Here is a 72,089-nt window from a genome sequence, read left to right as displayed (position 1 = left end):
TATCATATAGCCAAGGCTCCACACTAGAGTGCACATAGTGGTTATCATATAGCCAAGGCCCCACACTAGAGTGCACACAGTGGTTATCATATAGCCAAGGCCCCACACTAGAGTGCAGTGGTTATCATATAGCCAAGACCCCACGCTAGAGTGCAGTGGTTATCATATAGCCAAGGCCCCACACTGCAGTGGTTATCATATAGCCAAGACCCCACACTAGAGTGCAGTGGTTATCATATAGCCAAGACCCCACACTAGAGTGCAGTGGTTATCATATAGCCAAGGCCCCACACTAGAGTGTACACAGTGGTTATCATATAGCCAAGGCCCCACACTGCAGTGGTTATCATATAGCCAAGACCCCACACTAGAGTGCAGTGGTTATCATATAGCCAAGGCCCCACACTAGAGTGCACACAGTGGTTATCATATAGCCAAGCCATGGGCAAATATGGGCAATATTTGGGGCAACTATTTTATTCATTCATTCATTCAATCATTCATTCATTCATGAAACCTCAAACTCAAACCATTTTTTGTAATTATGTCATAGGCAATAAAGGACTGAATCCTTTGAAATTATTTTAAGAATAGGAAACATGAACACATTTTAAAATTCATTAAAATAATTTTAAATCCATTGAAATAGTTTATGAGTTAAACAAATGAATATTCCAAACAATAATAAAATGATGATCAAGTGTCTTTATTTTCTTTCTGTATTTCACAAACACAACATAAGAGAAAATATAAAAAATATGAAGCATATCACTATAACATATAACGTGTGTGTGTGTGTGTGCGTGTGTATGATTTTCTCTCTGTTTGTAAACGTGTGTCTGTATGTGTGTGCACGGTTGACGGGTTCCTGGGTGCAGGACACCTTCCAGCTCAGCCTCCAGTCCCAGGGGAAGCCCACACCAGGGTGGCCTTCCCCTGCTGCAGCTCCACACTGCAGAGGAGGAGAGAGGGGGAGGGAGGAGAGGAGAGGAGAGAGGGGGGGAGGGAGAGAGGATGGGAGGAGGAGAGAGGGGAGAGGGAGGGAGGAGAGGAGGAGAGAAGGAGGAGAGGGGGAAGAGAAGAGGACAGAAGATGGGAGGGGAGAGGATGAGAGGAAAGGGGGATATGGCAGGGAGGGAGGGAGGTTAGTGGGATCCAAGGAGTGATGATGAGAGGAGAACACCAAGTAGAGGGAGGTGCAGGTGGATCCCCTCAGGAGGCCTCTGTCCTCAACATAGTGGAGCAGCTGCAGCTCTCTCTCTCTCTCTCTCTCTGTCTCTCTCTCTCTCTCTCTCTCTCTCTCTCTGGGTTCAGCTGCAGCTCCTCCTCTGGGGGTCTGAACAGGACTCAACACACAGGCCTGCATTTGCATCCCACTCTCACTTCTCTTTACCCACTCAGCACAGCAGTGGAAACGCTTCAGTCATTTACATACTGAAACATAAGCTAAAGTTTTATTAATGATAGCTAGAAAACATATATGTCATCTCAGTCAATTCAAAGACTACTGATAAACAATCTCCGGACATTGGAAAAACTCTGTACATCAATTGTAAGAATTGCCTTTGCTGAACTTTTCAATCAGCCTGATTTCAACCAACATGTCTGTCATTTCAGATGTTGAAAGCTATTAACAATAAATTAAAGAAGAATATCCATATGTTTAAATAGCATAACATAAATCAGTTTTCAGACCAGAATCTGTTTCCATTTTTAACTTCTTCAACCAAAATCTGACTTCTAATACCTTAATTTAGACAGGTCTGAAATTTGTGGCCACGTTTTTATATCATTAACTGCAGTGTAATCAAAACTATATGGCAAGAAGAGAGTACACATGTGTACCGTAATAAAGACAAAAGGAAGTCGCCTTACTGACACACAGAATGAGAGTTATCATGGCATGTATGCCATATCTGTATTACTGTATATGCAACATACTGGGGTACCCTATGACTAGCAGTCTGACTTCTAATACCTAATTTAGACAGGTCTGAAATGTATGGCCACATTTTTCTGTCATTATTTGCAGTGAGTGTAATCAAAACTATATGGCAAGAAATATGAACATATTTACTGTAATGAACTCGACATGGTAAGAAAAAAGTTTTTAACACGCCATGTATGCCACATATGTATTATATGCAACATACAGTGGCACACTATGACTAACTAAGTATATTGCAAATGCCAGGCGGACGAATTAGTTGTTAAACTTTCTTTCATCCATGTCAAAACTTTTTTGTTTAATCAATCTGGATTTGCAGATTTTTCTTTTAAGAGATCATTTGGGCTAAGCAAGGCTTTCAATAATATCAGTTAAATCAGCAGTGAAGATATAAGCAAATACAAAATGCTATCATATCATTGGAGATTTTATCCCCTAATGTTTTCCTACAATGAAAAAAAAATAGTTTCTAACAACCAGTCTGGTTCCTCCACCAAAAGTCCACCACAGTGATACAGACTCATTAAGCATCCGTACAAAAACCTCCTGCACACTCCAGTAGTCTCCAGTACACAGACAAGACATGCTTTACATTTCATTTTGTTTACATTTAGAATGTTATTAATTATGTACATTTGATTTATTTTGAAATGCATGATCTTTAAATCAATAAACACTAGATCTATTTAATGTCAATGCATAACTATAGTTACAATTTAGTCAGTAATGGATTACATGCTTGTTCATAGAACCACAATATTTGTGTTCTGTTCATTCTTACAAAAACAAACATGACCAATGAAAAATGAAAAAGGAAAGAATAATATAAGATACATTCACAGATTTTTTATGTCTTCTGAAATGAATGAAATTGTATTCCAAAGGCCCCATGGGTCAAATCACTTATCAAGCATGTCAAAACAATGCATATAAATTTAGCTGCTAATCAGGAATCTGCGGTTCCCCCAGAAGCTCCCATGAGCTTCTGTAAATGACCAACCCATATTATGACAATCAACAGTACCTGTGTGTGTGTGTGTGTGTTTGGGAAAAACCTGAGGGAAAGGAGGTGCTCTGTGTGTGTATGTGAGAGAGAGGGTTTTGCATAGAAACGACACACACCTTGCAGCTCCATCTACTTTAATAGTCGCTGAGGGGAACAGAGCACTTCAGGGATTCACTGATCAAGATCCACAAAGAGGATTTCTCCCACTTTGATGCTGCTAGCTGTGGGACTCATGGCTCAGGGTGAGACACTTATGTTATATGTTGTCATTTCAGATATATGTATTTTTTTTATCTCAGTTCAAATAATTTACTCAACCTTTGTCAACAGTGTAATCGGCTGATATAATTCTGACTCAGACTCCCACTTCAAAGTCTTTCCAGCCTGGACATACTGTCTCTATCAGCTGCTCAGCCAGTCGTGGTGTTTACACCAATCTACACTGGTACTCCCAGAAACCTGGAGAAGCTCCTAAACTCCTGATCTACACGGCAACAAATCGTCAGTCTGGTGTTCCAGCTCGGTTCAGTGGGAGTGGGTCTGGTACACAGTTCACACTGACCATTACAGGAGTCCAGCCTGAAGATGCAGCAGATTACTACTGTCAGCAGGGATACTCTGGGTTACACGGTGTTAGAGCGCCGTACAAAAACCTTCTGTACATCCAACTTGCTTGCTCCATGAATGACTCTCTAATAAAGATCATCTGACAGCCATTAGAATAGTGAAGGAATTCCCTGAGGCAGACAGGTGACTATGTTGTATGCATTCCATATACTTCTGTAGAGAATAGTGCTGATCATATAATTAATATCATGTGAAGTGGCCTCCAACAGCAGGAAAGATGCATATGTGGTATTTTGTGTTTGAGTTGTCTATTGTCTCTGCTGAAACTACAGCATGACAGTCATGGGTTTTGTCATATGTCTGCATGTAATGGTATTGCCTGGAAACAATGTAATTAAGATGAATCTGTACAAGATTGGGCTTTGCTCCACAGAACTTTGGATTTGCTACTTTTTGGAACTTTGTTGCTGGTAACCGGGTTGTGATTTTCATCTGCAATAATGATCCTTTTTTCACTCCTGCCTGTGTTGCCTGGTGGTTAAGAATTTTACTACACTCTCTCTAAAATCAAATTGACATGGATGAACAGAATAACAGTCAGGTCAAAAGGGGCCGTGGCATTGTGCCTAACAACGCCCCTTAGTTGCTCTAAAAATCACTGGAACCTTAAAACTTGACTGGCTTAATGCTTTTCTAAAATTGTTACTACAGTACATACACTGGGCAAGATTTAATAAAATAAAGGCATAGACAGTCGTTTCTCCACTAAGATCTTATATTTCTATCAGATTGCTCAGCAACTCTGACTTTTGTATCAATTTGTGTTGGAGCAGCAATATAGAACAACATGCAGTCAATGTGAAGTGCTGGATTTTACAATGCATCAAACACTGTTCAGACTATCATAAGAATGATCGGAACTATCTGTTTTAGAATATGGCATTCAAAACAGGCCTAAAATCATGTTTTAATTCATTTAATTGTTCAGAAAAGCAGAAGAAAGGCTAAATTGGATTCCTTGTAAAACTATCCAGGCCCACAGCCATATCAGCAGTTTAGAGGCTACTCTTGTTTGACACATTCGGTTGAAAAGTATTTTTTAGACAACGCTGGTTGGCTTCAACCAAACCCATCACACATAAACTTCAACCTGTCTCTGTCCACTTAGTGATTTTGGTCACACCTTGTTGCTTGCTTTACCACGAGTGCAGCATTGCAAATGTACTCCTGTTTTCGCTGTAAGAAATTCTGTGATCAAACTTACTGTAGGCCCCACCTGTTGTTGAATAGTAAGTGTGCTTTTAAAAGTAAAGTGACTTGACAGTATACTTTATGCGAGTACATGCTGATCTGGTAGACAGTAAATTTTGTTTTCAAGCGTAAACGCAATTGACCCTATGATGATTTGTGGATGTGGAGGTCTTATTTTGAGAATAACATTTAAACTTTATAACATTTTAAATGCTTTAAAACTTTAAAAACTTTATAATGCATATCATGTCAAGCTTACATTTGTAACAAAGTATTTTACGGCATATAACATATTTTTTTGTTTTTGTCCATACAAAATATATTTTAGATACATTCATTTAAAATACCCCCCCATCTCTGTCTGTAGACTGGTTTGGATGAACGTGTATATTACAATTTGTCACAATTGCTAAAACATTAAACTCCATTCTCTGAACCAAATTATCAGTTGTCTGAACACATTTGTCGAATCGATCCCCCTTTTGGCAAAACCTTTACAGTTTTCACATATGAAACAGATATCTCTTACTCTTTTTGTAAAACTCTAAACACATTCTCCTGCAATAAGACACATTTTGCATTGTGATGCACTTGTGATGCATAATGGTAACCACAAGTGGCAGAAAATAAACACAGAGCACAGATGTCATCCGTTAAACACAACTACTCAAAATTGATCACACTTGTTTCAAATTATGTGAAACACCCAATATAAGCTAGTTCAGAGTGTAAACAGGTTGCTGAACAGTGCAGGTTCATATCAACAATGTATCAGTGAGGCATTCAGAGTACATTGCAGGCTGCAAAGTAGCCTACTTCTCATTTACAGTGCTGAAATGCCTGTCTTTTCCGGTGTACAGTTTTTCACAATTGATAAAACAGATTTTTGAAAGCTTCCACCCTTCTCTCAAAACAGTAAACACAAACCCCATTCTCAATACTTTATGTTTACTGGATTTACAACTTACAATTTACATGGTCATTTTTTTTTTCTTTTCAATTTTGGTTTTCAATCCCAGTACATGGGATTCCGGATACCTGATACCTACACTGTGTCCAATATAACTACTGCATTGTCATATAGATACATCAATAATGGATACAACATTTCACATGGAGGAGATAGACACTACAGTGAGTCATTCTTTCTATTGAGTAATTAGATTGCTCAGTCTATATGTAGGATCTTTCTGTAGGGCAGAGAGCAGCTCCACTCCAGACTGATGGAGTCTGTTGTATCTTAGGTTCAGCTCTCTCAGACTGGAGGGGTTTGATCTGAGAGCTGAAGCTAGAGATGAACAGCTCCTCATGCTGAGGTCACATTTCCACAGACTGAGGGAATAAAATGTTTAAACAACACAGAGTGAGTAACTCATGGTACCTGATAAATATTTCCGTAGGAAGGGCACACACACACACACACACACACACACACACACACACACACACACACACACACACACACATTTCTTCTTTTGGCTGACACATTTACGTATTTTATTATGTATTACGTTATTTATGTATTATTATTGAATTACTGTTTGGACAAAAGCATCTATCAACATAAACACACACACACACATCATAGATCTTGAAACGATGGTCAAGTTTTCATTGCAGAGCTTCAGTTTGACATAGAGGAGTTGTTTATCTCCTTCTGTCTTATTGGGCTTGTGTGTTGAGTTTTGACACAGTGAGCCAAATTCTACAAAAAGCATGTAAGCTATTGAAAAAAGATCCTTACCATGGGCAGGGATTCTATTCTAGGTACATAATGGACAATGCCACATGGTTCACCGCTAACACACACTTCCAGTCACCCACACAGGTACAAAGACACAAACAATGCTTACTGTAGTTCCTCCAGTCTGCAGTTTGGATCCTCCAGACCAACAGAAAGCAGCTCCACTCCTGAATCTCCCAGCTTATTGTCACTCAGGTCCAGATGCCTCAGACTGGAAGAGTTTGAGCTGAGAGCTGAAGATAAAGCAGCACAGCTCTTCACTGTGATGTTTGTGCCCCTCAGCCTGTGGGAAACACACACACGCACACACACACACACACACACACACACACGCACACACACATGCATGCACACATGCATGCACACACATATACACACACGCACATATACAGCATGAGAGTCTGTGACCTTTAAATATCACATCACAAGCATGGTGTTGTACATCATGTGACACAATTGATTATTTACAGACCCTTTCTTTATAGGGGACATATTATAAACATTTTACTTTTCAAGTGCTTTTTCTATATTTGAGTATCTTACTTTTTTACTTATTTTTTATAGTCTATGGTATCTTATGCAAAAAAACAGCTGTTTGTTTAAAGGCTGCATAGGTCTGGAAACGTGATTTAGTGAGCTGTTCAGACTCACTGGCCAAAGAGACTGCATTAACTGAATAGATTTGTAACACGCAAACGATGGGAAAAACTTAACAAAATCAACAACAGAACTGTGAACAGTTGAAGGTTTCTACCCCCCTTGCAAATCTCAGTACATACCAACATGAACCCGGTTATTTTTAAATATGAGAAAGTCTTTTGACCTTTCTTTCACATGCAACCTCAATTTCTGGGTCACTGAATTATTATTCAGTTATTGTTAAATTACTGAATAACCGGCCAAAGTGAAGGTATTCACCCATTTCCGTATTTGCATGTAGACAGGGAAAACTGAGTTTTGGGCTTTTTTTCTCTTTTTTTTAAAATGTCCAGGTCTTTTCAGATCAGGTCTTGGTCAATGTTGCCACCTGTTTGATTGACAGGTTCTTGACAGCCTTTCCTAAGTGTTTTTACATATTCGGAGGGCCCCACATGTCCTTTCTTGCATTGCACCCTGAACTTACCCCAGCTCCCTCAGTTTAGAATTTGGACATTTAAGGCCAGTAGAAAAGACCTCCACTCCTAAATCTCCGAGGAGATTATAACTCAGGTCCAGCTCTGTCAGAGCGGAAGACTTTGGGCTAAGAGCTGAAGATAAAGCTGGACAGCTCTTCTCTGTGAGGTGGCACCATCTTAGGCTATGAAACACACACAGACACACACACACACACACTTACATTTATTATTTTGGCTGGCACATTTACTCATGTATTATTATTGAATTATTGTTTGGACAAAAGCATCTATCAAGTAGTATAAATATAAACACACACACACACAAATAAACTGGCAGACTCACTCTAGTTTCTCCATTCTACAATTTGGATGCTTCAGACCAGCAGAAAGCAGCTCCACTCCTGAATCTCCCAGACTGTTTTCACTTAGGTTCAGCTGCCTCAGACTGGAAGAGTTTGAGCTTATAACTGAAGATAAAGCTGCACAGCTCTCCATTGTGAGATGACTATATCTCAGCCTGTGTGAAACACATACGCAAAGTAAAATAAACGATAAACGGTTATATTCCAGCAATAAACTCGAATCCGTAGGTTCCAGTGATTTTAGAACAGCTAAGCGGCGTTTACTTTTCTAAAATAAGTCAAGTCACTTTCATTTATGTAGCGCATTTTTGTATGCACAGAGTGCAACACAAAGCACTCCACAGACAAACAGCTGTTATCACTGTACATAAAAATACATGACCGGTCATCTCACAGTTACTATATACTTGCCATATAAGTGGCAATAAGTTTGTCACTTATAAGTTATAGGTTTCGTATCATACAGATACAGCAAAGATAATTATAATAATTTTTCATAGATATACATTCTTTCGACCAGAATTACAACATGGTTTCCAAAAATATTGGGATACTGTGAAAATGTAAATAAAAATAGAATGTTCTGATTGGCAAGATTTGTATATTTAATTATAACAAATTAATTATATGTTCAGCAGAGGACAATACATGTTGACATATGGTAGAATGTAATGTGGTCAAGGTGAAAGGTTGCAGAGGGATTTACAATTTCATCGAACACCAGCCAATCATGATCAAGGATCGGAACTCTCCGTTTAAGAAATAGACAATAATAGCAATAACACCACACTATTTAATCACTCTGAACATTGATTGACAGTGGCCATGGAAAAAGAGCATTCCATTTCTCCACAAATTAACAAACTGTCAAACTCCATAACGGGATACTAGCAATGATCATCACCTATATTTAGTCAATTTTATTGAGTTTATTTACTCAATAAACTCAACATGTACAGTACTTACTGAGCACTTCTTGATGATTTGACCACTGGCAGCATCCTCAGCAAACCTTCATCAGATCTGGCAGGTGAATCTGATCCTCCATAATCCCAGCAGCACAAACGTCAGAGCTGACAACTGGGAGAGAGAGAGATGCAGTCTGGTTTCATTTCTCTTCCTCAAGTAGCCCTTTACCTCCTCCACCAAAGAATGGTTGTTCAGCTCAGTCAGGCAGTGGAACAGATTGAGGCATCTCTCTGGGTTGGGGATCTTTTTGATCTTCTTCTGAATGTACTTCACCGTTTCCTTAATGCTCAGTGAGCTGATTCCTGTCTGTGGCAGCAGGTCTTGTAAGAGTTTCTGATTGGACTCCAGTGACAGACCCAGGAGAAAACGAAGGAAAAGGTCCAGGTGTCCATTCTCACACTCTAAGGCCAGATCCACTGCAGTCTTTTGTAGATTGTGAACTCTCTTAGCCCTGAGCAAACAGGATAGCGGAGACGCTGGGTGTTGATCAGATGTGTTTCTCTCTTTCTTACCAAAAATGTGGAACACATATTAAGCAGACTGGTGAAGCTCATAAAGACTGTTAGCACTGAACAGTGAATGAAGTTGAGACGTTTGGTGTTGGTCAAGCATACTACGCTCTCTCATGGCAAAGTGCAAGAACACATATAAAGCTGCTAGAAACTCCTGAATGCTCAAATGAACAAAGCAGAAAAATGTCCCCTGGTACAGCCCAGCCTCCTCCCTGAAGATCTGGGTGCACTTGAGGTGTGTGATGATTCTGTTGGCCAGCTCCTCTTCTGTGATTCTCTTCCTGAAGTACTCCTCCTTCTGTGGGTCAGTGAAACCTCGTACTTCTGTCACTTGGTCAACACACTCAGGAGGGATCTGATTGGCTGCTGCTGGTCGGGAGGTGATCCACACAAGAGCAGAGGGAAGCAGATTCCCCTTGATGAGGTTTGTGAGAAGGACGTCAACTGTGGCATGTTCATTGACATTGTAGATGCTTTCATTATGCTGGAAATCCAGAGGAAGTCTGCTTTCGTCTAGACCATCAAAGATGAAAGCAATGTTGTAGTTGTGGTTGGAGAAGTTGACACCTTTTGTTTCACTGAAAAAGTGATGGATGATGTCCACAAAATTGTATGTCTTGTGTTTAATCAGGTTCAGCTCCCGGAAAGGAAGGGGAAATATTAACTGGATTTTCTCATTGGCTTTTCCTTCAGTCCAGTCCAGAATGAACTTCTGGACAGAGACCGTTTTCCCAATGCCAGCCAATCCCTTTGTCAGCATCGTTCGGATGGGTTTGTCTTGCCCAGGTAAGGGCTTGAAGATGTCAGTACATCTGATGGGTGTTTCCCATGTTGTTACACGTTTCTTGGATGCCATCTCAATCTGTGTGACCTCATGTTCAATATTGACCTCTCCAGCTCCCCCCTCTGTGATGCAAAGCTCTGTGTAGATCTTCTCCAGAAATGCAGGGTTTCCCTGCTTTGGTACCCCTTCACATACAGTCTGAAACTTCTTCTTGAGTCTGAGTCTCAGCTGTTCAATTTGGTTTGGTTAACTGCTGTATATAGCATATACTGTATCTCTGATGCTAAAGGATGTTGATATACTTTAAAGTTTGACAGCATTTAAAAAGAACTGAGTATTGTATGAATTACACACATTGTTGCAGTTGCTCCGCCAAGATCTCCTGACTCATGTTCCTCAGGATGTGCACTGCAACCTTCAGAGCTCCATCTCTGGCCTCTCTCTGGTCCTCCTCATCCTCCTCCTCCCATAAAATATACAATAATGAAGTGGATAAGTAACATGTTGGTGCTGTGGGAGAGGAATAATCACTCAGCTTCAGACCAGCAAAACAGACTTAATGCAAAAGTAAGTTATCTTATCTCTAATTGTACATTTTCCACCTGAAACAATACAAGGTTTTTTTTATTGTCCACAAAATATTACATATCTTCAAATATATACCCCCCACACACACACACTCCTCACCTGGTATCTCCATGACTCCATCCTCCAGCTGTGTCTCCACATTCACTCATGTTGCCACTGTGTCTACTGTCTGCATGTTAAAGCCATTCTCATCATCATAAGATTCACTGTCTTTGATAAATGGTGCAGTGGCCACAGCTCATGGATGAAGGTCCATTATGTGGATAAGTCAGTTCCACTGTGAGTAATTATGTTTATTGTGCACACAGCACAGGAAATTAGAGATGGTAGCTGACAGGTCACTTGATACTTCTGTTCAGAGGTAGCACACAAAACCTAAATATTAAAGGTAATCCCTGAGGTAGTGTGCAAAACCTAAATATTAAAGGTAATCCCTGAGGTAGTGTGCAAAACCTACATATTAAAGGTAATCCCTGAGGTAGTGTGCAAAACCTACATATTAAAGGTAATCCCTGAGGTTGTGCAAAACCTAAATATTAAAGGTAATCCCTGATTCTGGTTTGTGATATTTGAACTGAACACTCCAATTCCATGCCTCCGTCTGTGCTCCTGAATCAACATGTTGATGGAACTGTGGGTACATGTAATTCCAAATAAAAACGGCTTCAAACTCATGTTGATTCCACACTGACTACACTGTAAGGAGTATGGAGCTCGCATTGTGATGCACACCCAGAACTTTTACAAAATCCTGCTCTGATGGCTGCACTACACCGAACCGAAGTTTTTTATGACCTACGAGGAAATGTCACAACTAAATCGATCTAAAAATACTCCGCCCATACTTTTTTCAATCAACTATTGTAATCAATTATTGTCTCTAAATACTGATGTAATTACATATTGTAGATTAGAGGCATATAAGAAATCCATTTGACCACAGAAAAATTGAACTGTTTAACAATATGCAGCATGTATCCAAAGGCAGCTAGTACAAAGTTCAGGAATTACTAATTACTTGGCATATTCTCATCAAACAACATGTACAATGAAGTATACAAATTAAAACCATACATGAAAATAGACATATGAAACAGGTACCCGTGGAAGATAAAATGCAAACTCACATTCTCACGAAACACACAAACTGTCTTCTCACCGGGTAAACAGTTCTTCCCAGTATTCATCGGGTAAACAATTCTTCCCAGAACTGAACTGCAGGCAGGTTAAACAGGTTTTTCTCGTCTGACTGTTTGACTGGAGCCTCTCTCACTCACTTTTGTTTATATCTGAAAACACTGAAGTTGTTCAGCAGGATGAGAGACTTTTGAAAGACCTCATGGGGAATTAAAGTGTACACTGACTATTGTGGGGCTGTTTCCCCTTTCTTTTCTGGGCAAACAGGGTTGCCTTCAGGGACATTAAGTTATACTTCCCATGTCCTCAGGGACATTAAAGCAACACCAAAGAATTTTTTGTACCTTAAAATAATGTTTCCAAAATCGTTTCAGTGGTTCATCAACTCGTGAACGGGTGAACGGCACTTCTGGATTCGCTTTGCGACCCTCTATCGGCTATAACCGCACTATGCAAGTTTGCGAGATCGGGTAGCGGATCTGTAGTTTGATGGAATGAGACATAAGAAACTACAAATTTGACTTGCTTCTGATGTCGCAATAAAGTACATCATACTTTCATAAAATCATGCAACATACTCTACCTTGTCTGTAGACATTGTTATTTCCAAAGCCAGTGCTGGATAAACAAATGCCATGCGTGCGACAGGAAAAGTGCTTTGGTGTTGCTTTAAGTTATAATTCTAATGGGAAATATCAGTGCAGATACAACTATGTCTGCATGGTACTCTGTTCAATTACACTCATATGACTCTGTCTGGGCTGACTTGACACAGCATTTAACAAACAGAACACTCAGAACTTTATCAATAACCCTGACGAAGACTTAGGCCGTTGGTGAAAATAAAAGTATTGATTATAAAGTTCTGAGTGTCACAACACTTCCCTTCTATTGAATTGAACGTACAGTGGGCAGTGCTTCGACTTGGCCAGCTTCACTCGCGGTCCGCGCGTGGGATCACGCGGTATCACGAGACTTTAATTCATATTTTTCCAGTGAGACGCTGCAACAACCGGTAGATGGCTCAAGTGAGCAGGGTGTCTCGTAAAAAGAAATGGAGCCTGGAAAACCCTACACAGACTTCACTACAGACTTTAGCAGACTGGTTTAGAAATAATTTAATAGCCAGAAATATGCCTGCCCTGCCCTAATAAAGAAATATTTGGTTAACTGCGAGTGAATCCCGTTTGCAGCCGTAGAAAAAACGCAGGACAGACTAGACTGCATTTCCGGCGGGAACTGCGAAAGTGTGCTTGCCCTGGTTCGGTCACCAACGTGAGCAGACAGTGACATACGCTATGCTGAACCTGGCTTGATCCAAGCATTCTAACAGTGCCTTTCAGTGTTGGAGCAGTGGCAATACCTCAAAAGCTCTATTCAACTATTGCCTTTGGGTGAATGCCGTTCGTTGGATTTTACCTGTGGCCTGCCTTGAATTTAGCTTCCATGACTAAAATCAAATCAATAAAATAAAACAACAGCAGTGATTGGCTGCAAAAATAAATAATGTCCGCGTGTCTTGCACCTCTCAAACTGGGCTATCAGGTAACCTAGAGAAAAAAAATTGAAATTATGAAATATGACTAAGGCATTAAAATGCTGCTTGTTTGTCAGGATACTTTTCACTGATTTATTTAAAAAATATGAGCTATGAGTGTGAATGTTATATATTCCATCCCCTAATTCTGTTTTACTGGTTTATTTGACAAATAATCTATATGGATTTGCTCTATAAAGACCTTATGTCTGTTTGGGATTGTTTTGAGAGCCTAGTGATGTATCTCAGAATAAAGGAATGTCCACAACATTAGTGATGTTTTTTTTTGTGTGTGTGAAAGTATTTTACTTAACTCATTGAATGTAGCTGGATACTCATGAACGCATGTCTCTAATAGCCACAATAGGTCATTGTGTCATGTAAGTTTGTTGCAAAATCTAGAGAAATGTGTGAGGTGGTCAGCGGGGGACAATTGAGACACGCATTGGATTGTGTTATAACTTGAACATTCCACACTATCCACAGCTATGGTAGGCCTATCAGGGGCCTATTAGCGCAGGCTTTATATAAAATTCTTCAACAGAAGGCCTCGAATGTTGTCTTGTTTGTGGAGCGCTTTGCTTCGCTTCTGTAATCTCGGCTTCATTGAAAATGAGGGCTTCCCTCAATGACCCTCAGAGAATAAATAAAGGTTGAATGAATGAATGAATGAATGAATGCCCAAAATAAAGGCCTGTGGTTTGCGCAGCCTACAGTAAATAACAGACCCGCCAGAATGTGCGTTATGATGCTTTTTACGAGCAAGATGTTTTTGGTACCCTACGCACACTGCATGTTCTTAAATAACAATGATCATCAGTAATATTCGACCATTAATTTGGGTAAATGGGCAAGCGTGACCACCTTGATTGGCTGATGATTGTAACGCGGGCATGATTCCAAACACCTCCCTTACGATGATGAGTGACAGGTGACAGGTCTCAGAATGCGTGCGCTACACAAGGACGGAAGATGATGAATAACTGGGGCCGTAGGCTATTCACAAAGGCTTTTATCTTACTACTAGGAGTAGGCTACTCCTAAATCGCACTTAAAGATTTTAGCTTGGAGTTTTCTCTTAAAAGTTATTCACAAAGCCTTTCAGACAACTCCTAAACTAGGAGTGAGTCTTCGTGGCTATGGATGACGTCATTACTCATACACGAGCATGGGAATTCCAAACACCTCTCTTCCGATGATGAGTGACAGGTGACAGGTCGGAGAATGCGTGTGCTACTCAAGTAGTGCGAAGGATGGAAGATGATTAATAACTGAATAAAAAGGCAGTGCAGTAGCCTACCTTTGCAACATTATTAAATTAATCTGTCACCATATGCCTACGTTTGCAAAGAGGAGAACATTTTAATTTGATTCACAATGAAACGTTACATTTCATTTAGGCTACATGTTAACAATGAGTAGTTTTGGTTGTTGTTGGTGGCGTTATTGCATCCCTTTTATGAATGCAAAATTGTTTCCTCGCGATTGGAAGCTCCTGTTGCGCATAGGCTACGCATTTCAAAACATCGCAACGTAAAATGCCACAAAAAAGCTGTTTATGAATAGGTCTTAGTGAGTTAGGAGTCCTCTCGACTTAAGCTGTCCCAGACTTAGGTGCTACTTTTTAGGTCTAAAATGCTTCGTGAATTACTTTTGTGAAAAATTAGGAGTCCTAAAGTTGGGAGTGACACGCCCATTATTTTTAGGAGTTGCTCCTAAATTCGCCAGTTAGGAGCTACTTTTAGCCTTAACATTCTTTGTGAATACGGCCCCTGAATAAAAAGGCCTAGCCTAAATGAATCAAGGCAAAACAAATAGCCTAGTAGCCTAATGAAACATACGGATTAGTGTAGTATCTTTGTAACATTATTAAATTATTCTGTTACTATGCCTACGTTTGCAAAAGAGAACATTTTAATTTGATTCACAATAATGTTACATTTAATTTACATGTTGACAATGATTAGCCTAGTTTTGGTTGTTGTTGGCGGCGTTATTGCATGTTAGTTATGCCTACAATGCAAAAATGCTTCATCACGATTGGAAGCTCCTGTAGCTGTATAGGATTTCAAAACACGGCAAAGGTTTGTGAATAGGTCTGTGAGTAAGGAGTCCTCTTGACTTCTTTTAAGCTGTCAGAGGTGGGAAGGTGTGATTTGTTGGGGGCAGGGCCGTATTAAAGGAGAATTCCGTTGTGATATTGACCTAAAGTGTATTGAAACATGATACCGAGTGTGAACGTATGTCTCATAGCCCATCTCGTCTTGTCCCCTGCACTCCAAAATCTGGTGCTAGTTAGCCGATGCTACCAACAGCTTTTTCAATAGTGGTGCTTCGGCATCGGGCTAGCCATGCAAATAAATCACTGTTTTACACCCATTTACGAGGCTCAATGTATCTCCACACTTCACTGGTAGACTTCCGAGGGCCCTGACATTTAAAACGAGACATTGAGAACTTTGAAAAGGTTATTAAAAAATAATTAAGTGGAAATGCATGGATTCCAGTTTCTTCCAGTAGCAGCAACTGGAATCCATGCATTTCCACTGAATTATTTTTGGAATCTGATCCCTTATCATACCTGTTCATTTTTACCGCCGCCTTTCGACTTATCATTGACTAAATTCAAGATGGCTGCAAACGCTTAAACTTCATTGAAGATACTGTCTGTATAAATCGTCTTGTAAGTAAACTACCAGTGCATTTTCAAAGTTATCAATGTCTCGTTTTAAATGTCAGGGCCCTCGGAAGTCTACCAATGAAGTGTGGAGATACATTGAGCCTCGTAAAATGGGTGTAAAACAGTGATTTATTTGCATGGCGATGCGAAGCACCACTATTGAAAAGCTGTTGGTAGCATCGGCTAACTAGCGCCAGATTTTGGAGTGCAGGGGACAAGCCGAGATGGGCTATGAGACATACGTTCACACTCGGTATCATGTTTCAATACACTTTAGGTCAATATCACACTGGAATTCTCCTTTAACTGGGCACAAATGTCTGATGGCCCCCCTTCCCCCCAGCCAACGTGAATCGGGTGGTTAGTTAATAGGCCTATCGTGAAGATTTTTCCTGCCATCTAAGGCACGAGCGCATCTGTGAGGCCAAGCCTCACCAAGCTCGTTTGTTTACAACTAACATTCCATTTCATTGAACTGCTTTATAGGCTATGCCGAAATAGTTTTCAACATTTTGAATATTAGTGTCGGGTGAATTGAAATGTTCTCAAAGTAGCCTTGGTGAAAGCTGCTTGGGATCCCCCCCGTCAAGCAATATAACCATACAAACGCGCTTCCTGCACTCATTGTTTCAAAAGGAGTAATTTTGGCTTTGTCAGAACTGAAGAGCTGTGGACGGCACGGCACGGTATGCCCAATGGAAATAAATTAACGCAACGGAACACAACACACACCCTGCTTCTCTCGCGTCAGTCACTGACATGAACGAAACACAGAACCCGCTTCTCTCACGGCAGTCACTGACAGTAACCTAGAATAAATGCATGGGGAAAAACACTTCCCCATGACAAAGACATCGTAAAACACTGAAAGTTAATATTTTGTCACTAGCAACATACATCGGTCCTTTGTCAAATGTAGTATGTTCCAAGTAGCCTATGCGTAATTCTGCTTCATAAAGTTGAGCAAATACATTTGCTTATTTCACAGAAAAATATAAATAGCCAGTTAGGGTCTACAGTGCAGAGTTGGTAAGTTATGGTAGGCCAACTTGCAGTGAACATACAAACAGGGGAAATTCTTAATCCTGTAGCTGAGTAGCCTCAGGTGCGCACGTAGACATAAGGCCGAACATGCAAGCGCCAATGAATCGTGCTCACACGACAATCACGCCGTTAAACTTAAATAGGTTAACATCACTCTAAGTTCGCCTTCAAGCAAGGAAAACGATGATTTGAAGACATCTGTTTCGTTGGAAGGGCAAGGGGTAGCAACAGAGCAACACAGACAGGCCCGATGGCAGCTGTTATAGGCCTATTAAAATATGGGATATTCTACGGGAAATAGCATAGGCTACTTGGAACATAATACATTTAACAAAGGACAGATGTATGTTGCTAGTGACAAAATATTAACTTTAAGTGTTTTACGATGTCTTTGTCATGGGGAAGTGTTTTTTCCCCATGCATTTATTCTAGGTTACTGTCAGTGATTGACGCGAGAGAAGCGGGGTCTGTGTTGTGTTGCGTTGCGTTAATTTATTTTCATTGGGCATACCTTGCCGTGCCGTCCACAGCTCTTCAGTTCTGACAAAGCCAAAATTACTCCCTTTGAAACAATGAGTGCAGGAAGCGCGTTTGTATGGTTATATTGCTTGACGGGGGGGATCCCAAAGCAGCTTTCAGCCATAAGGCTACTTTGAGAACATTTCAATTCACCCGACACTAATATTCAAAATGTTGAAAACTATTTCGGCATAGCCTATAAAGCAGTTTAATTAAATGGAATGTTAGTTGTAAACAAACGAGCTACTTGGTGAGGCTTGGCCTCACAGATGCGTTCTTGCCTTAGATGGCAGGAAAAATCTTCACGATAGGCCTATTAACGAACCACCCGATTCACGTTGGCTGGGGGGAAGGGGGGCCATCAGACATTTGTGCCCAGTTAATCCGGCCCTCCCCTCAACAAATCACACCTTCCCACCTCTGACAGCTTAAAAGAAGTCAAGAGGACTCCTTACTCACAGACCTATTCACAAACCTGCGGCATTTTGCCGTGTTTTGAAATCCTATGCAGCTACAGGAGCTTTCAATCACGAGGAAGCAATTCTGCATTGTAGGCATAACTAACATGCAATAACGCTGCCAACAACAACCAAAACTAGGCTAATCATTGTCAACATGTAAATCAAATGTAACATTATTGTGAATCAAATTAAAATGTTCTCTTTTGCAAACGTAGGCATTGTAACAGAATAATTTAATAATGTTACAAAGATACTACATCAATCAGTAGGCCCTATGTTTCATTAGGCTACTAGGTTGTTTTGCCTTGATTCATTTAGGCTAGGCCTTTTTATTCAGGGCCTATTCACAAAGAATTTTAAGGCTAAAAGTAGCTCCTAACTGGCGAATTTAGGAGCAACTCCTAAAAATAATGGGCGTTTCACTCCTAACTTTAGGACTCCTAATCTTTGATGTTTTGAAATGCGTAGCCTATGCGCAACAGGACCTTCCAATCGCGAGGGAACAATTTTGCATTCATAAAAGGGATGCAATAACGCCACCAACAACAACCAAAACTACTCATTGTTAACATGTAAATGAAATGTAACGTTTCATTGTGAATCAAATTAAAATGTTCTCCTCTTTGCAAACGTAGCCTAGGCATATGGTGACAGATTAATTAAACTAGATGTACCGCATAGCGGTACAAAATATGACCGCCGCTCAGTCCTGTACATCCGTTCATGAAAATAAATCACACTTCAATTTGTCTCCATATTTTACTCCATCCCCCACTCTTGAAACTTTTGTGTATGCTTGTTTGGCATGCCTGAGTGTGTGTGTGCGGCTGCACAGAAAGTAGCCTACTGGTGCTGAAAAGGTGAATAGATTGTAGAATAGCCAAAGAAGATGTAGCATTGTTATAAAACCTTTAAAATCTCTAAACAAAATAAAATCTCTTATTTATTTTTTTTTTTTTTATGTATTTTTAAACAAAAACATCTCTGTCAGTTCCATGCCGTTTTCAACAGCTATCAAAAACAAAGGTCATTTTTGGATGGATGGATTTTTTGTGAATGTTTCTTCTTCTACATAAGATTTTAGTCATCTTTAGTTCATGTAATACTTTATTGTCAATGCACAAATTAAGTAACAGTAGTCTGAAACGGTATTGTTAATGCACAAATTAAGTAACAGTAGCCTAGTCTGAAACGAAATGCTGTTTTACATCTAACCAGTGGTGCAAATAACTGACATGTCCAAATGGGCCTTGATGAAATGCGCCGCTAGACTGTTCATACACATTTTAACGGGCCAAAGTTGAAGAGCTTTTGTCCGTTATTGTTAGTGCAAATATAGGCTGATTCATGTTCCTTGCATTGTTTAACTGAGGTCCATGGCTAGTCTGGCTTTCATCAGACCAAGCTCAATCTTTTAAGAAATCAAAATATGGCGGGCAGATCAGGCTGGGTTCACCCAGCCTAGTCCATAGGCACCGATATTGTTTAATTTTCGATTGAGATATACACGCTCTGGCTATTCTAACTGCAAAATGCATCAGGGAGTTATGACAAAACGGTAACTAACAAACTAGATCCTAATAGAAAGCTTTTAGCTTCCCTAAGCTACAGGTAGGATTATAAGGTAGGCCTATTTACAACATAAATTGTCAACAGGCTATGCTGGCGACACAAATAAAATCTCCTTTGAAACCAATGGCTTACGCCTTACAGTATCAAGCGGACTTAAACTGTCATATCGTGGCGAAAAGTTGTAATAACATTCACGCAGCTCCATGAGTCAAGGAAAGCAAGAATGAAGTAGCCACTTCTAAATGGGACCCACTACACAGTAGCTTAAGGTGTTTTGCTAAAGCAGCCATAATGAAATGAAGGTGTCATTGTTTGGATACTTCACACACCGCGTGCTTTTTAATTTCACAGACTACAACTACCAAGCTGTAATCAAAGCACATCGATTCCCCTCTCACACCCTGCACGCACTTAAAACAAAATAAACAGAAGCGTCTCAGTCTCACGCATGTATATAGGCAAAACTGTATCAGACCGGTGTAACGTTGGTAAAATCTTCCATTGCACAGAATGATTTTTGTAGCACGTGCAATAAATGACAGTCGAAAGATACAAACAGTGCTGCTATACATTTGCTTGGTATAACCGCATTTATAGTTTTCTACAAATGCAATAAATCAAATGCCTCCATCACTCAACCAACGCTTAACGGTAACATTACCTAGGTCCTTATTGATATTACAAGATTAACATTACCTGCAGTAAAACCAAGCATGTCCGATAAACATCCTCAGATTTATTTCGGCTTCAAGAAGAAATGGGAATTACACTTCATGTGAACATCGTCCCTATCCTTATTAGATGTTCGCTGCGGTAAATTACAGTCCTTGTATGAAGCGTCCATTGTTTTTCCAACCCACTTTTAACTTCCAACAAAATTACGTCTCACTGCAACGATCGCCATCTAGGGGACAAACGACTACTTCTCGCCAATACTGAAAATGCAGCCATGATGATGATGATGAATATTTATTTTGGCTTTCTTTAATCCTACTGAATTTTGTAATTATGTATCGGCCGTTCTAATACCGATGGTATGTGGGTGCCTGTGTGTGTGCATGTGTATATGTGTGCACCGCCATTTACAGGCCAATGAGTGTACAGTCACTAAATGTACACATAACCTAATTTTTAGACCCCCATGGATGAAATTCTAAACTTGGCATACCCCGGAGAATGCCAGGTCAATCATACACATACAATTTGGTGCAGTTCTGAACATCTTAACTGAAGATAGGGGCAATTAAAGCAGAATAATATTGCATTTTCATTTTTTACCGGGGGGTGGGGGTGCAAATCACAAATGAGTGATTATGAGCCAGGTTGATGTGGGCCCTTGAGACCAACATACCATAAAAGATTCATCATCCTCAGTGCCAAGGTTCAGGTAGTGAAAAACTGTTTTTGCGGTTCAGGGGCCCAGCACGGGTGGGGGGGGGTTGGTGGTGGTCCCCGGGGACGAAATGAAATTTTTCCGTAAAAGTCTAGTGGGGCTACATACCCACCAAATTTCATGTACCCCGGTGGTTCGGTGTCCCGGGTATCAATGACCAAAAATTCAGGGAGTAGATGACGGGAAAAATTCTTGAATTGTGTGCATGTGTGCGTGTACAAATTTATGTTTATGTGTGTGGGTGTGTGTGTGTGTGCGTGCTTGTGTGTTTGCCTGCGTATGTGTGTTTGTGCATGTGCATGCATGCGTACATGTGTCTACTGTGTGAGTATGTGTCATACATTATGATTACTGTAAATGTATGTGTGTGCGTGTGTATCTGTTTATGCACATGTGTGCACATGGAATGGGTTAACATGACCCTGGAGGCAAACATACGGAAAAAATTGGTCATCCTAGGCCCTACAGTTCTCAAGATATTCACAGAGAACTGTGTCTGCCCTACCCTCCTTTCGGGGGTCCAGTCCAGCCGGGGGCTACAGATCAAAACGAAGAATGGCGGTTCCATGCTATCCATGTGGGGGGTACATGCCCACCAAGTTTTGTGTACCCGGTCTTTCACTGTCGGGAATCCTTGTTGGTGTCGTCACTAAATGTACACATAAATTATTTTATTGTAAGGCCCCCCATGAACGAAAGTACACAAAACTTGGCATGCATTCGGAGGGTGTCATAATGATCCTACACTTTTAATTTCGTGCAGTTTTGACCTTGTCAGCCAGAGATATTGTGATGAAAACACCTAATTTTTGCTTTTTAATTTTTAACTAGGTGGCGCTATACATGAAATAAGTGGTAATGGGATGGGTTGACATGCCCCTTAAGACCAATATACATAAAAAGGTGGACCTCCTAGGCCCTACGGTTCTCGAGATATTCACAGAAAACTGTCTCCGGCCACCTACAGGCCAGTTGGTGTATAGTAACATAAATTAATTTATTGTGTGGCCCCCATGAACGGAATTCCACAAAACTTGGCGTGCATACAGAGGGTGTCATAATGATCCTACACTTCCAATTTCGTGCAGTTTTGACTATGTTAGGTCGCGCAGGAATGGTTTAGTCAAAAAAAAAATCGGTCATATAGGTTTAGTCAGATTTTTTTTTTTTTTTTTTTTTTTTTTTTTTTTTTTTTTAGCATGTCCAAATTTCCGTCAATGATTCCCGGGACACTGAAAGACCGGGGTAGACAAAACTTGGTGGGCATGTAACCCCATATGGATAGCATGGAACCATCGTTTTTCGTTTTGATCTGTAGCCCCCAGCTGGACTGCACCCCGAAAGGAGGGTAGGGCAGACACAGTTTTTCTGTGAATATCTCGAGAACCGTAAGGTGTGGGAGGACCACCTTTTTTGTATGTTGATCTCAAGGGGCCATGTCAACCCATTCCATAACCACTAATTTCATGTATAGCGCCACCTAGTTAAACACAAAAAGTAAAAATGAGGTGTTGTAATTGTAGGTATCTGTGACCTAACATAGTCAAAACTGCACGAAATTGGAAGTGTAGGATCATTTTGACACCTTCTGAATGCACGCCAAGTTTCGTGGAATTTTGTTCATGGGAGCCACACAATAAATGAATTTCTGTTATATTACACCAACTGGCCTGTAGGGGGCCGGGCACAGTTTTCTGTGAATATCTCGAGAACCGTAGGGCCTAGGAGAATCAACCTTTTTTATGTATGTTGATCTTAAGGGGCCATGTCAACCTATCCATTAACCTCTCATTTCATGTATAAGCCACCTAGTTTAAAATGAAAAAATAAAAAATGAGGTGTTGTAATCGCAGGTATCTCTGGCTGACATGGTCAAAACTGCACGAAATTGGAAGTGTATGATCATTATGACACCCTCTGAATGCATGCCAAGTTTTGTGTACTTTCGTTCATGGGGGGCCTTACAATAAAATAATGTATGTGTACATTTAGTGGCGATACACCAACAAGGATTCGGGACACTGAAAGACCGGGGTACACAAAACTTGGTGGGCATGTACCCCCACATGGATAGCATGGAACTGTCATTTTTCGTTTTCATCTGCAGCCCCGGCTGGACTGGACCCCGAAAGGAGGGTAGGGCAGACACAGTTCTCTGTGAATCTTTTATGGTATGTTGGTCTCAAGGGCCCACATCAACCTGGCTCATAATCACTCATTTGTGATTTGCCCCGGTAAAAAAAATGAAAATCAGTAGGATTAAAAGAAAGCCAAAATAAATATTCATCATCATCATCATGGCTGCATTTTCAGTATTGGCGGTGAAGTAGTCGTTTGTCCACTAGATGGCGCATCGTTGCAGTGAGGCGTAATTTTGTTGGAAGTTAAAAGTGGGTTGGAAAAACAATGGACGCTTCATACAAGGACTGTAATTTACGCGAGCGAACATCTAATAAGGATAGGGACGATGTTCACATGAAGTGTAATTCCCATTTCTTCTTGAAGCCGAAATAAATCTGAGGATGTTTATCGGACATGCTTGTTTTTACTGCAGGATACGTTAATCTTGTAATATCAATAAGGACCTAGGTAATGTTACCGTTAAGCGTTGGTTGAGTGATGGAGGCATTTGATTTATTGCATTTGTAGAAAACTATAAATGCGGTTATACCAAGCAAATGTATAGCAGCACTGTTTGTATCTTTCGACTGTCATTTATTGCCGTGCTACAAAATCATTCTGTGCAATGGAAGATTTACCAACGTTACACCCGGTCTGATACAGTTTTGCCTATACATGCGTGCATGCGTGCAGGGTGTGAGAGGGGAATCTATGTGCTTTGATTACAGCTTGGTAGTTGTAGTCTGTGAAATTAAAAAGCACGTGTGTGTGAAGTATCCAAACAATGACACCTTCATTTCATTATGGCTGCTTTATCAAAACACCTTAAGCTACTGTGTAGTGGGTCCCATTTAGAAGTGGCTACTTCATTCAAGGCTTTCATTGACTCATGGAGCTGCGTGAATGTTATTACAACTTTTCGCCCACGATATGACAGTTTAAATCAGCTTTTGATACTGTAAGGCGTAAGCCATTGGTTTCAAAGGAGATTTTATTTGTGTCGCCAGCATAGCCTATTGACAATTTATGTTGTAAATAGGCCTACCTTATAATCCTACCTGTAGCTTAGGGAAGCTAACAGCTTTCTATTAGGATCTAGTTTGTTAGTTACCGTTTTGTCATAACTCCCTGATGCATGTTTGCATTTAGAATAGCCAGAGCGTGTATATCTCAATCGGAAAATTAAACAATATCGGGTGCCTATGGACTAGGCTGGGTGAACCCAGCCTGATCTGCCCGCTATTTATTTTTTGATTTCTTAAAAGATTGAGCTTGGTCTGATGAAAGCCAGACTAGCCATGGACCTCAGTTAAACAATGCAAGGGAACATGAATCAGGCTATATTTGCACTAACAATAACGGACAAAAGCTCTTCAACTTTGGCCCGTTAAAATGTGTATGAACAGTCTAGCGACGCATTTCATCAAGGCCCATTTGGACATGTCAGTTATTTGCACCACTGGTTAGATGTAAAACAGCATTTCGTTTCAGACTAGGCTACTGTTACTTAATTTGTGCATTAACAATAACGTTTCAGACTACTGTTACTTAATTTGTGCATTGACAATAAAGTATTACATGAACTAAAGATGACTAAAATCTTATGTAGAAGAAGAAACATTCACAAAAATCCATCCATCCAAAATGACCTTTGTTTTGATAGCTGTTGAAAACAGCATGGAACTGACAGAGATGTTTTTGTTTAAAATACATAAAAAAAAAAAAAAAAAAAAAATAACATTATGCTGATACCTTTTGCTTTTCCCAAATACAATGTAGCCTACAGGTGTAAGTGACCTTTCATCAATCCAGTTGCAATGGATGAACTGTGATGAACTGCCCTACTTGTGATTGTTTAGAGATTTTAAAGGTTTTATAACAATGCTACATCTTCTTTGGCTATTCTGCAATCTATTCACCTTTTCAGCACCAGTAGGCTACTTTCTGTGCAGCCGCACACACACACTCAGGCATGCCAAACAAGCATACACAAAAGTTTCAAGAGTGGGGGATGGAGTAAAATATGGAGACAAATTGAAGTGTGATTTATTTTCGCGGAATGGATGTACAGGACTGAGCGGCGGTCATATTTTGTACCGCTATGCGGTACATCTAGTTTAAGAACATGCAGTGTGCGTATACCAAAAACATCTTGCTCGTAAAAAAGCATCATAACGCACACTCTGGCGGGTCTGTTATTTACTGTAGGCTGCGCAAACCACAGGCCTTTATTGTGGGCATTCATTCATTCATTCATTCAACCTTTATTTATTCTCGGAGGGTCATTGAGGGAAGCCCTCATTTTCAATGAAGCCGAGAAGCGAAGCAAAGCGCTCCACAAACAAGACAACATTTGAGGCCTTCTGTTGAAGAATTTTATATAAAGCCTGCGCTAACAGTAATCCTCCTGCCCCTGATGGGCCTACCACAGCTGTGGATAGTGTGGAATGTTCAAGTAATAACACAATCCAATGTGTGTCTCAATTGTCCCCCGCTGACCACCTCACACATTTCTCTAGATTTTGCAACGAACTTACATGACACAATGCCATAAAATATGCCAGTTTTAGGACACAGAATAATGTTTGTAATGATACCAGGTAGGCCTACGTTTAACAGTAAGAAGTGTAATGAGCTATTTATTGTCGAAGGTGCATGGTGAAGTGAAATTCTTACTTTGGAAAACAAACATTTGCCATCGCCGATCATCAGAATATTGCAACAGATTCTGTATTCGGGACTGCAGGTAACTTGTTAAGCCAGTGGTTCTCAAACTTTTATTTAATTCCCCACTTTGATCAAGGGGCATGACTGATGATAGTGGAGATAACGTGTTATCCCGAGGCTTTTGCAAGTCAGCATCTTCGATGGTAGTCTATTAAAAATATAAGTTTTCGATGTCCCAAACGGAGAGCCATACTTGTTTTTAACGATCTACTCACAAAAATGTAGGCATGGGGACATGATGAAGTAGGCTATCTAACTGTCTGTGTTAAATTATTGTAACAATCTTGCAAAGTTGTCTCAGAATGGTTTTATTGGTTACGCACCAAAACACACGAACGTCATTACACAGGCAAAACAAAGGAGGTCAATTAAACAAGCACGATACACAAACAGGGTAGTCACATACAATACACGGGGTAAACACATGAGGTACAACATAAAGAAAGACTATACCAGCTAACACATACATGACAAGGTAAACGCAATTACTCATACTAAAACCAACATCAACATTACACACACACACACATACACTGCACAGCATTATGGGAGCACAGTCATCAACAGCTAGGCTCAGATCATTACACAGCCCCCCCGAGACTTAGTCCATGTCCCCTTGACTCAAGTCTTACCCTACGTCAGTCCATGAGCCTGGCTGGGACGCGATGCTGGCGTTGTGGGCGCCCCGCTGTCGCGGCGGTGACTTCCGGTGAAGGTTGCACGGTGACCGGTGTTAGAGCCACAGCTCCATTGTCACCAAGTTCCACAGAGTCAGTGTCAAAGTCTCCACGACCCTCAGCTGAGGCCAGGGGTCGATACGGGGCCAGTCGATCACGGTGGAGAGCCACAACTCTCCGACGCTTAATCAGTCTCACACGATAGACCACATCAGACAGCTTCTCCAAGACATCGCACGGTCCTACCCACTGACTAGTGAGTTTCGGGGAAATGCCTTTCTTTCTCTCCGGGCAGTACACCCAAACTTTATCGCCGGGCTGGAACTCCTGGCCGCGACAGCGCGTATCGTAAGCTCGCTTTTGACGTATTCCAGCTTCACTCATAGCCTGCCTGGCCAACTCGTGTACTCCTTTCAGTCTCTCGCGTAGCTGCTTGTAGTATTCCAGCCCTGGCTTACCTCCAATCTCCGCTTCCGGAGGCGAACCGAACACCAAGTCCACGGCGCGCGTAGCTCTCGCCCGAACATCAGAGCTTCCGGCGTGCATTTTGTTGACTCTTGCACCGCCAGCGATATGCCCAGAGCACCAGGGGCAAGTGTAAGTCCCAGTCCTTTTGTCGGGGGATTCGGCCAATATGGCCAGCTGCACTGCTAGAGTCGATTAAACCGTTCCACCAGCCCGTCGCTTTGTGGATGCAGAGGTGTCGTTCTCGTTTTTCCATGGCTGGCAAACCTCAGCAAACACCTCTGCCTCGAATTCTGCCCTTGGTGGCTGTGGAGCTCTTCGGTGCCCGAACCGGCAGAACATCTCAGTGACCAGTCTGTCGCTGTCGTGTGGGCGCTCTGATCTGGCACCGCATACGGCTCCGGCCACTTAGTGAAATAGTCTATGGCCACGAGCGCGTAGCGATTTCCCCGCTCTGTGACTGGCAGTGGGCCCATGACATCGACGGCTACCCGCTCCATGGGAGCCCCGACTGCGTATTGCTGCAGCGGAGCGTGCAAGCGTCGCGTGGGAGCCCTTCTTCGCTGTGCAGGCGTCACAGCAGTGAACATGCAGTTCAACGCCCAGCCTGCATCCCGCCAATAGAAGTGGCCTCTCAGCCCGACGAAGAGTCTTTGCAATGCGAAATGAGCCGCCCCACTGCCCCATGCACATGTTCCAGTACACAGGCTCGTAATCCAGCAGGAACCAGCAACTGGAAAATGTCAGATTGCCTATCGGGGAGCTCGCCAGTGTCTATACAACAGTCCTTGGCGTGCTACTATTCCGGCCACTGTGAATAAATCGCTTTGGTCTCTGGATCGAGTGCTGATACGTCAGTCCATGGCAGTCGCTGACCGGCTTCGATCCGAGCGTGGCGTCTTCCGATTGCGCCTTCCAGATCTCCTCCCTCGACATCACGTCCATCGGCGACTGCGCGTCCGTGGCCCCAGCTGGCGCTCTGCAGTGCTGCGCTGTGGCGTTGGGCTGCGGTGCGTTGTCTCCGGTCTCTCGATCACTGTAGCTGGTAGCGGAAGGTGGCAAGACGACCTCGGGGTGCTGTTGGCGAGCGTTGATCCTCTCGCTGGCGTGAAGCTGGCGAGCGGTGGCTCTCTTCATGGCGCGGCGCTGGCGAGCGTTGAGTCTCGCTGGCTGGCGTGCTGCTTTGGCGTTGGCTCCCTCAATGGCGTGCTGTTGGCGAGTGTTGACCCTCTCGTTGGCGCGACGCTGGCTAGCATTGAAAACAGCGACTCTCTCTCTCTCTGCCAGCGGTGATGCAGCCTGTAGCCGACAAGCGGGCTCCGGTTGAGCCGCGGCCAGGCTCCTCTCCTCCCTCCGGTGGCAGTGTTGGCACTGGTCTGCTGCACACGGACGCCTGGACAGGGCGTCCCGCGTTACGGAAGGGCGACCGCCCGGTGTCGAATCTCCATGTCGTAGTCCTGCGCCTCCAACCAGCGAGCCAGCTGGCCCCTCTGGTTCTTTGAAGTTCAGCAGCCAGGTGAGCGACGCCGCGGGTCCGTTCTCAGCAGGAACCCGTTTGCCGTAGAGGTAGGTTCGAAATGGCGCACTGCCACCACCACAGCCAACAGTTCTCTGCGTGTCACGCAGTAATTCTTCTCCGCCGGGTCCAGTGGCGCTGAAGTATGCGACCACTTGCTCGCCCTGCTCGCCTGCTTGTGAGAGGACGGCGCCGACGCCCACGTCGCTGGCGTCAGTGTCCAGGATAAACGGCAGTCGAGGGTCAGGGAAGGCGAGCACCGGGGCCTCGCATAGCGCCCTCCACAACGCCCGGAATGCCAAAGACGCGCTCGTGTCCACTTTCGAAGAGCTGGCCTTTGTCGTCAATCGATGCAGCGGGCTGGCGACTGTAGCAAAGTCCCGAATGAAGCGCCGGTAATATGACGCCAGGCCCAGGAAGCTCCGCAGCTCAGCACCGTCACGTGGAACAGGCCAACGTCTCACCGTCTCCACCTTAGCTGGGTCGGTGGCCACTCCGGCGGCCCCCACGACATGGCCTAGGAATCCGGTTTGCCTCCGGAACAGGTGGCACTTTTTCGGGTGCAGTTTGAGCCCAGCACCCCGTATGGCGTCGAACACCTTTTCCAGATGTCCTATGGCACCGGTGAAGTCTGTTGCATGACACAGGATGTCGTCCAGGTAAACCACGCAGCATGTTCGTGGAATGCCCGCCAGGACACGCTCCATCAGCCGCTCAAAGTTCGCTGGCCCGTTGCATAGGCCGAATGGAAGTACCCGGAACTGCCACAGCCCTTGCCCGATGGTAAATGCTGTCTTCGGGCCGAAGCTTCCGGGCTAGCTCAATCTGCCAGTAGCCACCGCGTAAGTCCAGCGAAGCTAAACCAGCAGGAGCCGGCAATGCTGTCCAGCGCGATCGCCACGCGGGGAGCGGGTAGGGAGTCTTTCCGGGTTACCTGGTTGAGCGCCTGTAGTCAACACAGAACCGCCACGAGCAATCCTTCTTCCGCAGCCCAGGGACTACTGCTTGGCTCTATCACTCCTGCCGCAACCATTTCCTTGATCTTTTCTTCAGCTGCTTGTCGTTTGGCGAAAGGTGTTGATGAGGCTGAAGTCGGATGGGCCGGCATTTCGTGTCGATATTGTGTTGGACCAGGCTCGTTCGGGTGCAGTCCTCATCTCTTGCAGCGAAGATGTCGGTGTACGCTGCTAGTAGTCTCCGCACCTGGCTACCCTGTGCTTCACTCAGCCCCTAACAGCTACGAGTGCAGAGTTCATTTACGGCTTGCCTTGTCTCTAAAGAGGGCCGCGCTCTCTGAGCGGAGAGTGGTGTTTGCTCAACCCGCTCTCTTGGCTCCTCCCTGAGCTGAGCTGTGGCGGCCTCAGCGAGCGGACCTAGATGAGACCTGTTGTTTTCGAGGGCTTGAGTTTCGCGGGCTTGTGTGGGGTGGGGCGGAGACTCAGCAAGCGGACCTGGATGAGACCTGTTGTTTTCGCGGGCTTGAGTTTCGCGGGCTTGTGTGGGGAGGGGCGGAGTCTGGTATGACGAGTACTCTTTGCGAGTTCGCTTCCTGCGGACTTGTGTGGAACGAGTTGGAGAGTTCTTCGTCGCGCCAGTTCTCCGCACTTCATGCTCTGTTTTCCCCGCCGTGTGCAACACTGGCAGGAAACTCATCATCGCCAGGGCATCAGTTGCAGCTTTCTCCTCCCGTCCAGTAGGGGTCGTCATCCCACTCCTGACACCAATGTAACAATCTTGCAAAGTTGTCTCAAAATGGTTTTATTGGTTACGCACCAAAACACACGAACGTCATTACACAGGCAAAACAAAGGAGGTCAATTAAACAAGCACGATACACAAACAGGGTAGTCACATACAAAACACGGGGTAAACACATGAGGTACAACATAAAGAAAGACTATACCAGCTAACACATACATGACAAGGTAAACGCAATTACTCATACTAAAACCAACATCAACATTACACACACACACACATACACTGCACAGCATTATGGGAGCACAGTCATCAACAGCTCAGATCATTACATTATTGTGATTACGAGCCAGTGGTTTTCAAACATTATGCGTGACTCGGACATCTAACTAAATGCAACAGGCTCGCCTCGTAATGCGCGACTGAAGTGGCCATTTGAAAGCGATGCCCACTGTATACCATTGGTGACCACCTCACAAGATGTGCGTTTACATCCTGTTCAGGTGACAACAGCATATGATCGCAGTCAGGCTCACCTCACCTGTCCCAGGCTCATCTCACCTGTCCCAGGCTCATCTCACCTCACCTGTCCTGGCACAGAGCCAACAGAGCTGCCACAGCAATGCAGCGTTGGAGGAGGCAGCAGAGGCACAGGGCTGCTATCAGATTCAATCATGTGATCACAAATTGCAGAGGTTATACATTTTCCACAGGACATTGCATGGAAAATGTAATTAAAATGTACACAAGCATGGTATGCCAAGAATCTGCCAGTAGTTCCTATCCCTCCCATTTTCATATGGTACAAAATTGATGTAAATGTATAGATTATTTCACTATCAACAATATTTCCACGTTTTGCCATCCAAAAATTATATTCCGGCCAAAAGTGTTTATTAACCAAATAGGGGTCAAACTGACCCAAAGCACCACTGATCATATTTTTGCTTGAAATGTGTTTGGGGTCTGTGAGACCAAAAAACAACAGAAGGCTTAGGAGGTTATGAGTCACAGGACAAGGTAAGCATTGCTTTTGATTATCTTCACTGCTTTGAACACAGGCAACACTTTACATGTTATCGAAATAAACAGTAATTCTGAGGCACTCACAAGGAATATAAATTAAAAAGCCTTTATTTTAAACTTGGCTATCCATTAAAAAACTTGCCAACATGTTTCGGCCTCTGTGGCCTTCTTCAGGGCAAATTCAAAATGGCAGTCCGTAGACTACATGCTGTATGTCTGCATGTGGTCACATGACCTAGAAGCATAGGTGCTCATCTGCACAGGTGTCACCTGGCAGAGAGCAATTACAAGTTACTTTAGATAAGACAAATCACATTTTACCAATTCCCACATCAAGATACAGTTTGAAATATCACTATAAATGGATACATATAGTAACAAGTTACATTATATAAGACAAGTTACAGATACAGGTTACATTGTGGAAAAGATTTCATTTCTAATCTAATAAATATGTGCAGTCTCAGATGTTAAATGATTTCGCACTTTCAATATTTCTTATTAACTAACTTTACACATTAAGATACACTTTAAAATATCAATATAGATACACATATAGCAAAACATTGACGTGTGTATAGTCAGTTACTAAGTTTAGACCAGGGTATTGATTAGCTTTTAAAGTATAAATCCAAAAGGATTCTCTTTGCAAAAGTTTTTTTTAGTCTATCCCCCCTCTTGGTGATATTTTAACATGTTCTATCCCAAAGATTTTTAGAGTATCATCGCTACTTCCATGGTTCGCCTCTTTGTAATGTAGAGCCATAGGGTATTGGTGGTTGCTTGTTCTTATAGCATATATCTTTCTTTAAGCTTCCGCTTGGTTCTTCCAATATAAAAACAGCCAAAGGGACATTCAAGTCTATAGACAACAAATGAGGTATTGCAATTAATAAATGAGTGTATACTATTTACGATTGGATGTCACATCTGTAAAAATATTGGTCCTGACCATATTGTTACAGTGATTACAGTTTCCACACTTATAGTTACCTCTTTTTTTGCCTAGCCAGGTGTTGTTCTGTACAGGAGGCATATAGCTTTTCACAAGACTATCTTTTATGTTTGTTTTGAAATGACATGAGCATTCAACTGGCATTTCAAGTGTTCTAATGTTTTGAACTGCAACACCCTTAGATGATCACGAGATGACCACACGTATACTGCTCTCTGACCCCCCTTGTGGTAAATGTTTGCCATAGAGAAACGCTCCCCACGTCTGTCAGTTGCTCTTCTAGGTCACCTGTCAGTACTGGTCTGTCTGTCAGAAAGAAGGACCTTAATCACTACATCAGTCTACTTGGATTTAGTTTACTTCATTTATATTTTTTTTTACAAGGAAGTAATGATGAAAAACATCTTTTGCAAGAGAGACAAGGCCAAGATAGCAGCCATACAAACACACACGATTCAACAAAATTCAACAAAGTCGACAAAAACAACATGATATACAGAGGTAAACAGAAACAAGAAAATAAAATAAAAAAATGATTAAAATATTATAATGCAGTCATCCATCATCATCTATCAAGTCTTCCAATGTTGAGGAATCCATCATTCCCTGAAAACCACAGCCTGCACACAATGTATCCCTGTGTATCCCTCTCATGGTACATACAGTAGTATACACAGACAACACTATATACACACTGAATAAATCATGTTTGAATGACATTTAGTGTTTTTCTCCCAGAGTGACATTAGAGATGCAACTACAAAACACATTAAAGTGTAGCAGTAAACAGGTAGCCACATCTCGGTGATAAGTGGGGCAGCTGACTGATCAACAGGTCCTGAGTGTCTGGAAACGACAGCTTTTGCAGCAGCTCTGCTCCAATCAGACGGATGGCTCCCCCAGTTAATATCTGTTGAGGTGATTTGGCAGATTAAGTCATCCTCAGCCAACACAGACATGTGAAAACAGCTCTGATCCAGAGTAATTCAATTTGCTTTAATTAAAAGGTTCTCCACTTGAAAACATTTTACACATCACTATTTTCACACATCACAGAGATTACAATAGTTCTGTCAAGATGATACATCATACATGAAGACAATAAGTGAACTAACTGACAAACTTTGACATCCCCAGTGGATAACATGGAATGTTAGTATATCTATCTACTGTCAAAATCTGATCATTACTTACTGTAGTTCAGTGATCTTGTATGTAGGATCTTTCAGAAGGAAAGAAAGCAGCTCCACATCAGACTCTAGCAGCCAGTTGTACCTCAGGTTCAGCTCTCTCAGACTGGAGTGGTTTGATTTGAGAGCAGAAGCCAGAGACGAACAGCTCTTTCCTGTAAGCTTGCAGTACTGCAGCCTAAGAGAGACATGTTTCAATAGTACTTCATACAGGACTTCATAGATGCAGGAGAATCCTGGCTAGGTGTATGCATGCTATGCCCAAAACAAAAATGTTGATAATAAACAAAAGTAACCGTCTTTTTGTGTGTGTGTGTGTGTGTGTGTGTGTGTGTGTGTGTGTGTGAGAAAGAGAGAGAGTGAGAGAGAGAGAGTAAGAGAGAGGGAGAGAGACTGGCAGACTTACTCTAGTTTCTCCAGTCTACAGTATAGATTCTCCAGGCCAGTAGAAAGCAGCTCCACTCCTGAATCTCCCAGATCATTGTAACTCAGGTTCAGTTGTCTCAGACGGGAAGAGTTTGAGCTGAGCGCTAAAGATAACGCTGCACAGCTCTTCTCTGTGAGGCTACAACCTCTCAGCCTGTAGACAACATTTTAGCACGCATGAATGTGAAGGAAACACACAAGAAACACAGAGAGAGAGAAAGAGAGGGAGGCTCTATGTGTGTACTGCGCACACACACACACACACACACACACACACACACACACACACACACACACACACACACACACACACTTATACATGAATATTGAATTTCCCCTAGGGAACAATAAAGTATCTATCTATCTATCTATCTATCTATAGCAAATTAATAGAATTTACAGTGTATTGATGACGTGTAACAATGTTTGTATATGTTTGTTTATTTTTTAATTCCTGTGAATGATTTGACAAATCATATGATATGTTGTGCCAATAAAGCATATCTGAATTGAATTGAATTGAGAGAAAGAGTGTATCTGTGTGTCAGAACACACAGTAACAAAACTAACAGACTTACTCCAGTGTCTCCAGTCTACAGTCTGGATGCGTCAGACCAGTAGAAAGCAGCTCCATTCCTGAATCTCCCAGATAATTACCTCTTAGGTGCAACTGTGTCAGACTGGAAGAGTTTGAGCTGAGAGCTGAAGATAAAGCTGCACAGCTCCTCTCTGTGAGTTTACAGCCCCTCAGCCTGTAGACACACACATTCAAAGAAATGTCTTAGAAGGCAGACAGCACAGCTTCAGGATACACACAATGAATCTATCCATCAATGTCATGCCATCATTAAAATACACTTATATCATGCTTGATCTGCCCAAATCCTGCTGCCCAGTAGTGCTGAATCCTGCTTGACCAGGCGATCATGCCAAGACAGTTTGCTTTGTGAGCAACATACTAGTGCAAAGACAGGGTACATAACTACAATGTGATGAAATATTTTTGTTTTGACAGATTTTCAACTTTTCAAGGTGATTTTCCATACTCAAAAGGCCAAAATACCTAAAATGCATTTAATCTTAGTTCATTCAGAGAGAGAAACACACACACACACACACACACTTGTAGACTTACACCAGTTTCTCCAGTCTACACTTGTGTGTCAGACCAGAAGAAAGCAGCTCCACTCCCGAGTCTCCCAGATTGTTGCCACTCAGGTCCAGCTGTCTCAGATTGGGGTTTGTTCTGAGAGCTGAAGATAAAGCTACACAGCTCTTCTTTTTGAGGTTACAACTCTTCAGTCTGGAGACACACACATTAAAATGCAAAATAAACACAATTTTATATACACACATAGTCTAATAAAAAAATAGTCCAGATTTGTGTGTGAGGGAGTGAGTGAGTGAGAGAGAGAGTGTGAGAGAGAGAGATGGAGAAAGAACCCCTATTCAAACATGCACTGGACTCCGGACATGATCCGAGGTTCAAAAGCTGTATGTGTGAACACAATGAGTTTACTCGGATGAGTGTATGTCTGAACACAAAAGGTTAAAACACTGATAGATCCAGTGAGGGGGCATGGTGATGACATTGCATGCGAAACTGATGGTGTCCCCTTGGCTTAACTGTAGTTTATAAGGTTATGACTTCATCATAATCAACCTCATTAGGTTTCATTGTGAGATTACAATGAATCACAAAAGAATGATTTTTTTATACCTGTTTTTAGTTAACTTTACCAGGGGTGCGAATAAACTTGGAGGGCACCATATTGACAGACTTACTCCAGTGTCTCCAGTTCACACTTGGCCTGTTCCAGACCAGTAGAAAGCAGCTCCACTCCTGAATCTCCCAGATTATTATAAGCCAAGTCTAGATGTCTCATATCGGAAGTGTTTGAGCTAAGAGTTGAAGCCAAAGCTGTGCCGCTGTTCTCTGTCAGGTTACAACACCTCAACCTGTAGACGCACACACACAAATTAAAAAATCAAAATCAATTGAATTAAGAGAATCGCCACAGGGGCCAGACGTACATTTGCGAACGTAGCATTATCAGCACCATGGACAAACCACAGATTGCGAACGCTGTCAGACCCAAGTTTCCGTCGTATTTATCAAACTTTTAATCCATAGTGTAAACTGCGCCTTTCTCCGCCCATTATCGCAATTTACGAACGTCCACAACTGAACGGCAGAGCCTACAATCAAGCGCAGTTGAATGAAGTTAACTGATGACAACATTAAAAAGAATCAAACGTTTAGTGATCATGAAATAATACCATACATGATAAGATGTTAACAAGCAGGGAGATAATGAAGAACAGTTCTACTCAAACTACTTGTGCACGTAGGCTATGGAAGATCTAGCAAGTAGGAAAGTTTAAGTGAATGACGTGAAAGTGAAAGTAAGACATTCGAAAGGCCAACGAAAGTTAAGGTTGCTTTTGATAGTACAAATACTTACAAAATTGGTGCTCTAAATAGCGATTCTGTTGTCTTTGAAAGGTTCTCTTTTCGATGCATTGAACTGCACTTTGGATTAACACCTGCTTTTACAAGGCGGAAGTATTTAGGTGCAGAATAGACATGCACCTTCACGAGCAGTCTTTGTACATACCGCAGAATACATAATTAGGCGCTCTTTACGCTTCCCCTCCCATCTCTTTACGCCAAGCTCCCACTTTCCCCTGGATCCTCCCATGAATGCATATGCATGACACGAAAAACGCAATGTGCCATTTTCAGCTCCCGCGACAGGCAGTTTGCGCTTTAACATGCTGCTGATCCAGCCAGAGTCGGGCAGAGGGAAGTGAAGTGTGTTCATGGTGATTTGGTCCCGAGACATACATTGCTTGAAATAACAATTAAAAGTTCTCTTAACTCAAATAAGCATGACAAAATTCGTGAAAACAATGTCCAGTTTTGCTTCTGTTAAATAAGCTGAGTGAAGCGGAATTAGCTAGTAATTACGTTACGTTGTTAGAGTGTAGTTGACTGTCTGTCCTTTTAACTTTTGACAATGTGACTGAAGATGTATTTCTTGAATAGCGTGACAGTTATAGCAGTGAGACGTATCATCTCTCCCCAGCCTGTTATTTTGAAAGCGTATGTTTTACAATTTGCAGTATGACGTTATCCATTGCTAAATTAGGGCTCATCATAGACCAGCTAACCACAAAGCTAGCTAATGCCATGGATATCAGTGGAAGACCGCTAACGTTAACATTAATGAGCTTGGAAACCACAACGAACACATTCTGCCTAAATAAAGTAATGATTTATAACTAGTATATCTGTAGTTACAGTCCCTGCATTGTAAAATGTAAGTTAGACGTGCGAGGAGTGAACATGTAGACATAGAGAAAAAGTATCAAACATAGCTTGTGCAAAACGTAGCTTGTGCATAAAAGTTGGCTTTTCTTTTACACGTGTGTGAAATCCAATGACGCCAAGTGTGCGTTTCAGACTGTAGTTCAGGCGCAGCATTAACAAGTTACATAATGGATTTAGATCACTAAATAGTAGGTTTTAGAAGGCAGGCAGCAACTGATGATTCAAAATGGTTTGGTGTAGTTTGGAAATAATTTTAAAAGTGCAGGTAAAGGGATAAGCAAGCTAACATTGTAATTATAAGGTAGCTTATAAGGCAATAGGGACTAATTATTACACACGCACACTCAAACATTTAAGAGTGACCTATCATGATAATGATAATACAAATGATGATGATCGTAATAATGTCATCATTATTTTTTGTAATTATTAAGTCTTAGTTCAAAGTTATATTTATGACACTTTAAGTCTTTTAATACTGGTAACTTTGATTTGGTTGTTGTTGTTATTATGTTTTTGTTCAAAAAACTAAGTTTCATATCTTAAGTTTCTATTTTTATACATTTTATTTATCAGAACTTTAATAGATTTCCAAAGTGTCAACTTAAATTTAAGACTTTAATACCTTTTAATACCACTTCTAAGTGAAAAATAAGACCAAACTTACGATGGAAAAGTGGAAATATACAGCACTCTCTCCAAGTTCACACACTGATGTCTGTTCAAAATGAACAGTAGGCCTATGGTAAAATGACATAATCGGTTTTCACTTATTTGACCTGAGCCCTAGTCATGGCAGACTTTGGGGTCATAGGGCACACCAAGATGAACCCAACCCCCAGTCTAAGGATGGGTCTATAAATGTATCTATATGGGTACATAAAAATATCCTTATGATTATCATTATCACAATTATTATATACTTATTATTGTTATGCTACTGTATATTGTTATGCATGCACTTCGAAGCAGTCAAAGTGTGAAAACATGCATATCAGAGGACCGCTTTACTAATGTAAAATATAATTACAATAGCTTAATTGCTTTACTCTGCATGTTTGCATGATGCTTGCATGAGAAAAAGTACTTCCCAAAACAACAGCAACTAGGCCTATATGGGTGCCATTGTTCTAGGATGCTTCCCTAGCAGCATACACTAGTAGGCAAATGGAGAAAATATTTAGGCTACATGCTTTTTAACGAAATTTCATTTGAATGTCTGAATGTAAGGATTCAGGAAATACAATACCAGTTTTTGTGTATGGTAAACAGCAGAGCAGATAGATGTAAATCACTGATTTGGAGATATTTATTAAACAGGAAGAATAATTAGTCTACAATAGCTTTTGGCCACATTATATTCAAATCTGACTATAGGCCTACAATACTCAATGCTAGACTAGACAGTGTATTATCCAAAGGAATCAAGTTCGTTTGTTTAAATGTTGTTACCTCGTAGCCGCCCAACGGGTTGAAGCGGAGCTTTGCTTTACCAACGTTATCGATTGGTTTCAGTTTTTCTCGCAGACGTGCACACGTATGCATTAAATGTAGGCTCATACCACACGCACATAATTGTATGACTATGTTTGATGACACCAAATTAGCAAGTATTTCACGTCATTAAAAGCTGCACAGTAGACAAACGGGCTCTGACCTAACCATAGACAACGCAGACCATACCGAGAATATTCGACCTGGCAGAACAGATTGCCTGCATTTCCGCAGTGGCATGACTAAAAAAATATTTAAGACCCATCCAATATATCGGATTTTTAAATCAACAAATATTTGTATCGGTATCGGCCTTCAAAAAATCCTTTATCGGTCGGGCTCTAATTTGGTACTCCGCCGATCCACAGCATCACCTATACAAGCAGCTATGTCTTGTTTTTCTTATTTTTCACACGACAGCTGCAGCTTGTGAGCTCTGTGTTTGGAGAAAAACCGTTATTGGGCCGGGAGGCACTAGAAGCATGCCTTGGACACACTGAAATACTGTAAAAGCAATAACTAAATAAATGCATCTTTCACAAAACAACACTGTCATTCTTAACCTTATTAATACTAATAAAATAGAAATTGTGATGTTTTTAATGTCAGGGTATTGCGGTACTTTTGTAATGTTACTGCACAGTGCAATTCAAGCTATAATACATATACTATATTATCACTAACTCAAAGAGTGTAATACTCACTGGACTCTTCTTGATGCTTTGACCACTGACAACATCCTCAGCAGACCTGCATCTGATCTGGCAGGTGAACTACATCGTCCATAATCCTTCAGGTTAAACTCCTCCAGTTCCTGCTCTGACATCAGCAGCACGAAGGCCAGAGCTGACAGCTGGGAAAGAGAGAGATCCTCTCTGAGTTCATCTCCCTTCCTCACGTAACTCTGGACCTCCTCCACCAGAGAGTGGTCATTCAGTTCATTCAGGCAGTGGAACAGGTTGAGGCATCTCTCTGGGTCGGGAGCTTCTCTGATCTTCTGCTTGATGTACTTGACCGTTTCCTCTGTGTTCAGTGAAATGCTTCCTGTCTGTGGCAGCAGGTCTTGTAATAGTTTATGATTGGACTCCAGTGAGAGACCCAAGAGAAACCTCAGGAAAAGGTCCAACTGTCCATTTTCATTTTTTAAGGCCAGGTCCACTGCAGACTGGTGAAGCTCATAAAGACTGTTAGCACTGAACAGTGAATGAAGTTGAGACGTTTGGTGTTGGTCAAGCATACTACGCTCTCTCATGGCAAAGTGCAAGAACACATATAAAGCTGCTAGAAACTCCTGAATGCTCAAATGAACAAAGCAGAAAACTTTCCCCTGGAACAGTCCAGCCTCTTCTCTGAAGATCTGGGTGCACATCCCTGAGTATACTGATGCTTCTCTGACATCAATGCCACACTCTCTCAGGTCCTCCTCATAGAAGATCAGATTACCCTTCTCCAGCTGCTGAAAAGCCAGTTTCCCCAGGGACAGAATGGTGTTCGAGTTCCAGAGTGTATCTGCTTCCTGTTTTTCATACTTCTGACTAATGTGTTTTGTTTGTATGATCAGGAAGTGTGTGTACATTTGAGTTAAAGATTTTGGAATCTCTCCGTTCTCTGCTTCAGTCAGGATGCTCTCCAGAACAGTGGCTGCCATCCAGCAGAAGACTGGAATTTGGCACATGATGTAGAGGCTCCTGGATGACTTCAGGTGTGTGATGATTCTGTTGGCCAGCTCCTCTTCTGTGATTCTCTTCCTGAAGTACTCCTCCTTCTGTGGGTCATTAAAACCTCGTACCTCTGTCACCTGGTTAACACACTCAGGAGGGATCTGATTGGCTGCTGCTGGTCGGGAGGTGATCCATACAAGCGCAGAGGGAAGCAGGTTCCCCTTGATGAGGTTTGTCAGAAGGACGTCAACTGTAGCATGATCTGTGACATTGTAGATGGACTCATTATGCTGGAAATCCAGAGGAAATCTGCTTTCGTCTAGACCATCAAAGATGAAAGCAATGTTGTGTTTGTTCTGGTTAGAGAGGGTGACTCCTTTTGTTTCACTGAAAAAGTGATGGATGATGTCCATCAAATTGTATGTCTTGTTCTTCATCAGGTTCAGCTCCCGGAAAGGAAGGGGAAATATAAAGAGAAGTTTCTCATTGGCTTTTCCTTCAGTCCAGTCCAGAATGAACTTCTGGACAGAGACCGTTTTCCCAATGCCAGCCAATCCCTTTGTCAGCACCGTTCGGATGGGTTTGTCTAGTCCAGGTAAGGGCTTGAAAATATCAGTACATTTGATTTGTGTGTCCCCCTTTGTTACTTGTCTCTTGGATGCCATCTCAATCTGTCGGACCTCATGTTCGGTATTGACCGCTACACTTTCCCCCTCTGTGATGTAGAGCTCTGTGTAGATCTTCTGCAGAAAAATCGAGTTTCCCTGCTTTGGGATGCCTTCAAATACACTCTCAAACTTCTTTGACAGCCTGTATTTGAGCTGTTGTTGACATCTAAGAAGCAGTCCATCTAGAAATAAGGTGTATGATTAGGTCGGATGGCATAAGAAGCAGTCCATCTAGATATAAGGTATATGATTAGGTTGAATGGCATAAGTGAGTGAAGTGAGAACGTTGCAGTAGTGTTTGGTCATAAGAATGTTTAACATGTCATGACAGATGTCAAATCCTGTCAGTAATCTTGACAGTCTTTGTTTAGTGACTATTTCCGGTAAATGTTATGCAGTTGTAAGAATGGTAGCACCGGACCCACATCTATGTAGGAGCTATGAAAAATGATTGCTAATGGTAACAGGATATCATAATATTTCTGAACAGTTATGATTTCTGTTTTTTTTTTTCCTAGCCTGGAAGTCAGCTCTAAATTAACCTGGCCACAACATTTGAGGGCAGGAAATTTGGTCAGGAGTCGCTCCATTGCGAAGTCTAGATGTGTCCTGGCCAATCAAATCATTTTGGCGGGCATTATACGATGACTGACAGAAGGACAACACTCAATCAGTCATCCACGTCATCTGAGCTGCCGCTGGAGAAGCAAGATGTTCTGTTACACAAGATATTGACAGTGAGATAACTTTGAAAGATGCACAGTACACAGCCATTAAGGCATTTGACATCCTTACATTTTGTGGGCGGCTGGCTTCCAGGCTAGGTTGAAACACGCCTCCTTAATCAAATCCAAATGGTGTGTTGCCAGACTCAACTTCTGATGAGATAACTTTTGATGAGATAACTTTTTATCTCATCAGAAGTTGATCAGATTAGTTTTACTGAGGGCTTAAGTGACGTATTCCCCAATTTACGATGTGGTCGCGAGCATTAAAACAGAAATAAATTCTGAATTATCTGTTTTTCTTGTTAGCTTTGATATCCCTGAAGTAAATATGTTTATACTAGGGATCAGGGTAGGAATTTCACGGCGGCCATGACGGCCATGGCCGTCGTAGCCCCTTGCGTTGGCCGTGACGCCCCTTTGAAAATCAGAGGTTTACAGGCCACGGTGGCCTTGGTGCCCCCTTCTTTCAATATTCTGCTTTGCGTCCTACTAATAGCGATATATATTTAGCCTATGGCCTGTCAAAACAATCTTAGCATTCACAGTTAAAATTAATTTAGTGGAGAAAGTTAGCGCCAAGAAAGAAAGTGCGCCCAATTTCACCCATTCTTCTCAGTTGAACTACTTGCGAAGTAGCCTACTCATCACACAGACATCACAAGTATCACACGAAAGAGCTTTTTCTCAGCTTTTAAACGATGTCAGCCGCTAATTGCTGTGATGAACGGTTCGCGAGAAAAGTAAATATCATCATTCAATAATCATAAATTCTACTGAAGGTTTTGCGTCCATCTCCCTACCCATTCATCTCAGCGGAGTACTTCACGAACCCCTCGTTTAACACATGACAAACCATATATCAGAATAAACAGCAGACCTTACCGAACACAAAGCTGTAAAGCGGTCCCCTGTACAGTTAGCCGTTCCAGAGTAATCCCGTTTTGAATTTGCAGTAAATTTCAACATACATGGATGTCTCCAAATTTGGGCTTTAAGTTTTACACTGTGTTTAAATTGTTCCACATTATTTCATAACGGGCCAAATACAAAATAAATATTACAAATGTCGCCTAGATATCGGTAAATCAGAGGACAGCTGACTAAGAGTTTGTGAAAGTAGCCTTAATGATCACAAAATGCTAAGCATGCATCTAGGCTATTTGACTTTCTTAAAGCTGAGCTGTGCTTAAATTGTTCAATACATGATTTCATAACAGGCCAAATATCAAATAAATGTTAAATATAGCCTAGATATCTGTTAATATTAGATGATCAGATGATTTACAGTTATATGTAATGTGTCATGTTTCATGTTTTTGTAATGTTTCATACAGTGATGCAGCTCTACTGCAGTGAATAGGCTAAATACAACTTTGATCATTTTTATAGCCTACTACTGTATAGTTAACGTTGGCCTTAGTGCCCTGACATGTGGCCTTTGTGCCCTCCACCAAATATGCCCAACTGAAGGCCAAGTGGCCTTGCCCCCAGAATGTTGAAATTCCAAGCCTGCTAGGGATGTCCCGATACCATTTTTTTTTTCAAACCGATACGAGTACAAGGATTTACATTTGTGTACCTGCCGATACCGAGTACCGATACCAATATTTCTACCACAAAATAACTAGCATAAAATTGCAATTAATTTCTGTCTCTGCTCTGATTGTTACAATAAGCCTAAAATAAATATATATAATAATGAGTATCAAATTAAATATATAATAGCAGGCCATTTCAAACCAAAAATAAACAAACAATTCTGTCTAAAACAAGCCTCTACAATGGCACTGTTTCCATATCTTAATTAATCAAACTAGACTATTTTGCACTGTCTCTCAGTAAAATCGGATAGGGCAACCAAACAGGATTCCACGTAACCCTACTGTAGGGACCTTTGTAAAATTTGGGTGGCTCCTTTAAGAACGTAGAGCGAGCGGCCACCTAGCGAGAGAGGAAAAGGGAGAAGATGCTTCTGCCGGCTACTAATTTCTGCCAAAGCAGAGTTTGTGAACGAGACTTATGCATTGTCTACTATTGGCCATTGAATAAAGTGGTGATTTCACGCACTCTGTCTTGGATCTGGCTATAGAAGTAGTGAATTGGGCCCTGACTTTGGTCTTGGAGCATACTGTATAATGATCCGACTAACGTGACGATCTGGACTGAAATAAAGGCAGGGAAGGTAATATTTCTTTCTCAGTATAATTGACCAAAATGTGTGCTAACAAAACTCTATGCAAATCAGATTTATCTACTGAAACAGAAACTACTAGCGCGAAGTACAGAGCTACACTAACACACCAGCAACGCACAACAACAACTAGGCTACACTCATGCCACATGCATAGTTTAGCTGAGCTATTGTAAAACAGAAAACCATACATATTAGCTGCATATACTCAACGCAGATACATGAATCTAGCTAGTTGTATGTTTTTCAAGTGCAAGACTTATATACTGTACAGTAAGCATTGCGAGTAGGCTTCATGTAAGCATAGCGGCTACTATGATTTTTAGGGGATGCTGTGTAAGTATCGGTGAGTGGCATTGGGGAATTTTTTTTGAGTACGAGTATATTACATTACATTACATTACATTTGGCTGACGCTTTTTAACCAAAGCGACTAACAACATGGTAAACAGTAAGTTTTAGAACAATTCTCACAATTTTAGGACAGTTTCAAAAAAACATTAGAGTACAGTAAGAATAAGTGCGTTGGTGAGTGCTGTTTTTAGCAGTTACTTGTCAGTTTAAAACGGCTGGTGAGTGCTAGGATCAGTAAGACTTGTTGTAAGTGTTGCTATATGGTATCGCTGAGTATATGGGTCCAGTTGTTGTATTAACAAAGTAGAAAGTTCAGTAAATCAGTATTGAGTGAATATCTCACTTTGCTCCAGCTGCTGAGCGAGGGTCTCCTGGTTCATGTCCCTCAGGATGTGCACTGCGATCTTCAGAGCTCCATCTCTTGCATCTCTCTGGTCCTGCTCATCCTCCTCCTCACCACAAGGGGATTCTGGGTAATCATGACTCAAGAGCTTCTTGAGTCGCTTTAGTTCATTCTTCATGAAAGTGACGACTTTGTGTTCAAGCTCCTGATTGAAAATCAAATAATTCCAGTGTATTCAAAAATGTCCTGTCCTTGACAACTTTTTATGTTTAATTTCCTACACACACACACACACACACACACCTTGAATACAGTCGACAACTCATTTTCATAAGATCTGCTCAAGGATGGATTAACTCTTTGCTCTTCCTGTTGGATGCTGAAATACAAGGGCAGCAAGAGTTAGCCAACATAGTTAAATGTCTAAGGCATTTATATGTCTATGGCATCTGTAAACGTGAACGCCAACACTAAGTACTGTAAGTTGAAAAGTAAATTGAGAGTTAAAATACAAGATTTGTATCTGTTAATGTAATGTTGGATAAGGGTTGTGTTTATGTGAGGTTTGACATGTGTGAGGTTTGACATGTGCTGGTGGGTAAAAGCACTTCAATGTTAGTAAATGCTCATAAATAGAGTCTGGTCAGGGGAAACATTCTATTGGGAAAACTAAAAAGAACGTTATTATTTGATTAGTTGAATATTTTTCATGCGCTTGCCCAAAACACAGTTTTGGCCTTGTAGATCTCTGAAGTTCACCTACAAGTATAAGTACATAAACTCTTTTGATCCCGTGAGTGAAATTTGGTCTCTGCATGCATCCCAATCCGTGAATTAGTGAAACACACTCAGCTCACACAGTGAGGTGAAGCACACACTAATTCCCGCGCAGTGAGCTGCCTGCTACAACAGCGGCACTCGGGGAGCAGTGAGGGGTTAGGTGCCTTGCTCAAGGGCCTTACTTACCTTACTTAAGGCGTTTCCTACTGGTCGGGGTTCGAACCGGTAACCCTCCGGTTACAAGTCCGAAGCACTAACCAGTAGGCCACGGCTGCCCCAAAAAGGAACCAAAGCTGCCATCTTTGCTCATATAAGGAGATCCGGGTGTTAATTGAAATTACCTATGGCAAGTTGCATTGCAAGTTAGCTCTGAGGTAGCAACAATCAAAGTGTGCCATCTTCACGTACCGAAGATCACAGTATCTACTAGAAGGGACAGGACAAAAGTGAGTAGAGCAAAATGTCTGCATTTCCGATTTCTTCTTCCCCGCGAGAGTTTAACAGGTGCGATAATTCAAAATCCCCATGTTATTTTCCCATAGGGAAAATCTCAAGATACCGGATCTCCTTATTTGGACAAAGATGGTAGCTTTTTTGTAGGCAAACTTCAGAGGTCTATAAACCCAACGACATTGTCCTTCGAGGTGTCCCGTTATACGAAATGAATGGACTTGGTGGAGGAAACTCTAATCCGCTGCGTGTGGGGAAGTTCTTTGCTTTGCCTCGTTCATTAACCCTTAAAGGAGTACCGTCACACTGGTGTGACAGGAATGTTGGGAAATTAACATTCTAAAGAATATCTGGGTTCATTGAATTCAACATAGAATTTTAGAACCTTCAATTGTTGCGGAACTTAGAATGTTCAAAAACCTACACCTTTAAGGGTTAATTCCGTACAGCAGGACACCTCAGTGGCCGTTATTCCTTACATAATGGAGTTACCAGCACCCAAATTAAATGGGTTTTTTTTTAGCTTAAACTGATTGACTCAAATATTTTAAGTTTATTCAACTTGACTGGGCTTTCAGTGTACCCGGGATCAGGACGTTCTTCATGTTTAAATTCAATAGGGTAACCCTTTGACCGGTCACTTTTCATGGACACACAGCTGGGCACAGATGAACAGGATCTCTTTGATTGAACCGGGCTTCAAAAAAGGTGAAAACATAAAAGTCATACACACAACTCATACTGAATCTATACTAGGTCTAGATGTATACAGCAATTTCCTGTGTACTAACCGTATCGTGTAGTGTTTTATGCAAATTAAAAAAGACAAAACCTGTATTGACCCCACCCGTGAATTAACCACAGCGCCCTATAGCCCAATTAATCAGAATCAGATCAGCACTTTAATCAGAGAGAAGAATGAAGAAAATGAAGGTATTCACTCCCCTGTATATTAACCTTATAGTGAATTAAATTTAGCAAAATCAATGTATAAACCTTGGTTAATAGGCAGGAAATTACGGTAGTACAGTAGTATCAACAGAAAGAGGTCTAAAGCACAACAAACACAAGATGCTTCCTTGAACATACTTCATCAGCTGTGCAATCAAGCAGCTCTATCAGCATATACATTTGAACAGCAACACAATAATAATAATAATAATAATAATAATAATAATAATAATAATACAAATAATAATAATACCTAAACTATTCACATTATAACATGTCTACTGACATTATTACTTGAACTAATTAGACAATATTAACCCTTAAAGGAGTACCGTCACACCGGTGTGACGGGAATGTTGAGAAATGAACATTCTAAAGAATATCTGGGTTCATTGAATTCAACATAGAATTTTAGAACCTTCAATTGTTGCGGAACTTAGAACGTTCAAAAACCTACACCTTTAAGGGTTAATGGACGTTCTTCATGTTTAAATTCAATAGGGTAACCCTTTGACCGGTCACTTTTCATGGACACACAGCTGGGCACAGATGAACAGGATCTCTTTGATTGAACCGGCTTCAAAAAAGGTGAAAACATAAAAGTCATACACACAACTCATACTGAATCTATACTAGGTCTAGATGTATACAGCAATTTCCTGTGTACTAACCCGATCGTAGTGTTTTATGCAAATTAAAAGACAAAACCTGTATTGACCCCACCCGTGAATTAACCACAGCTCTATAGCCCAATTAATCAGAATCAGATCAGCACTTTAATCAGAGAGAAGAATGAAGAAAATGAAGGTATTCACTCCCCTGTATATTAACCTTATAGTGAATTAAATTTAGCAAAATCAATGTATAAACCTTGGTTAATAGGCAGGAAATTACGGTAGTACAGTAGTATCAACAGAAAGAGGTCTAAAGCACAACAAACACAAGATGCTTCCTTGAACATACTTCATCAGCTGTGCAATCAAGCAGCTCTATCAGCATATACATTTGAACAGCAACACAATAATAATAATAATAATAATAATAATAATAATAATAATAATAATACAAATAATAATAATAATAATACCTAAACTATTCACATTATAAACATGTCTACTGACATTATTACTTGAACTAATTAGACAATATTAACCCATAAGGAGTTCCCACAATAACCGGTGTGGGAATGTTGAGAAATGAACATTCTAAAGAATATCTGGGTTCATTGAATTCAACATAGAATTTTAGAACCTTCAATTGTTGCGGAACTTAGAACGTTCAAAAACCTACACCTTTAAGGGTTAATGTTTTCATGTTCTCCCTGAAAATTGCATCTTTTGGCATTTTTGTTCATACCTTGAGTCAGGACAGTGTCTTTTTCGGAAACTCTTTGACTGATCAATCTCCATGAACACAGCGCTTGAAGTAAAGCTGCTCCTAATTAAACATACATGCAAAAAGGATGATGCATACAACCGTTACCACTGTAAAGAAAAGGGGTGAGTTGGATTTATAACTCAAAACTGGCCCATGGCTATACTACGAATCTCAATTAGTGGGTCAGCAAGGCATGTTGCGCTCTAAGCCAGGGTATGCTGTGACACGAAAGTGGCTCTGTTTTAGCGTCGCTGTATCACCATGGTGTCTTATGCTGCCAACCAAACCTGGTCGGGAGCAGGTTATGTGCTAAGTTATAGCTCAAAATCGTGTAAAACTACCACCTACTGACCAATCAGTTATCTTGAAAAACAAAGTTCTCACATGTAAGATTCTGTCATATCTTACAGGTGGAGCTCCGACTCTCCAAACATTTTGGATCTCACAGACGCTTTAATGCATGCAAATATGCCAATACTATGGACATGCATACCATACAACATCTGATGACAATCGATTTATTTGATGTTATAGGCTAGACACTAAAACCGATCGCAGTCTAGACTATCGCTCATAAATGCGGTAGTAATCGGTTTTTAATATAGGCGGTCTTGTACGTCTCCACGTTTCACGATTGGCCAACATCACCCCAACACCAAGAACGTGCACAGATCTGGGCTGAAAGCCTAGTTTTACAAATATATCACATAACTGGTATCGTAGTATCACTTAACTTATACCCCGAGTTAAGGCTTTGTGTAGCTTCCATATGTGTAGATAGCCTAGATATGTCTAACTTGCTTCGTAGTATACCCCAATGGCCTACACAAAGCAAGTCCAGACACAAGCTGTTATTCTAACCTGAGATCACAAACAGCATCTCCCCCTCTGAAGTTGATGTCCTGATCCTTCGACTGGTCACTCTTCATGGACACACAGCTGGGTGCAGGAGAGTCTGGCCTCACTTTCTGAGTTCGACTTTTCAAATTAAAAATAAACATACTGTACGTAACTGGATACAGTTAAAGGCTTTTTATCTGACATGCATGTGATATACAGTACGTGTGCTACTTATTTCACAACTCGGAGAGATATGTCTAAGCAAGCACCAATTACTTTTCTGTGCCGTATGAGCAATTTTGTTGACATTACAAAGATATTGAACTGTGTTAACTGACTGAAAAAGCAGATGTCCACCAGTATCTTTTCACATTTTTCACATATAACATGGTTCATGGTTCCTATCTCTTAATTTAGAGTTTCACATAAATATGGTATTTTCATTTGTTCACCATACCTTCATGGCTAACATTGTAATTGTAATTTATTTATTTGAACAAGGACAGTGCACAAAAAAAAATTGTGAAGACAGAAGACCATGGTCCATACCTGGCATCAGGATAGCTGTCTCCCCCACTGAAGTTGATGTCCTGATCCTTTGACTGGTCACTCTTCATGGACACACAGCTGGGTGAATTTGGTCCTTGTTTCTGGATCGGACTGAACAAACAAAACAATCCATGATAACATGATAGCAGAATCCATGATTCTGGGCAGCCGTGGCCTACTGGTTAGCGCTTCGGACTTGTAACCGGAGGGTTGCCGGTTCGAACCCCGACCAGTAGGAACGGCTGAAGTGCCCTTGAGCAAGGCACCTAACCCCTCACTGCCCCCGGAGCACCGCTGTTGTGCAGCCAGCTCACTGTGCCGGGATTTGTGTGTGCTTCACCTCACTGTGTGTTCACTGTGTGCTGAGTGTGTTTCACTAATTCACGGATTGGGATAAATGCAGAGACCAAATTTCCCTCACGGGATCAAAAGAGTATATATACTTACTATACTATAACATGCACATTCTCTGTATATTAATTTTGGCAAATGAGGTGGTGGTGATTGACTTGGTGAGGTTGATGCAGTGATCATGTCTACTACATACAATATGTGTCATTAGTTACATATCTTCAGATTGTGTGTAGCTCTGCAACACCCCAACCTCCACCCGCCCCTCACACACACACACTCTCTCTCAATCTCTCATTCACACACACACACACAAATACACCACCTGGTATTTCCTTGACTCCCTCCACCACCAGAGTCTCCATGTTCACTCATGTTGGAGCTAGACCTGCAGTCACTCCCTGTGTATAAAAGATGTGATTTATTTCAACATAACGGTGTTAGGCTGGATGATGATCAATGGCAGTAAATAAGGAGTCCTACCTGTACACAGCAATGTAACTTTTCAAAAATTCCCAAATCTTCATTTCATATACAGTACACTTTCAGAATATGCATTTTTGTCACATGAGCGTCTTCTCGCTATGCTATCAGGTCTGTGTGCACAAAGCTGATGTTCGTATAGTTTGTATAACGTGTCCAGGTTGAACAATGTTATGGTCGTATAGTTTCTATTGTAACGTGTCTACAGTACGTTGAACAATGTTATGGTCGTATAGTTTGTATTGTAACGTGTCTAGGTTGAGCAATGTTGTGGTTGAACAATGTTATGGTTGGCAGGTCAATGTGTGTAGCCTACTGTTCTATGACAGGCTGTTATCTGGGCCAGTGTTGGGGTGGCACCCCTTTTCTTCCCTGAGGAACTGAGATTTGGATTTGCGGGTGTGTTCAGTGACAGAGGTTGTGAGGAGTGGTTGTGGCCGGCAACAATCGCAATAAAATCACAATTAAATAGTACTTTTTCTTTGCATGTATTTCAATAGTGGTGAACTCTACATTATGATAGTTTGTATGTTGTACTAGAAAAGGTTTCAGGCACTGGTCCACTAACTACCTCATTCTTGCAATGCAACTAAGTGTGCAATATTGACATAGTACAGTTTATTTACAGTTTAGTACAAAGTTCAGTTGCAAACTCCTCATTTATACAAATTTTTCTTGCACATGTGGACTGAGTGTTGATATGGATTATACAGCTATATTGTACAGCTACACATAGCCATACATATTCAATTTGTTGAATCCTTAGCGACATTAGTTACAATGTTGCCTTCTTCTGCTAGCCTATACTTCCGTCAGATCATTGTATGTCTGTCACAACCCTTTAAATAGCTCGGTGAACTTGGCAAAATTGTATAGGCTACAAGTGCAATACGGAAAAAAACTGGTGTGGCTTACTGTTTCTAAAGAACCCAGGTTAGGATACAGCTTCGTTACAACAAATACAACTTCGTTGAAATAGGCTACATTACAAAGGCTTAGGCTATCAATTTTGTAGACAAAGACCAAACTTACATTTTCATCGAATACATTTTTTTCCCACCGGAGAAAATCATCAACCCTGATTCCTCACGGAAATGAGAACAGGAAGAGAACCGGTAAATAGATTCAGAGTGCACTTTCGTTTATCCTGAAACGCGCTTTTTTACGGGGCGTGGATGAACCGCTGTCACGTCATCCGGATAAATATTCTTTGGACGCCTCCATTGGCCGATTTTCGGCTCCCATTGACTAACATTGAATGTTAAACGTCAATTATGTGCTCAAACTAACGCCGCTGACTTATGCCAGCAACCATTTCACTTTGATAACAACATTTATACAGCAAAAATAACTGAATTCGGATCAACCAAGGTGGAGAAATCTCAACAGGAAGAAAATTGACACTGCGTGACTCGGGATGCATTGCATTTCCCCTTGTCCATGAGTCACGTATAACAGGTTACCTTGGCGGCCGTTATCCCTTACTTGGCATAAGTTAAAAGCTAACACACCTTGCTTAACTCTTCACACCTTCGTAAAAATGGTGTTTTCATATCAAACAGTAAACACAAGCGATCACAATAATAAGCACACAATGTGCCAACTACACACTGATGGTATTGTAATGATCTGAGCCTAGCTGTTGATGACTGTGCTCCCATGATGCTGTGCGGTTGATGTGTTATGTTGAATGTTAATGTTAACCATGCAAGTTACCAATGTTGTGCGTCCTGACTGTCGTGTTTATGTTTATAGTTGATTACAGTGTTCATAACCGGGTCTAACTAGTGTGTGTTGTAGATCCAGCCTCACATAGATGTTTAGTGCTGGAGCATAAGTGCCAGGTCTGGCCCGACATTATATGCATGTATGTTTTGATGCATAACCAATTAAACTATTCTGAGACAACTCTGCAAGATTATTACAGTATGAATAATAAACACATCTGGCTTTTGCTTTCTCTACACACAAGGTAGGCTATGTCAGTTTGAGGTCATTATATTGTCATAGTTCTGAAAACATACAGGGATTCAAACTTTAAGTATTGGTGTTTATTTACACACATAAAAAAAAACACAGGTGTGTTTCTCCAAGTCAAAACACAAAATAGCACTTTCTCTGAGACAAAGTCCACATCGTGTTGCCTCTCAAAATTTTGTCTACATCACATGCAATGTCCTAGTCCAATAGCCTACAAAATCTAGACGCACCCTAGCGGCAGCCAGGGCTAGTCTAGCAACTCTTCGTTGACTTGTGAGCTCGAAAAATGAAACTTCTATCAGGCCTATCAAATCGTGTATGGAGTCGTTAGGCGGGCTTAATGTAAGGCACTTGTTTACCCGACTACGCCACCCAATTAAAGAGCTGGGAACTCTAACAATAAACTGCAAGTTCTTTTAATTTGGTGGGAGCAACAGAACAGAACTACCACAACAGCAAATCCGTATAAAAATACATATATTTATTATAAGCTTTCAATTAAAAGTGTACACCATTCATGCACTCATTAATGTATGGGGCAATCCGAATAACCAGTCCACGTTCCATCCGATACAGGCCCACACACAGCTGATGCTACAGCGCTACACCAAGTCCACACAGTCCGTATGGGGAATCCCCTCTTTATCAGTCCAGTTCACAACAGCTTATCCAAAGCACACCTAACTCAGACGCGCGCTCACACAACATGCACACAACAAAAGAGAAGCCGCCAGTTTCTCCACAGCAAAATATCACAGCAAACCCCAAACAGAGCGATCAAGCATTTAAACACACTATAATTCCACACACTACCCACATAGGCTATAATCTGATCCACGGGCGGCAGTCTATAATTCTCAAATGACGTGTTGCAATAATCTTTGAACTCATGCAGCGAGGATGTGGATCTTGAACTTGAACCAATGCGGCACTGATAGCAATAATTTTACGGTTAAAATTATTAATAATTTAATTGCCATGTGGCCCTTCTTGGTTTAAAACAAAGACACTCTCCCCTCCCCCAGTGGAATGCTAATGTAGTGGTTCAAGGGCTACAGGTACACAGGACAAAGGATGTTACCTTGATATAATGTATCCATGTGTCATGAAATGTAAATGTATTCATGTCTGGTATCATTGTGATAGTCTCAGTACAAGGATTGTAATGATTTGATTGTGAGAATGTTTGGAACATTCTATAAGTGATATTTCTGATATACAAGATATCTCTCCTCATGCTATTCAGATAGGTGGGAAGTGGGTGTGAGTAGGTGTGTCTGATGCCAACTGGAGAACCAATCATGTGGGCTTGTTTTGGAGCCATTTTCTTCTTTGTTTAAAGCATTTAAAAGTAACTAAACTGCAATGTTTGTTAGATTTGGATTTAGACTTGGACTTAGACTATGGAGAACTGAGAGAGAGAGGGTGATCCAACAGAGGCCAAGGCCTTGTGCTAGGCCTACATAGACCATAGACCATTTTTTTGTACCCTCTCTGCTTATAACAGAATAAACTTGATTCCTGAGTTTTTCCTGAAGTTTGCCAGTCTAAGATTAATATTAAGTAATTATTCACCACAATTACTTTCAGCACTCACCATCAAACTGGCAGCAGACGTATCTGACTCCCAGTCCGGTTGCACGTAGCCCAGTCACTGCGCCGGTGCAGCTTGGTTAATTGTAGACACTGGGCCTCCACGCCTTAGGAAACCCATGGGGATGACTGGCAAACCATTCGCCCAAAACGTAACGTCGGAAACTGGAGTCCTAATGTAGATCAGCACAGCTCAGCAATCCAGCGAACCACAGGCGCAGATTAAGCCAGGAACTCCAAACGGACTATCCACAACAAAAAACGGAGGAAAATGAGCAAAAGAGAACAGCAGACACCAAACATACCTGTCCAGGAAAACAGGATCTGAAAACATACCTGTACAGGAAAGCTTTTAGTTAACTCATCTTATCCTGTAGACTACTTTTTCAGATTATTCTACATCTGCTACTATTGGAGGGCGCAGCCAGCCAGAAGCAGATGGGCTCCCCCTATTAAGTCAGGTTCTCCTCAAGGTTTCTTCCTGGAATATGGGAGTTTTTCCTTGCCACAGTTGTCATATGGCGTGCTTGTGGGGGGTAAGAGGGTTAAGGCTGCCAGTCTTATGACGTCATTTTCTGTATTTTTGATCTGTTGCTAAGTGGATCATAAACAGCCCCAGCAATGAAGAAAAGTGATTGATAATGACTGACTGACTATTATTGTGTTACATGCTTCAAATGTAAAGCACTTTGAGCTGCATTCTGTGTATGAAAGGTGCTATACAAATAAAGCTTATTATTATTATTATTATTATTATTAAACACCAAGCCAGGCCGAACCACTTTCATCTGATCAGTCCACCCTTTAAGTCCAAGTTACTACTAGGCCGGCAATCATTAACACCTGTAAACCTTATCAGCTATTAGGCCATTGTTCAGCTGTTACATGCAGCGCAGGGGGGGAAAGGGGCGTAGTCATGCAACTACGGTCAGACAATAATACACAGCAATCAATGCACACCACAAGATAAAATAAGAAAGTAAAAAGCACAGCAATCATTATCCAAAAATTCACATTTCACACCATGCACAAATGACCACAATTATCCATACATCCTTACATATAACATTCCCCCACTCCTTATCTTTGGCAGTCCCTGTCAACACATAATCATCATAAGAGGCTCTTAGGAAGAATCCCTATATCTCAATGTTTGCAACCCAAGACTAGCACTTACAGATCTCTTAGAGGCCACATCATTACCTGCTACTTCATCTGGCAGAGGGGGTGCTGGCCAAGGCACACAAAACATGGATGGTAACTCACTGCTGGGAGACACTGGTACATCTGGATGCGATGCGGGGGCACCTTGGGGGTGATTAACACAAGGTTTAAGACAATTCCTGTGTAAAACCCGCTCTTTCCCAGTACTTTCTGGGGAAAGTATGGGGTGGTCCTGGACTTGGAGATGCCATACAAACTACACAGTTCAGCAACGAGATGGGACTCAAAATTGGGGCCTTGATCTGAGTAAAATCTCAGTGGACATCCGAAATTTTGTATCACATGTTGCCATAAGACTCTAGCTGTTGTTTTAGCGGTCTGGTCTCGGGTTGGGATGGCCCAAGCATAGCGAGTAAACATATCAGTCATAACTAAGATATTCTGATAAGCATCATTAGGCCTACCCAATGTCAAAAATTCTAGCTGAATGACCTTTAAAGGGAAGGACAAAAGGTTTCAAGGGGGCTTTCAATGCACCATCAGCTTTCTGGACTTGGCAACGAGGGCATGTAGCATGAGATTGCTGTACCTGTGATTGCATGCCAGGCCAGAAGAAGTTGTGTTGGAGGCAGCTCAAGAGTCTTCTCCACGCCCAAATGGCCCACAACCTTGTGATGCTTCTTCCACACTTTACGGCGTTGTAGACTGGGGCACAAAATCTGGAACCTAGCTTCATGGGTGTTGTGGTCGAGGACTTGTCGACACAGAACTCCGTTGCGCAGCAACAGCCGGTCCTTCTGTTGTAACAACTGCTTTACGTGGGGTGGAGCAGTCCGCCATGCACTTCCGGTGGGGAATTCTCGGTTCTCCACATAGTCCCCTCGCTGCTTAATTTGCCATTTGCTAGCGTAAGCCACAACTCTCTCCTGTCCCCCTTGTCTCTGCGCCAGGACCGCCCCCAAGTCAGCGTTACTTACATTGGTATACAAGACAAAAGGCTTGGAATAGTCAGCATACGCCAAAATGGGAGCTTGCGTTAGAGCAGCCTTTAGGGACTCAAATGCTTGTTGGCACTCACTGGACCAGGCAATATGGTGGGATTCTGTCCGTTTGTCTGCAGGGGCACCTACCAAAAGGGAATTCAAAGGGCGAGCTACCCTGGCGAAATTGGCAATAAAACGGCGGTAATATCCCGCTAGGCCAAGAAAGGCACGTACATCCTTAATGGTCGTGGGGACTGGCCATGCAGTTACTGCTGTTACCTTATCAGGGTCTGGTTTCACTCCCTCCCCAGAGACTACATGGCCTAGAAACTTCACCTCCATCTGAAGTAGCTGGCATTTATCCACCCTTAACTTGAGCCCATGGTTGTGCAGTCGCTCAAAGACACCTTCCAGGTGGCGCAGGTGGGTGGAAAAATCTGAGGAATATATAATAATGTCGTCCAGGTACACAAGTACAGAATCTGCAAGTTGACCGTTCAGACATTGCTGCATGAGCCGCTGGAAGGTGGCTGGTCCATTGCAGAGCCCAAACGGCATTCGCTGGAACTCGTACAAGCCGAGCGGTGTTGTGAAGGCAGTCTTGGCCCGGTCTTGGGGAGCCACACCAACCTGCCAGTAGCCACTGGCCAGGTCAAGCATGGTGAACCAGGAAGCAGAAGTCAGGGAAGTTAAAGTCTCTTCTATACGGGGGAGGGGAAAAGCATCTTTATGGGTAAGAGAGTTCAATTTTCTGAAGTCGACGCAAAAGCGCCAACTACCATCTTTCTTACGAACCATAACATTGGGTGCTGCCCAGGGGCTAGAACTTTGCTGGATGACCCCCTTCTCTAGCATATCTGATAATAAGGCCCTCATTTCCTTATACATCATGGGTGGCAGTGGACGATACCTTTCCCTAACTGGAGGCGCATTAGCTGTATGAATTTAATGCTGCACAACATCAGTATGGCCAAAGTCTTCATCATGAAGAGCAAATACTTGGACCCACCTCTGTAATAGAGCTCCAAACTCTTGTTTCTGCTGCTTGGTCAAGTCTTCCCGTTGTTGCAAGTCCCGTAGTACCTGAGCAGGGGGAGTCACTTGTTCTTCCGGTTTAACTTCCACGATGTCCACGCTGACCGTCCTGTCATCTTGTACGATCAGGCTTAGGTCTGTTGACCCATGAACGTCAGCACGATCAACGCAGTAGACTTTAGCCAACTTCTGGTAGCGGCCTATGGACACAGGACAGGAGCTCGCATTCCGTATCCGTATAGGAAGACGACCATGCTTAACAAGGGCAACAGTTCTTGCTACAGAGAAGACTTCCAGATCAGGTTGGGCCTCAATTAGGCCGCAGTAGTCCCGTCCCTTTGGACCCATTCGGGCACGCCCCCAGACAACCACTTCACTTCGGGCTGGAATGGACACACCCCTTCGGCAAGCAGGGCGCACAAAACCCATGTAGCCATCTTCTCCCTCAATGATGGACGTGCGTTGGCATAGGGCGAATGCACCAGTCCAGGCTTTTCTCGTCCCCTGGTCCTGGAACACAACCTGTGGGCCTTCTGGGTGATTGAATAGGTTAAGCCAACAAGCAGTTATAACATTCATGCCAATGAGTACTGGAGCAGAGAGGCAATTGTCAGCTACTATAACAACCCCACGCCCGGAGATGCTAGCCCCTCCCACCTCAAAATCCATTACAGCATATCCTTGATATGGAATTGATAGACCGTTGGCTGATTTGAGGGTCAACCTATTGGGGGCCTCCCCACAAGATAAAGAGTTTGCCGGGTAATATTTATCAAATGTGCTCTGCTGCATCAAAGTCACTTGGGAACCAGTATCGATCAGTCCCATCAGTGGCACCCCATTCACTTTCACCTCAACTTTAGGGCAGTTACCCACAAAACAGTCCTTTGTTCTACCCCCACCCTCCCTGCTGCTTGCAGGGCTGCCAACTTTTCAAAAAACCTTGGAGTTCAGCATTATACCGTACAGTAAAAAAAACGTACATCAGTAGTTCTCAGGTGTAGGGACCAGGCATGGACGGATTATGAACTTTCGGGCCCCTGGGCCCACATGTATTAAGGGCTCCCCAATAATTCTCACATACAGTGGGTCCCAGTTAAAAATTGACACTTCATTCACGATCATGGTGAATGGTGAAATGTAAGTACAACTGCAGCCGCTTGGGGGCAGCATAGTCCGCTGTGGAGTTCCACGGTCGAACCAGACGGTGCATTCGACAGCAAGGGCTATGATTGGCCGAGTTTTCAGTGTGTTTCTCTGTGTTTTTAGCAGCCCCTGCAACATGCTAGTCCACTGTAGCCTTAGCCTTGTACATAATGTTAAACATAGTTTTGGATTCAGTGGCAAGATTTCTTGATTGTACAGTGTCTGTCTCTCAGTAATGTTTTAAAATGAGAGCTTCGTCAGCTGGCAGTAGGCTACTTTGTCGGTAGTCATGAGAAGTTAAACTTGCTAACAGAACATAAATATGCTGCCCAGAAACCTTGTGAATAGTTCTGATTTTTTTTACTACACTAACGAGGTTGAAATATAGACTTTGCCTACAGCATCTCCTTAACAGTAATGTTAACAAAATGACAGCATTCATATGACAAAGAAAAACGAATTTGGTCACTCAAGACTGTGCCACAGCAACCAGTGTAGGCTACAGTCCTACCCAATAGGCCTACTCGAAGCAGATAGCGTTGTCTGACGGTCGAGTGGGTTAATGCATGTATTTCCAGAACAGGTCTGCAACTTTCAGGTAGTTCTGAGTTGAATCTAGGCAGGAGCAGAGCCATATAAAGGCCTAGGCCTATTGTTATCATTTTTGCAAGGTGTTGCTCCTGGCAATACTTGTTTATAAGACGTTTGGTGATTAATTGATAGCTGTTTTGGGACACGTTAAACGTTCTTTATAATGAGCGATCCGGGGAGTAAAACGACTGTTACGCGCTGTTACAACTGTAGGCTACAATGATTGCAATACAAAAATATGCGCGTGTTAGTTTAGTTAGTTTTGTGATGTTTTGCACTTTTGGCTCGTGTGTTTTCAGGTTTGAGGGCTTTTTTGGCTAGATTGACCTTGGTTAGACTGCATATGTTATTTCTCCATTATGGAAAATAAAGTCAATTTTCGAACACGCCTGTTATTAGTTCAATGACAAGTGTTGCTTGTTAAAACATGTGACTAGTGAAACTCAAATGATTTTAGAAATATTTAGCCAAAGCCAGAAAGTGTTAGAGAGAAGGAGAGATGCCGGTGCAGCTCAGATGTCTTCTTAATTTTATTCTTTAGTAAAAGGTGCAGAACATTATTAAACTTTGAGCAACGTTTCGATGTTAGTTAGTCAAAAACATCGACACATCGAAAATGTTAGTCAAAGTTTTAATGTTCTGCACCTTTTACTGAAGAATAAAAGAAATTAGAAGACATCTGCTGCACCGCGCCTCCCTCTAAAATATCTGTCCTGGCCTGGTTGCAACGGATTGTGGCCAAACGACAGAAGCGCGGAGAACCCTCCTTTGTCTACCAAAAAAAGTGTTACTTTGTGCCCCGCCCCCCACTGCTTGTGAAAGAAGGGGATGGGGAGGGGGCTTAACGTGAAAAAGCTTAATGTCACAAAGCGGCAATGAGTCGTTTTAGGCTACAGGCCTTCATAATGGTAGGCTACAGGAAGTGGGGGAGGGTATGGGATGACCAGAGCCGTCATCTATGGTCTTTCCAGGCACACAGCTCGTTATATAGCCTATAGACTGCCTTAACAGATAGGCTTTGTTTTGGGTTTGGCCTTACAGCGAACTCAATGCTCTTGTTGCTTGCAGTTTGTTAAATAAAGCGCATGCAGATTACATTATTTATTTCTGATTAATTCGTCTTTTGATGTATTTTGCAACATTTGCTTGTTAGGCTGGGCTACTGTCAATGTCCTGTACAGGTCAATGTTCAACAATTGCTGGTGTAGGCCTAGGCTATTAATCAATTGGGGACTGTTCGTTATTTATTTAATTAAGGGGCTACCGGAGGAGTTTTGGGGCGTTAGTCAAAAGATGTGACCCTCCCTTGCCAGCAAGAATTTTTTTCTATGACCTCCAAAGTCATTGAGAAAAAAACGCATGACCCTCCCCAGTCCCAACAATTTATTGATGCCTTAGGCTACTGGGTCAATTTGGGAGCTTGCATGCTACCGACTCCTTCCTTGAACGTCGTTTGTCGTTTGCACAATTTCGAGTCGTTTGCACAATTTCACAAATAATCACCGGGACCTAAAACAAACCTGTCAACTTTTCCCAGGTTTATCGGCGTATTTTAACTTTTCCTCAAGCTGTCTTAGGAGGAGCTGCAGGGGCTGTCATAGGGGATGCGAGGGCCCTGTGCGAACTTGACAGATGCAAGGCCCTTTTCACTTACGTGCATGAAATCATGCGATAGCTTATTTTACACATAGCCAAGGCAACCGGTCGGTGTATTTTAATAGTAGTCTATAGTCTAATAAGCTACACCAGCTTGCCTTTAAGAGGGAAATTCAATTGTATAGCCTATAACATTAGCTGAGTCACATATTTGGCCATATGGTGTTTATCATAGGCTACATCACGAAACCAAATAGTGTAACAAAGGCTTAACACTTTAACAGGGGAATTAATTGGGCATGAATCATTGTGCTGAACAGTATTTGTCAATGAGCAGAAACACACGACATTCAAACTATTGATAAGATGTACTGGTCTGTATCTATAGGCTAACATTGGACAAATAAATGACACTGACTCGCCATATCCATAATTTTCTTTTGCTTTGCCGCAAACTCAGAAAATGAAATCATAGGCCAGTTTGCAGGTAGCCTAACGTCTTTTTTCATAGAAGGGAGAGCCCAGTCTCCTGTGACATGGAGGTGCATAAATAGTTTTTTAATAGCCTGTTCAACTTCGAAGGCTTCGTTCAACTGGATGCCAGTCACTGATCATAATTTCAAAGTTCGGAAAGCTTCATCTTTTTAAGTTTTAAGTGCAGTGGCCCCTATCTGCCCCTTTGGAATTATATCTCGAGCCTATTATAAGGTCCAGTCGTTATGTCCTGGGATTCGATGTGCTCAAAAAAGAAAAGAAAAACACTTTTTATAGATGGTTATGAGGAGCAATGTGAGAGAGAAATTTGATGATCATTGATCGTTGTTTTTGGGACGTTAAGCCTTTTCCATAGGCTGCCAGTGAAGGAGATTGAAGAATGACCATTTTTATATGAAAATATTTCTTAACTACAAAACTCAGTGTCTAAAAACTCAGTGTCATTCAGACTCAACCCTCTTGTTGTTTTATTATCTTTTCGTTGTCGTTTGAACGTTGGCAAGCAGGCATGTTGCGTTGCAATTTAAGTGAAATTTCTACAGTAGGCCTACAACATGCTGTTAGGCTGGGCTACTGTCAATGTAATTTGTACAGGTAAATGTTCAACAATTGCTGGTGTACAGGTTATATAATCAATTAGCTAAATCATTTGTCCAGCTGTTTAAACATTTTTCGCGGCTACATTCAAACGCAAAAGGTGCTTTGATATTTTTTGTTTGAACGCCGGCAAGCAGGCATGCTTTGGTTGCAATGAATGAGGATAATTGCTTTTTTGCATTATTTTGAATATGACTCGCTCCAGTCTCAACAGCACGTATTTTTTCCACACGCTAAGTTCTAACACACATAGGCCTATATCCCCTATCGCTTTCTCTCCATCCCTGCACACGGTGCTTTCTTAAAGGAGCTGTAACCATTTTACAACAATTGCATCTACATTTTCATATTAGAATGTTTTGTCAAGTGTAAGCTTAAACTACCGCGGATCAATTTAAGTTCCCGCGCTCCCCGCCAAGGCCATGGAAGCAGTAAGTCAGTCGCATCAAAAATAGTAGTGGCACCCAAGTGACACCTTGTGGTTGTTTGTGTCAACTGCAGTTTGTGCCATTTCTGCTGAGAAAATGGGGTGCTGGATTCATGAAGGAACCCGTCCAAACTTAACGGGGACCCACTGTATGTGGAAGGGGGGTTTGGGGGTCCTCCCCCAGAATTTTTTTAATTTGTTTGATGTGATTTCCTAGCCTAGAAATCTAGACGCATTTAGCGGCGGCAAATTAATTTGCTCAGCCTGTACGCCTAATATCAAACCATAGGGATTTCTATTGGCTAACACCGTGATGTTATTCAATCACAGCCTATTTTGTTACAGTCTTAAGGCGGGCTTAACAGGATAACGACAGTCCTGCGACGGTGAACAACAAGGAAGGTGGCTATGGCGAACAAAGAGCCGGGTTGTTTGAATCGGGCGCTAAGGCCAACTTTCAGTTGGACTTGTGCTTTCTTTTGAAAGTTGAGCAACACAATGCACTTAAGTCATTCCTTCAAGAAGGATGTATTTGCCGCTTGCCGACTGGATACGGATATGGTCAGAGCGCTGGCCTATTGCATGCCTAGGCAGTTTGAAAGACAATTCTCTGCCCGCCCTTTGATTAAGCGAGGTGAATGGTTCGATGCCAGACTATACATTTCAATGATATAGGATGGCCCGCCAGGCTAGTGATTTCCTGTATTCTGGTGCATTTTGGGGATGGCGAATACTAAATTCAATCAGTTTCATAGCCTACATCCTGATGTGTTGATATTGAGGCAATGATTCCATGCAAAGGCTTGGGCTTCAGGGCCCCACCTTGGGCCCCTGGGTCTGGGCCTGGAAGGCCCGTGCAGTAATCCATTAATTAACATTGCTATCAGTGCCTATCAGTCCCAACATTTAACAATATAATCAAACAGTCCAAAAGTCAATTAAATATCAAACTAAACCGAAAATGTCATGCTTTTGAAGGCCTACCAGTATGCCGCTCCAAGAAACGATGTCTCAAAATAAAACTCGATGATAAGAAATAAAGGGCTGTCTGGAATACAATCCTGCCCCTAAAGGCCTGTAATTTTGTCTTAAGACCCTCACCATAATTTGAGGATTTACAGTATCTAAGTAGACAAACTGGCTTCAGATATCCAACCCGAAAGTGAATATGAGATTGTGCAGTCTTAGCTGTGGTTAGTGACGTGATGCTGTTAATGGGGAGTTTTACATAGCCTAGCTGCAAACCTATAAGTTATTATTTATTTGTGTACCTATAAGGCTTTTACCTTATCAAAAGTGAGGGGGACGAATTGATCTCTTCAACACTGCGGGGATTTGGCTTGTCACTGTGTGTGTGACAGAAGCGGAATGGGAGAATGTGTGTAACAAAAAAAAAAAAAGTTTATGAGCGATTACGCCAAAATGGAAGAATCCAATGAAAATGACAATGAAGCACTAAACAGATGCTGAAAACAGCACTGGTATATCGCACGGCAAAAGTGTGTGTGTGTGTGTGTGTGTGTGTGTGTGTGTGTGTGTGTGTGGTTTGGGGGGGGGGGCAAACTAACAATTTTAAAAAGTGGGTGGGTGTTTTGTAAGAATTTAAGAAATGTTTGTATATTTTAACTTTTAAATGCATCAATCAGGTGCACTTTCAAAATAAATTCAGAGATCAGACTTGCTTATTTTTATGGAAATATGTGTGCTGCCTAAGCTATTTTGCACTTCAGAATTATAACCATGCATACACAGGTGGAATAGTTATGGTGATATTGCAATAAGTTCACAACCACAAAAACATATGCTACATTTCACAGTTCAGAAATGTGTGTACATTTCAGCACTCCATGAAATTATGCAGAAGTGGTCATGAGGCTATGTAGAAATGTGTTGCAATTTCAAAACCGGATTACTCAGGAACCACTTATTGCACAGAGGCATGCTTTATATCCTCGTATTCGGTATGGTTTGCTGTTTATTGTGATATTGGGTTTGCCACGTGTTGTGTGAAGTGTTAGTGAGATATTTAACCGAGAGTAATGGGTGTGCACTGTGTGCAAAATGCAAATATGATTAGCCTAAATTGGAAAGCTTAGATTCCGCTCGTTCACATGATGAGATGTGATATCAGATGTATAGGTTTAGTTTAGTTAAACCTCATCTGCCAGGTATTTGACCTACCAGGTTGACACTTCAGTGTGAAAAATAACCTTAAGCCGGGGAAATGCGGGGGGAATGCGCCTGGGACGGCTTCTGAAGTAGCATCGCAAATGAGAGAAAATTTAGAAAATTCCACAGACAGGGGGTGCTCTTGAACCCTCTCACCGTCTCTGAAAGCATAACCGTGGCTCAACAGGTAGATCTATAGATAGGCTAAACTCTTTTTTCAGGCATCTGACCGGGTTGACACTTCAGCGTGAGAAATCGGGGGTGTGGCGTGTGAGTGTGTGAAACTAATCAAATGCGTGTGTCTCACGGCCAATGCGTGAGAGTTGGCAGCTATGTTGTCGGGTGAGACGACTCAACGTTGTCGGAAAAGGTGAGTTTGTGATGTATAACAAACAAACTATCATCATCAAGTTTTATGAAATGAATTAAAATCTTAATAAATCCAGGCTGAGTTTGCCACGTTTAGCCTAAATAATCAGACAGTTAGCTTGCAGACAAGCAGGCCGTCATCACATAGCCTAGGCTACTATTTTTTATGGTAGGCATTAGGCAAACTAAGCTACATGTCTGCTGATAGTTAGTTTCTCACATTTCGTTTTAGCAAGAATAATGAATGATGGAAGTAATGCATCACATTATTTTATTCAAAATGGTTAAATGCCTAAATCCTATCACTATTTTGTTTAAAGCCAAGATGCCCACTGAAAAGAGGCGGATTCAGGAGAGGGAGAGACAATTCAAGGAGGCAGCAATCACTGCAGGGTTGGCTGCGAAAAAGCCAACCAGCAGGTGAGACAGAGTCTTTGCACTATGATAAAGATGACATGACACTGTGTAGACCAATTGATGAATTAATCAGACTTATATTTTAGCCTACTAATGGCAATGTTTCATAATTACATTACATTTAAGATGAGGAGCAGTCACAAGCCTCCAGACGTGAGGAAAATGTGGACCAGGAGGAGGCACAGAGGGCACGTAGGCCTAAGTGATGATCCACCAAATATGAGATGAGAGGACCATGCTAGAAAGTACAGGGTTAAAGAGCTGCATGCTAAATAATTGTAATCTAAAAAACATAGGCTATTTTAGAGGTCATTTCAAAGATGTTGCCAGAGCAGAACATAAATACTACTAGTGGGCATTAAAATAATGATACTGTATGGTGATTGAGTGCTGTATTTCAGTGTTTTACTTCTTTGTATTTTAATAAAGACCCTGTTAGGGGTCAGAGCAACTGCCCCTCAAAATTCCTGTGCACGTCCCTGTTAAAATGGGATGGAGTCCATGGTGTTCATAAGAGAAGTCCTACAGATGCGCTCGGCTCAGTGCACCACTCTCTGCAAGGCGTTGCGGTCTTTCTCGATGCTGTTGACATACCACACAGTGATACACTTCGTCAGTATACTCTCTATGACCCCAGTGTAAAATGTTTATATGGTTATGGTTTTTATGGTCCAAAGCAACACACAGGTGAAAAAACAACAACATAATATTTAAAATATAACAGGGAACAAATTTTGTTTTTAAAATCACTGGGGGGAACCTGAATTTCCAGAGTTGTCTTAGATGGTAGGTACATTCATTGTCTGGCCTTTTTAACCTGAGTACCCCAGGTCAGGTCCTCAGAGATGTGTACTCCCGGAACGTGACATATTACCAACCGTCCCGCATGTCCAACCTCCTACGTGTATATGTCACTTAATATTCATTTCTGTACAAACCAAGACAGCGGATTCCTAACGAAACGCAAGCACCCACACCATAAGTGTATCTGAATTAGCTATGTGCCAAAAATGACATTTTACCATGTTATCGAAGAACTGTAAACAGTCTTGTAAGGCTACGTGTACAAATCCGCTTGGAGCTCCAGCGACGAGAATTCTCGGGCTAACCGTTGATGTGGCGTGAGAAGGTTGGGAATATGTACCCACCAGCCCATCACTAAACTCAGAGTGTGGTACATAAAATCGGATATTTCAAGCAGTAAAAGCCCCGGTAAGAAACAAACTAGATTTTGTTCAAATCTACACACTTAAGGCTACTGAAAAATGTAAGGTTCATTTATCAAATGTTATTTTGAAGTAGCCTATTAAAAAACATCGTTGTTTTAGAATTTTCAAACGAAATGGTTGGTAATTAGTACGTTTACGATACAATGCTCTACAATGTAATGTGAAATATCTGCATGAGCAGACAAAGCTTAGACAGGGGTAAATTTATGGTGCATTTATTGGTGGCATCAGTTGTGCAAATTCATCATACTGATCGCATTGCAGGCAGTAGTGCCCCAGTGCTTGCAATGAGGCCTTAATGATATCACAGATAGGGAGTTTATATTACTAGAAGTTCATGAATAAAAGACGGTTCATTTAAGTATTAAACACGTCAGCTTTCTTCAGTAAATATTAGCCTATCAATGAGGTTTTTCGCATGACATTTTCACCAGACTTTGGTATTACTGTAACTCAAGAAATCCATACTCAGAATCCGAACATTACAGTAAAGTCCATAAATAAAGTTATGTGTAATAAAGTGAAATGGCAAAGAGGAAATATAAGGAGATGTGAAAGAAAATAGTATTATCGCAAATGTTGCGACACACACAATTTGGGTAAAAAGCATTTGGTATGCACTCGCTTTGAAAGCCTACATTTAATGTTAATCAAAGAACCATATTTCTTCAGTACATCACATCACACAGTACATCACACAGTTCTTCTGATTGTTTTCCAAGAAACTACAATAGTAGTCTTAGCTTTCCAATGAGGCCAAGCATTTGATTATAGGCCAAACTAGGTGGGAACAGGGAAGGCCTGTTCCTCTTCAGTGAGTATTTTTTCAGCGGTTTGCAAACGGAGTGCATTACCACCACCATCTGCTGGACTGAGGTGTAATGGCAAGTGTGCCCCTCAGCCTCGTAATGGCCGCCGGGTGAATAAGGCGAATAGTTCAGTTTTTATCATTTCCAATTAAACATAAAAGCAAAGGCATATGAAATGATTTTTGTGGCACTAGAAACTAAATTTTAATAGTTTGTATTTGCATTTGAATTGCTGAATTTGAGCAATTGTATTGAAAGAAAAGTATATTATATTTGGAAATTTAATTCATACATTTGTAACTGAATGAATGAGTGAATGAATGAATATGTTTATTGGTCGTAACCAAAGGGTGGGGTAAGAAGCTACAGCTTATATCAGCCCCCCTCACATCAGAATGCTGAACACAATGGAGGAGCTAGCAGAGAGCCACACCTGTTCCTCAGACAGGCTGGCTATGACTTTGACAGCATAAATTATATGTATAAAAAGATCTTTGGATGCAACATGCCGGTGTGTAACAAGGACGTCTCGGTAGATGTCTGCCACTCAGAGATGGAGGCTAAATTGGAAACGCTGACCGACACCTTTGGTTACGCCCTAATCTCCTGGAGCGGCATTCCAGACACCCCTCTGGACAAATTCCAGAATGGACTAAGAATATTCCTGTGCCTTAGGATCTATCCCCACACGGACACCCCCTTCACCCGATGCCATCACAAAGTCACAACCACAACTGGATGTGTCACCACCGACGGGCTTCTTGACCCTAGGATGAAGGTGCAGCTGGAGGAACGGATAGGATTTAACAGTTTCAGAAAGGTTTGGGGGGGCCCTGAGTTTGACGAGACTAACAGGAAGTTGCCAACTCAAGTAGAAGGGTACAACGTCAGCCTGCAGCTGTTTGTTAAACAAGGCATGACCTGCGTGTGCCTTTACATCCCAAAGAACTTTACTGACTGGAAGAAGGAGTTTAGAGATTCATCTGTGTACAATAGTATGGCTAAGTATCTACGTAAATGGCTGAAGGTCATTGATTTTGTAAGAATTCACAGGAAGACACAGAGGAGTACATGGCTTATGATATCAACTCTGATGTTATCATCTGTCCAGATATGGAGGCTTGTTTTTACCTTGGTGACGATCTGGCCAACCGCAGACTGATAGGCAATACTGGCCCCTGGGGACAGTATCGCTCGTGTAGGGCTCCTAATCCAAAGTAGGAGACTGTATCGCTTGTGTAGGGCTCCTAATCCAAAGTAGGAGACAGTATCGCTCGTATAGGGCTCCTAATCCAAAGTAGGAGACAGTGTCGCTCCTGTAGGGCTCCTAATCCCAAGTAGGATGAGAATCAGTGAGATTGTATCGATACCTAGGCCTCTATCAACTTTGTTTAGCTGGAATTGATTCTCATTTATTCAAACGTAGTCAGTATTGGAATAATCTTAAAGCTATACCTATAGTGTGAACTATTACAGTATGTAGTAAATGATGTTTGTACTCTGGAGTGTATTACACAATTACAGCCTACCTGCCCATGTGAGTGTGTTTGTGTGTGTGTGTTTGTGTGTGTGAGAGTGAGAGAGAGAAAGAGAGCAAAAGAAAGAGATGCCACATGGAGTGATGTGTGCAAGTGTGCAAATGGGTGGAGCTTGACTAGTCGAGGGTCAAGTTGTCTGTCTCAAGTGAGGTACAGCAGTGTGTGAGCATGCATTATTCTTTGTGGTTTGCAGGACTTTAAAATGACTTAATCTTGATACTTTAATCTGAAAGGGCCGATACAAGTGCATATGCTCTATGATTACATTCAGCATTGTGTATATATAGACCTTTGTCAGTTGTGAAGCATCATTACTACTACTAATAAATAATACTATGATATACTGATATACCTGTGATGGCACAAATACAGTGATAATGTGATCATGTTATGGTGATGAATCATGGTATGGTTATGATATTTTATGGTGTTGATATGCTGTATTATTCATTTGAAATAAAATAAACATGTTATTGCATTTGTTAGCTTCTTATTTGTACTATTCTTTTAACAAACCACTAACATGGTTATGATTATTATGAGTGTATGATGATGATAATGAATAAGAAAGGGTAAAAATGCAAAGCCAGCCTATAGGCAGCCTCTCCACCTGTGAAACACACACAGCACACAGTGTGGTGAAGCACACACTAATCCCGGTGCAGTGAGCTGCCTGCATCAACAGCGGCGCTCGGGGGAGCAGTGAGGGGTTAGGTGCCTTGCATCAAGGGCACTTCAGCCGTGCCTACTGGTCAGGGTTCGAACTGGCAACCCTCCGGTTACAGGTCCGAAGTGCTAACCAGTAGGCCACGGCTGCCCCCCAATGATTAGTCGGCTATTCCACGTGACAGAACAACTCTATATCTGTTAGGGATGTCACACATGACAATGCTGCAGAAACACGAAAAAATGACTTTGATATGAGTAAGCCATCATATGAGTTCCTGTTAGTGCACGATGGAAATAATTTTTAAGGAATTTAGTAGCAGTCTTGTAAATAGTGACCCTGCATGATCCCTAGTTGTTGCAAAATCATAGTCTGTGACTCAACAACTCTACTACTTGTCTTTAGATGTGAGACTAGTCTGAGACTAGTCTGGTCTGAGACTAGTCTTTCAAAAATCTTTTCCAAATCTTTGCAAAGTCTTTCAGTGTAACAGTGTAACTTCTGCTAGTATCTGTCACTTTTACTTAATCTGTAGGGAATATCTGCGTATTTGAGACGTAGGGAATATGTATGTATTTGAGCTCTGGGGAATATCTGTGTGTGTGTGTGCACAGCTGATTTACTGATACCAATTGCTCATGACATTGTTGTTAAAAGCTCTACCCTATGCAGATGTTAAGAGAGTGTTATTCTCCATCATCAACCAGCTGTCCTAATCAAATCTCCAATAGAGCTGTGCTGCCACCCAGTGTTCATTTTAAGAACTGTTTCAGAAAAAAAAAACTGCTTCACTGGGTCTCATTGAAGAAACTGATAAAACAGCAAAACATTGTAAGAAATAAGAGATAAAACAATATACTCAGAGATAGAAAAGAGCTATTGAGAAGAGAATTATATCTATAAATAAATTATCTCTTAATCAGAGATAGAACAGAGCTATCAGTAAGCGCTTTCAGACATACGTGTAAGACCGGAGGTTCTGCGGATGTTAAACGGTGAGGCCGTATATCTGAACGACATAACCGGTCATATGGAAGTCCGAATTTAGCCGGTTGTTCTACTACTCCCCCCCTAGTATTTCCTGCGGACATTATGTAAATGTGCTGTGTCTGAACGAAGCGTAGAACATGCGGTTAAAATTCACACCTAGTGAGAGGGCGTGTCAGTGACGTTTCAGAAAATCTCCGACCTGGAAAGATGCAGACATGTATCATGGAGCTACTGTCCATGAGGGCATACAACATTTTGATAGAACACATGAAGGGAACGGCAAGAGACACGTTGTAGCCTACAACTGCATGGCAAGGCCAAACGAATTCAAAAGACTGAATCATCATAAGCAGAAGGCGCTGAAAAGGCAGTAGCCTACAGCGACGTCGTTGGCGTCAATAACAGGAGTATTTAATAAATTGTTAGCTAACAGTCGGTTTTCTGTTCATTGATAGCCTTCTCATGACCTCACTGCTGAGCTTGCTGATATTTGTTGAGCATAAATATGCCTAGAGAAAATGAAAACAAAGAAAACCCAACTTTGTTCCAAGCTCCTTAGGTAAATGCAATAGACACATGGGGAGAGGATGCTTTTGGAAAAAATAAACCATGAAAAAACGAACCACTTCACTGTTATGTTAGTATTTTGTTTGTTGCTTAAAAACGTTGTATATGATGGCCTTGAAGTCTTGAGTTAGCCTACTGAATTGGCTGGTACCATAAAGTTTGTGCATGCTCTCTCTCTCTCCAACGCAAACCAGATTTGGGGTTCCATAGCCAAGTAATTCTGCTACATAACGTTGAAAACACATAAATGTGTTTATTCGAAGCACACATACAAATACTGTAGGTCAATTTCAAGTGCGCACTTACGTGACTACTTCAAGTATTAGCCTACGCACAATAGATTTTTCTTCTTTAGCCTACATAGGCCTAGTGCATACACTTTGTAAACAAACAGCAGCTGTAACAGGCAGCGGCCGCATATATTCTGCGTCATATCTCGCATCTTGTGAACTCTACAAGCCCCCACCCCTCACTCGACAACCATACGGAGATTCTGTAAAGTGCGTGTATGTCGTTCACACATAGGTCCGTATAAGGTCAGTATAAGGTCCGCAGGTTAGCATCATATCTGAATCATCCGAAGGGTAGGACCTCCGTTTGACATACCTCCGCATATACTCCGGAGGTTATATCTGAAAGCGCTTTATGAATAAATGATGAATGGAGTAGTGTGACTGTGTGTGTGTGTGTGAGATTGTGTGTGTGTGTGTGGGGGGGATCAGTAGAAACTGAAGTAGTGTGATTGTGTGTGCGAGAGATTGTGTGTGTGTGTGTGTGTGGGGGGGGGGATCAGTAGAAACCGGAGTAGTGTGTGTTGTGTGTGTGTGTGGGGTGGGAGATGTAGGGGTATTGTGGAGGAGGTCAAGGTAGGGCAGGGGGGGGGGTTAATGTGCGCTGGGGGGGTGGGGGTATGGTGGAGGAGGTTAATTAATGAATTTGTGGGCCTCTGATCACATTTGTTAGTGTTTATTTGCATGTGCCGGTTTAGGAAGGTTACTTTTGAAATACAATAGGTTAAAGGTTATTTGTTAAACATGTTGTATGATATGTCATATGGGACAGTTTTGATTGCTTTATCAAACTAATGTTTCTTTGTGTTCTTTAATATGTTTTATGCCTTTAATCATGGGAGCAAGAGCAGACGTTTCAGCCGTCTGGCTGTTCTCAATGCTCACAGTGAATC

At 41.8% G+C, this 72,089-nt stretch overlaps 3 protein-coding genes and 1 gene segment (V, D, J or C); 1 reads left to right on the top strand and 3 right to left on the bottom strand.

The window, feature by feature from the left end:
* Positions 1 to 3,664, top strand: part of LOC125302578 — a 7,928-nt gene extending 4,264 nt beyond the window's left edge. The window contains 1 exon segment of the V gene segment in view: positions 3,314 to 3,664. Within this exon segment, the coding sequence occupies positions 3,314 to 3,664 (351 nt within the window).
* Positions 3,665 to 4,983: 1,319 nt separating this feature from the next.
* On the bottom strand, positions 4,984 to 10,973 carry LOC125296852 (ribonuclease inhibitor-like). 2 transcript variants are annotated; one of them, XM_048246969.1, is made up of 7 exons: positions 10,946 to 10,973; positions 10,613 to 10,768; positions 8,960 to 9,073; positions 7,975 to 8,148; positions 7,640 to 7,813; positions 6,626 to 6,799; positions 4,984 to 6,104 (listed from the first exon to the last, which is right to left on the bottom strand). In XM_048246969.1, the coding sequence occupies exons 3-7, from the start codon at positions 8,992 to 8,994 to the stop codon at positions 5,921 to 5,923; spliced, it is 741 nt and encodes a 246-aa protein (XP_048102926.1). In that variant the 5' UTR covers positions 8,995 to 9,073; positions 10,613 to 10,768; positions 10,946 to 10,973; the 3' UTR covers positions 4,984 to 5,920. The 2 variants fall into 2 exon arrangements, with proteins under 2 accessions (XP_048102926.1, XP_048102920.1); XM_048246963.1 differs by lacking the exons at positions 10,613 to 10,768; positions 10,946 to 10,973 and having other exon boundaries at positions 8,960 to 9,172.
* On the bottom strand, positions 9,396 to 10,987 carry LOC125302500 (protein NLRC3-like). Its single transcript, XM_048255717.1, has 2 exons — positions 10,946 to 10,987; positions 9,396 to 10,486 (listed from the first exon to the last, which is right to left on the bottom strand). The coding sequence occupies exons 1-2, from the start codon at positions 10,985 to 10,987 to the stop codon at positions 9,494 to 9,496; spliced, it is 1,035 nt and encodes a 344-aa protein (XP_048111674.1). The 3' UTR covers positions 9,396 to 9,493.
* Positions 10,988 to 32,724: 21,737 nt separating this feature from the next.
* On the bottom strand, positions 32,725 to 52,066 carry LOC125299958 (NACHT, LRR and PYD domains-containing protein 3-like). 3 transcript variants are annotated; one of them, XM_048251435.1, is made up of 15 exons: positions 51,577 to 52,066; positions 50,387 to 50,462; positions 49,711 to 49,821; positions 49,183 to 49,299; positions 48,301 to 48,381; positions 46,577 to 46,690; positions 45,067 to 45,142; positions 44,764 to 44,968; positions 39,523 to 41,329; positions 35,776 to 35,949; positions 35,126 to 35,293; positions 34,569 to 34,742; positions 33,971 to 34,144; positions 33,569 to 33,742; positions 32,725 to 33,284 (listed from the first exon to the last, which is right to left on the bottom strand). In XM_048251435.1, exons 2-15 carry the CDS (start codon positions 50,434 to 50,436, stop codon positions 33,278 to 33,280), a joined length of 3,432 nt encoding a protein of 1,143 aa, XP_048107392.1. In that variant the 5' UTR covers positions 50,437 to 50,462; positions 51,577 to 52,066; the 3' UTR covers positions 32,725 to 33,277. The 3 variants fall into 3 exon arrangements, with proteins under 3 accessions (XP_048107392.1, XP_048107393.1, XP_048107394.1); XM_048251436.1 differs by lacking the exon at positions 46,577 to 46,690; XM_048251437.1 differs by lacking the exons at positions 34,569 to 34,742; positions 35,126 to 35,293.
* Positions 52,067 to 72,089: the final 20,023 nt, after the last annotated feature.

Source organism: Alosa alosa, chromosome 1, assembly GCF_017589495.1.
Source record: "Alosa alosa isolate M-15738 ecotype Scorff River chromosome 1, AALO_Geno_1.1, whole genome shotgun sequence".
Lineage (NCBI taxonomy): Eukaryota > Metazoa > Chordata > Actinopteri > Clupeiformes > Clupeidae > Alosa > Alosa alosa.
The sequence above is the reverse complement of the archived record's forward strand: the minus strand, read 5'-3'. Positions and strand labels throughout refer to the sequence as shown.

Coding starts and splice junctions, on each gene's coding strand:
- LOC125302500 (XM_048255717.1), bottom strand. CDS start 10,987: ATGTGGAGACACAGCTGGAGGATGGAGTCATGGAGATACCAG. Junction 10,487..10,945: donor TGGAGTCATGGAGATACCAG/GTGAGGAGTGTG, acceptor CAAATTGAACAG/CTGAGACTCAGACTCAAGAA.
- LOC125296852 (XM_048246969.1), bottom strand. CDS start 8,994: ATGCTGCCAGTGGTCAAATCATCAAGAAGTGCTCA. Junction 7,814..7,974: donor TGTAGAATGGAGAAACTAGA/GTGAGTCTGCCA, acceptor TGTGTTTCATAG/CCTAAGATGGTGCCACCTCA. Junction 6,800..7,639: donor TCTAAACTGAGGGAGCTGGG/GTAAGTTCAGGG, acceptor TGTTTCCCACAG/GCTGAGGGGCACAAACATCA.
- LOC125299958 (XM_048251435.1), bottom strand. CDS start 50,436: ATGAGTGAACATGGAGACTCTGGTGGTGGAGGGAGTCAAGGAAATACC. Junction 45,143..46,576: donor GAAGAACGTCCTGATCCCGG/GTACACTGAAAG, acceptor CTTGTATTTCAG/CATCCAACAGGAAGAGCAAA. Junction 41,330..44,763: donor CGCTCAGCAGCTGGAGCAAA/GTGAGATATTCA, acceptor CCTTATTTCTAG/ATGGACTGCTTCTTAGATGT.